Below are 72,089 nucleotides of genomic sequence, written 5' to 3'. Positions count from 1 at the left end.
TTCATTCCGATGGAGCTCCCATTGTCTTTGGGAGGTTTGCTTTATAACTACAGTTTTTAAAAAGCTTTTGTTGGTATTATTATTGAATGTGACTGCCGGCTATTGCAATCCCCCTTCCAAGAGCCAAGGAAGCTGGGGGACACGATGGTCCTCTGCCTTTCCCTCTTTTTAATAATAATGATAGCATTTATTAAGCGCTTACTATGTGCAAAGCACTGTTCTAAGCACTGGAGAGATTACAAGGTGATCAGGTTGTCCCACAGGGGGCTCACAGTCTTAATCCCCACTTTCCAGATGAGGTAACTGAGGTACAGAGAAGTTAAGTGACTTGCCCAAAGTCACACAGCTGACAATTGGCAGAGCCGGGATTTGAACCCATCACCTCTGACTCCAAAGCCCAGGCTCTTTCCACTGAGCTACACTGCTTCTCTTTTTCTATATGAATCAATAAGTCAATGGTACTTACCGAGCACTTACTTTGTGCAGGGCACTGTATTGAGCACTTGGGAGAATACAGTACAATAAAATTGGTAATCAGGATCCCGACCTCAAGGTGCTTGCAGTCTAGGTGTTTATTTACTACACACAGAGAATCCCTGGAGACAGCAGCAATATACAGGACCATCTCCCTATTCCTTCTGAACATGGAAGAGAGCAACAATGACCAATCAGTGGTATTTTATTGAGTGCTTACTGTGTGCAGAGCACTGTACTAAGCACTTGGGAGAGTACACTACAACAGAGTTGGTAGACACTTTCCCTGCCAACAAGCTTACAGTCTAGAGGGGAAGACAGACAACATAAATATATCATTTATAGCTATGTACACGAGGGTGGGGTGCTTAAATAGGCATGTGCAGAAATCATGAGAATGGGAATAAAATACATAAACGGGCTGATTCATAAGAACTCTCTTCCCCTGCCTCCCCTCCAAATCCCAACAATGTTTGAGTCCTGTTCTCCCATCCACGACAATGGAGGGCCCAATTTCTAACTCATGGGGAGAACAATGTCTCTCCCTTATTCAGACAGAGAGCCAGCCCACGGTGGATCCTTAGGACGTGGTGACCCATTGACCTCCTCCAGAGGCAGAGAAGCACAAGTGGCCAAATACGGCTGAAAAACGTGTTGCAAATAGGCTCGAAGATGAAAAGTAGTGCCTTTTTCTCATCAGAAGTGACAGTTAAGGCAGATGCTATAAATAAGTGTAATAGAATATGTTATTTTAAGAGGATTTAGACCGTGAGCCCACTGTTGGGTAGGGACTGTCTCTATATGTTGCCAATTTGTACTTCCCAAGCACTTAGTACAGTGCTCTGCACATAGTAAGCGCTCAATAAATACGATTGATGATGATGATGATGATGATGACTGTCTCTATATGTCGCCAACTTGTACTTCCCAAGCGCTTAGTACAGTGCTCTGCACACAGTACACGCTCAATAAATACGATTGATGATGATGATGATGATTTCATTCTTCAGACTATATGACGAAGTGAAACGAAGAACCCATTTAAACATACATAAAATGAATCTCAGACTTCAGGGCCGTTTCAGAATTTAGAAGAGTGCTTAGGTATTTGCATCAAATAAATAACTCCCTAATATGGATATTTTAAAGGACAAAAGTATTCATTTTGCGGTATTAAATAAAAAGTGATTATAGTCCAGAGAGACTGTAAGTTCCTTGTGGGCTGGGAGCATTTTTACCAACTCTGTTTTATTGCACTCTCCCAAGCACTTAGTATAGTGCTCTGCAAACAGTAAGGGCTCACTAAGTACCATTGATTGATTACTCATTGCCTGAAATAGAAATATCTCTAAATATATATTAAATTCAGTTGAAATGCCATTAAAACCATAGCTGAACTTCTGACAGATGAATATTTTAGAAAGATTCAATGGCAGTGAGCTCAGTTTTTTACCTCAAGACAAGAAGATAATTTTTAATATGCATCGTTGTCATATATTCCTACAATTTTCAACAAAGTAAAATTTCAGTCTTAAAAATGTTTAAAAATCACTAATGAGACTTGGACTCTGAAGTTATTTTCTTAAGCTTCGTTCATTACACTATCAATTTTCACTCTTCACCTATCCCTGTGAGAAACTAATTGTTTGGAATGAATGCCTAGTAAATTGTTTCAAATGATTCATTTATTAACATCCTCTAATAGGATAACTTGTCTTTCTCTGGGGAACACAAGTGATTTTATAATGTGTTATTGGTGCTCCATTACACCCGTGTTCTTAAATATGGAGAAAGGTGTGATACACCTTAATTCCTATTTTCTTCTAAGAATGACTAAAGGTGTTGATGACTAGGGAACACGCCTACCAACTCTGTTATACTGTTTTCTCCCAAACGTTTAGTACAGTAAGCCCTCAATAAATACAATTGAGTGGTACACATGCATGTTTGTGACAATTACATGTGCACACATATATATTTAGGATAGGGTCGCTATCTCTCTGTGTTCACACTGGTTGGAATGTGCATGTGTCAATGTGTTGCAATGGTCTTGAAGAGAACATTTCCTTTCATGTTTAAGCGAAGCAACCCACCTAAAGAGGCTTTACTTTCTCTCTCCTGAGATACTATTTCGTGTCATGGGAGAGCTAGAAGCCAGACAAACACCCCCAACTTGGTGCTGCCAAACTGAGAGCCCCCTTGGTACGTGTCACACAAAACTGTTTGCCTTTTGACTGTCTCTATATGTTGCCAACTTGTACTTCCCAAGCGCTTACAGTGCTCTGCACACAGTAAGCGCTCAATAAATACGATTGATTGATTCTGAGTGTGGAGAAGGGAAAAGAGAGACAATTCAGAGAGGACAGAGAAGTGAGAGAGCAAGCAGGGGATGGATGGAAGAGTGTGGGGGGAAGACAGAGAGATTCTGCCTTTAAATTCAGGGATCGCTGCATTGCATATCCAGTGAGGGCTCAATATGACATTACTACAAATAATACCTTTTTTTTCCTATTTAACTTATGAAGACCCAAGTCTTCGTAGGACTAACAATCTTTCCAAGTGTCCACAAGTCATCATCATCATCAATCGTATTTACTGAGAGCTTACTGTGTGCAGAGCACTGTACTAAGCGCTTGGGAAGTACAAGTTGGCAACATATAGAGACAGTACCTACCCAACAGTGGGCTCACAGTCTAAAAGTCGATTTCTATTCTGTTCTTTCTGTGCTTTCCAACTTTCCCTTCCCAAACAGCTAATATTGCAGTGATGCCACCTTCATGAGTTTTACTCAAAGCATTGTTCAAGTCTACTATAATATATATAATAATATGATGTCCTACATATATAAATACATATATAATGTACACAGGCATTTTAAGGTTTTGAAGACCTCAAAGGCTCTATGTTCAGTCAAAATATTTAAACTGAAAAATCCCAGGAAACAACTTCCTAACCTATGTCTCTCTATCTCCAACCGTACTAACAGCACTTAGATATTGGTTGGCCTTTTGGTGTCTTCCTTCAAACAAACATTTGAAACTCCCCAAAGGAGAATGTAATTACTTATCCCAAATCTTCAATTTGTTGTACAAGCATATCATGGCAAATATTGTCAATGGCCTTTAAACACACACACATGCACACAAAAGCTTGAAGGCCAAGCTAGTCTCCTCTCCCTTTGTCAATTTTAAAACATTTCATTGTGGGGTTTCTGCTCTTGAAGACTCTGAAAAGGAAATGCTTGTGGTGGGTTAAATCTACTGTTCTTTCACAGAAATTGGTTTTGATGACATTTCCAATCCTTGAAAATAATGCATTCGTTTATCCTTTATATTGCTGCTCAAGTCTTCATAAATTGTATTATTCCTGTGCCATCTGTCTTTTTTTTTCCACCCCGAGCTGAACGCAGTGAACTTTTTCTGAAAGGTCTAAACTACTGGTATAATTCTATTTTTCGAACTATTTCCTCAGCTTTCTCCACAGCTTTTCTGTCACTCCAGTGCTACATTGGTCAGGCCCAAGAGAGATGGAGATAATATAATATATACGGGACTGAAACAGAAAGATGGGAAGATAGAAAATGAGAGAGGAAGAGAGAGACAGTGACAGAGAGAGAGGGATGGGAAGCAAGTACTCTGGTTGCCCTCTCTAAGGAATCAGCGTGGCCGAGTGGATAGACCATAGGCCCAGGAGTCAGAAGGGCCTGGCTCTTGTCTGCTGTGTGAGCTTGAGCAGGTCACTTAACGTCTCTGTGCTTCTGTTCCCTCTTCGGTAAAATGGGAATTAAGAACTGCGAGCCCCATGAGAGGAATGGACTGTATCCAACCTGATTACCTTATATCTACCCCAGCGCTTAGAACAGTTCCCTGAATGTAATAATCGCTTAATGACTACCATAAAACAGTGCTATATAACCCTTTCTGAGCACCAACTTACTAGCCATACTCCTTCGAACCTACAGATTTTCACCGAAGGGAGGGATGTTATTGCATTTCTAGGGTGACTGTTGCATTTCTAAGCAAATGCATTGCATTTCTAAGTAAAGGGTGAAACTGGAGACAAGGTAATGGAGGAGAGCACATCTGCAGTGCAAGGCAGGAGGACAGGAATACCATGAGAGGAACTGGAGTGGGTGGACTGAGTTTGCAAAGAGGCAGAAGGGAGCGAGATGGCATGCATAGTGTGGTACTAACGGTATATCTTTGCTGGTGGACAAGAAGTCTGAGCTCTGCTAAAACTGCTACCCCTAATCTAATCCAGGCAGGGGCTACCAGACATGACATTTATGGCTGGGATGGCAACAAGGGAAAAGGAGCACTCTGACCCAATATGCAGGGAGAGGATTGGATAATTTCATCCATTCTTTCCTGCCCAAAGTGTTCCCTATTTATTCTATTTATTTGCTTATTTATTTTACTTGTACATATCTATTCTATTTATTTTATTTTGTTAGTATGTTTGGTTTTGTTCTCTGTCTCCCCCTTTTAGACTGTGAACCCACTGTTGGGTAGGGACTGTCTCTTTATGTTGCCAACTTGTACTTCCCAAGAGCTTAGTACAGTGCTCTGCACACAGTAAGTGCTCAATAAATACGATTGATTGATTTATTGATTGATTCTCAGCCTAGTCTTTGCCTTTTCTCCTAATTTGCTCATCTTCTCTTTCTCCCTAGCTCTTTTCTAAGCAACTTCTCTTTAAGAACTGCCCCTGCTAGGTATTTTTGCTCAAAGTTTGCCTTAGTCAAGCTTCCCAAGTTAAATCTTGATCTGTACTCATTCCTACCTGTCTGGCAGAGGAACAGGCACTTAATCATCACCTTTCAACGATGAAAAGTGCAGGAAAATCCCAAGCTAAACATAGTTTATCTCTGATCCCTTCTGAATGGGAGGTTCCTGTATGACTTGCCTAGTTGCCCATGAATTTATTGGCAGTGATGTCTAGCCTAAAGACATTCTTTCTTTTTGAATTCAGTTTTTATTTTTCACAATCACTTGAAAATAGAATGTTGTATTTACAAACTGTCGCACATTTTGCCACTAGTTGTTCAGGCAGACACTCCTATCGCAGACTAAGCCCCCCTTTTCCTCTGCTCCCCTTCCCCCTCCCATCACCCCAACTCACTCCCTTTGCTCTACCCCCTCCCCACCCCGCAGCACTTGCGTATATATGTATGTATTTATCATTATAATGATATTTATTTTCGTTAATGATGTGTATATATCTATAATTCTATTTATAATGATACTACTGATGCCTGTTTACTTGTTTTGATGTCTGTCTCCCCCCTTCTAGACTACGAGCCCATTGTGGGCAGGGATTGTCTCTATTTGTTGCTGAGTTGGATTTCCCAAGCACTTCGTACAATGTTCTGCACACAGTAAGTGCTCAATAAATGCGATCGAATGAATGAGTGAATGAAGAGGAGAATCAGACTTGGTAGCACCAGTTTCTGATTCATAATCACTGGATAATGTCAGAAGGGTCTTTCTTCTGCCTGACTCTCTGAAGTGCCAGCAAAACCTTGAAAGAATGGTATGAAGCAAGCATAAATAGGGGTTTGAGTAAGTCACCAAATTGGAGGGAAGATATGGGGAAAGTATTGGTTTCATCGAGGCAACTCTCACCACTGTCATCGGAAGCATTTCGTGGTTTCTGTGCTGGTGTCACTGGATTGGGAAAGGGAAGGAAAGGAAATGGATAACTCACACCTGAACTAATTTACCCCTGGATATAGAGTGCGCTGTTTTATAGAAATACGGTCTATGATCACTTCAATAATTGCTTACTGCTTTTATGGGCAGGAAATGTGTCTGCTAATTCTGTTGCACCGCACTCTCTCAAACGCTTAGTACAGTGTTCTGCACACAGTAAGCGATCCAATCGATTCAGCAAATGCATCCACCACACTCACCACACTAAAAGCTTTCTAGCCGAAGTGGACAAAATAGATTTTATTTGGTAACTAAACATTGAAAATTTAGACTCTCCTGGTGGGATTCCTTGATAGTCGTGATGAACTGGACACTGAATAATCACTAACCTCAAATTTTGCCGGAGGAGTCTCCATTTGAAAAAGGTCACATTTAATCCAATGTGGCTTTGAGCATTACCCATTTGAATTACTTTATATGTAGTGCAGCAAGAGACTCTGGGCATTTTTCTCATTGAAAAAGAAGAGACCTCAAGATGACCTAAAAGAGATTTTTTAAATTATGAAAAAAAATCAATAATATGGAAAGCTATTTTTCCCTGCAGATAAGCCGTTCCATAGCAAGAGATATAATAGAAATAAAATCAGTCAACTCTGGCTGATAACTTTATACCAAATATTTTCAGTACTTGAAAAAGAAACTAATGGAAGTCAAGAGAGATCTCTTTTTTGCTTCTGAAAATTAAAAGACTGAATAAGGTATAGGGAAAAGACAGAAAAGTGGAAAGAACACAAATACAAAAAGTATCGAGTAGTAAGGGAATTTCAATTCCTAAAATTTTAGATGCATACTCTTTTCTTTTCATCAAGCTTCCATCATTCACACTGACATTGCTTGGAATTAGGTATTGACATTAAGCAGCGTGGCTCAGTGGAACGAGCCCGGGCTTTGGAGTAAGAGGTCATGGGTTCAAATTCCGGCTCTGCCAATTGTCAGCTGTGTGACTTTGGGCAAGTCACTTAACTTCTCTGTGCTTCAGTTCCCTCATCTGTAAAAAATGGGGATTAAGACTGTGAGCCCCCTGTGGGATAACCTGATCACCTTGTAACCTCCCCAGTGCTTAGAACAGTGCTTTGCACATAGTAAGCACTTAATAAATGCCATTATTATTATTATCATCATTATTATTAATAGCACTAAATACAACAAACTTGGAATTTTTACACCAAAAAAACCGGAAATATCCCACTTCGTTTTGTTTTAGCGTTATGAGACTTTGGCTCATCTAAGGGGGGAAAATATGTATTACCTGCCTCCTGACATTTGCAGTAAAATGTTTGGTAATTTGATTACGACAGAGAACCAGGTGATGGTGAAAGGTTGGGTGTCTCCTGGCTTGTTTGCCAATCAAGAAATGCTCATGCCCTTGAATGGAAAGATGGTGACTTGTCTTCCACGACACTGAAATCAGGTGGAGATTGCATCCTGGCCTGGCCCCATGCCCCACTCCTCAACATTACATCAGCTTCATCTATGAAGAGAGATAACTGTTGGTCATGAAATGTCATGAGCCCTCTTACCTGGAATTCCTGTCTGGCAACAGCTGTGAGCCTATTGTTAAGATTCCCACAAGCCCATCACAGAAGCCTCAGGTAAAATGTTCTCTGCCTCAGGGTTGTTCCTTGGGTTGGGGAAATATAAATGTTGCATGTTGTTTGGTGCCCTGAAGTTTGCAGAGGAATGCCTTTCTTTGGTCGGAGAAACTGAACATCAATAACAAATTTCAGCAGTATCCATCTCTATTATGATAAACTTCTTTTTATGAACCTCCAGGGATTCTATATTCATGTTTTGTTTATCCAAAATTTTGTCACTCTGAAATTTGGCTCAATTTGGAACAAATACACTTTTTAAAATGTCTTACCAACAAAACTCTTTGGGGGTGGTGGTGGTATGAGAAAGAGATTTGACAATATACAACACTTTTCTTTATTTCTGGTATCTTGTGGCACGATCACATTCTCCTGAGCTGTAGGGGCAATTGCTCATTCATAAAGAGCCCGTTGTTGGGTAGGGACTGTCTCTATATGTTGCCAACTTGTACTTCCCAAGTGCTTAGTACAGTGCTCTGCACATAGTAAGCGCTCAATAAATATGATTGAATGAATGAATGAATAAAGAGGGCTTGGCTTGAGGTCTAAAATCTACAGGCCTGGATGCTAATCAGTTCAGCTCCAATTCTCATCCTGTAAATCAGAGATCCCAAATACTGCTGTAATACCTTCCTAGTTTTTTGCAGACTCTGCCTCACTTAGTTAAGGGAATGTCATGATGTAATGGAAAGAACATTGGAACCTGAGTTTGAATCCTGCATCTGAGAATGACAAATAATATTCACTTCAGTTTGAGGGGTGTAGATTTACCATTTTTGATGAAATATACAAATAGCTTTATCCAACCTAGTATTTATATTTTACATAATTAGTTTTTGGTATGGAAAGAGCGTGGGATTGGGGGTCAGGAAACCTGAGTTCCAATCCTGATTCCACCACTTGTCTGCTGTGTGATCTTGGGCAAATTACATAGCTTTTCTCTGTCTCAATATCTTCATTTGTAAAATGGGGATTAAATTCAAGTTTTCTTTCTCCCCCATAGACTGAGTTCCCCACGAGGGACAAAGTCTGTGTCAGATATTATATCTACCCCAGTGCTTTACAGAGAGGCTGGCCCATAGTAACTGCTTAATGTACAACACAATTATTATTATTTGATGTGATTTTAAGAAATGGATTTATAGCTGAACGACCTCAGATATTTTAAGACAAGGAGAGCCTTTTTCCTAAGACGTAGGTAAGATGGGTAAATACAGCATGTGAAGGATACAATTCCATGTATATATCATATCTGTAACTTATTTGTATTAATGTCCACCTTCCCTCCAGACTGTAAACCTATTGTGCGAAGAGAACCTTTCTACCAACTCTGTTGACTGTACTTTCCTAAGTGCTTAGTACATAGCTCCTCACACAATAAATTTTCAATAACTACTATTGATTGTTTTTCAGTAAATGGTAGTTGTTGAGCACTTACCATGTACAGAGCACTGCACTAAGCACTTGGGAGAATACAATAGAACAGAATTAGCAACATGTTCACTGCCCATCATGTCAAACTAGGATATCTTAAAATCACAGAGTCAGTCAGTCAAATTTATTGAGCACTTAATGTGTGCAGAACACAGTACTAAGCACTTGGGAGAGTACAATACAACAATAAGCAGACACAGTCCCTGCCCACAATGAACTTACAGTCTAGAGAAGAGAAACTGAAATAGGAAAGTCCTTAATTAGAACACCTCATCATCAGTATCGTTTTACTAATACCAAATGCAAATAAACTATTGGGTAGATTCATATTTGTGACGAATCTTCACTTAGCGCATTGTTGGCACCTGGCAAGGGCAAAACAGGAATATTTGCGGTACCATTTTGATGTTATATCCTATAACAAAGGACAACTTGCTCTAGGGCTTGGCAGGGAGGTATGAAGCCTTTCATAAGAGGTGAATCCTTCAAACTGCACTCATGTAGCTAGATATCCTGAAACAATATCAGCCGATTGCAACGCAGTTGCATATGGGAAGCAAGGCAATCAACAATTAGCGACTAGCTACGCTCATTTTAAGGCCAACTGAAAAAAGACCTGCGTACTCCATTGGATAGAATACGGGCCCAGGAGTCAGAAGGACCTGGGTTCCAATCCCGGCTCTGCCACTTTGATGTGTCACCTTGGGCTGGTCACATAATTTCTCTGTGCCTCAGTTATCTGGAAAATGGAGATTATGACTGTAAGACCAATGTGGAACATGGACTGTATCCTACCTGATTACCTTGTATCTACCCCAGTGCTTAAAGCAATGCCTGGAAATAGAGTAAACCCTTGAAAAATACCAAAAAAACAAAACAAAACAAAACCCCAACAAAAACCCTCTGCATCTGATCTTCTAACAGGAAATCAGGAGCATTGGAGCCATACCTGATGCTGCTAACTGAACCACAAGAGAAAAGGAGTCCAAACTATTTGTGGTTTCATTGGGCACCACTACTATTTCCCCTTGGGGGAAATACTTGGGAGGGAGTACTATTATAATAATAATAATGATGATGATGGCATTTGTTAAGCGCTTACTATATTCATTCAATTGTATTTATTGAGCGCTTACTGTGTGCAGAGCACTGTACTAAGCACTTGGGAAGTACAAGTTGGCAACCTATAGAGACGGTCCCTACCCAATAACAGGCTCACAGTCTAGAAGGGGGAGACAGACAACAAAACAAAACATGTGGACTGGTGTCAAGTCATCAGAACAAATAGAAATAAAGCTCTATGCACATCATTAACAAAATAAATAGAAAAGTAAATATGTACAAGTAAAATAAATGAGTAATAAATCTGTACAAACATATATACAGGTGCTGTGGGGAGTGGAAGGAGGTAGGGCAGGGTGGATGGGGAGGAGGAGAGGAAAAAGGGTCCAGCACTGTTCTAAGCGCTGGGGGGATACAAGGTAATCAGGTTGTCCCACAGGGGGCTCACAGTCTTCATCCCCATTTTCCAGATGGGGGAACTGAGGCACAGAGAAGTTAAGTGACTTGTCTAAGGTCACACAGCTGACAAGTGGCGGGGCTGGGATTAGAACCCATGGCATCAGTGATACTATGGCATCAGTGTCAATGTTGTTTCCACCATGACTCTGCCTCACCCTATCCTAGAAGAAATCCCAGTAGGGGAGGAAGTGAGTGGAGCATATGACACTCACATAGCTAATAATGAGCAGGGTACATATTTGTTTATTGTTCTATCGTATTCTCCCAAGCACTTAGTACAGTGCTCTGTACACAACAAGTGTGCTCAATAAATACGATTCAATGGATATACATGGGACTGAGCTTTTCTCACTCTTTCTCCTCTGTGTAATACCTCGCTGGCCACCTGGTGAGATATTCTGAAGTCCTGTCCCCACTCCAAGGCAGGGAGGATCGGCCCCTATCAGAGCTGAAAGAATACTGCAGAAATGAGATTTAGTCACCCAGATGAATGTGTATCTCACCTATCCTTTCAAAATCAAACAAAAAAAAATGATATTCCATAGCCTCCCTCTTGAACCCCTATCAGTTTACCAGCCCCTTTAGTCCGGATCAACATAACCCATATCTCCCCCAAGAGTCAGACAGTAAATGCTCCTTTGGTCCGGTTACTCTTATGGAAGCCCTACTGAGAGCTCACCTCCTCCAGGAGGCCTTCCCAGACTGAGCCCCCTTCTTCCTCTCCTCTTCCCCCCCACCCTACAACCTTCCCCTCCCTACAACACTTGTATATATTTGTACAGATTTATTATTCTATTTATTTTACTTGTAAATATTTTCTACTCTATTTTGTTAGTGATGTGTATAGAGCTATAATTCTATTTATTCTGGAGGTTTTGACAATGTCTACATGTTTTGTTTTGTTGTCTGCCTCCCCCTTCTAGACTGTGAGCCCATTGGTGGATAGGGACCATCTCTAAATGTTGCCGAATTGTACTTCCCAAGAGCTTAGTACAGTGCTCTGCACACAGTAAGCATTCAATAAATACAATTGAATGAATGATTGTAAAAAAAGAGAGAGAGAGAGAGATTACGGACCCAGAATTAGGCAGATTGCTGCCTATGCTGCCCAGATTCACTGGGGGATTGGTAACTCACCACATCAGTTTCTACTAGGTAGCCCTGGAAGTGTTTCCCAGTGTCTAACCTAAAGCTCTTTGGCTGCAGTTGGATTAATATCCACCCGGTCCCAGGAAGGACAAGATGTCAGGTGGGCTCTTTGGCTAATGTGTATGGGTTGTCAGTCTCCAATATTGTTCATGCCACCTTAGTTGAACACTGAAACTTCCCAAAATTACTTTTAAAAAATTAAACAGAAAAGATGTGAGACATCATAAAGGTGGTTCAGATCTTTGTAAATGGTGAAACTGAGTCTGCATCATTTGTAATTCTGAAGACATAATCAGTATTTGATGGATACTTCCTTTTTCAGATCCAAAGTACAATAGTATTCAACTTTGAAGTAGCAAACTCCTTTTGCGTTATCGCCCCATCTGAGAGGTCCAAATGTTTCAATGACTTGAAACGTTGCCTTGGTGATAAATAGACGTGCCAGTTCAAGCAAACTAGGGAATCCAATTTTGATCAATTTTGTAGTTGTAATCTGGCAAGTAGTGTGGCCTAGTAGAAAGAGCAAGGGCCTGCGAGTAGGAGGATCTGGATTCTAATCCCAACTCTGCCCCTTGATGGCTGTGTGACCTTGGACAAGTCACTTAACTTTTCTGTGCCTCCGTTTCCTCCACTGTAAAGTGGGGATTCAATACCTGCTCTCCTTCCTTTTTAGACTGTGAGTGCCATGTGGGTCAGGGACTGTGTCCTACTTACTTAAACTTGTATCTACTCCAGCACTTAGAACATGAAATGTTCCATAAAAAAATCAGAGTATGTTGCATCGAAACTACCATCAACTTGGAAAGTGAGGATAATGCATTAAAATAACATTTGTCTTTGAAACAGCACTCGTAATTTTCTAAAATAAGGTCAGAATCAAAATTGAGTGGCATTTCCCAGATACTGTGCTTGCAGTTATTCCTGTAATTTCACCCTAGCTAACAGCTTCTATTTCAGTTGTTTTTTATCTGCTGCAAGTAATGTGAATGAAAAAGTCACATGAGATAAAGTGTAGTTGACAAAACAAAGAATTAGTTTCAAGCGATTACTAAAACCTCTAGAACTTTTAGTGTGCATAATATGCATTAAAGCATGTCAGAAATTAAGCCCATAAGTCACGGAACCCATTTTGGATTCAGATTCCAGTTTAGGAATAAAATGATGAAAGTATAATTATGTGGCAGAATTATGTTGAACACAACTGAGAGTTACTGAGGATTGAATTGCTTGTCTTTCCCCACCTTGTCTTCAGCCAAGTGGCAGGAAACAGCTGGCCAGAATTTTCGAGTGCCTTTAATGAAGTGAATTCTTCATCGTTAGGATTTGGTGATTAAATGAAATAAGACTAATATTCCTGTGTGGATTTGCTGAAGGATGATTGCCCTGAAAAGCAATTGACTCTCAAAGTCAGTTACAAGCCCTGTGTGAGGAGAAAATACATTTGGAAATTCAGTTTCTGATCCAAAATTCTCCCGTGTCTGATGTCTTTTAGTGGATTTTCTTCTGAAATGGCTTTTCTGGCTTTTTAAAGTTACCAAGCTAGGTGATAGAGGCCATGTTTATTTGGTTGGGATTTCTGTCCTCGAGAGAGAATACCAATAATTTGTAAGGTAAACAAACTCATTCTGCTGTCAGAACCTCTCTAGTCTCCTAATATAATGAACTTTAAAGCCCAAAGAGCGCACTAGGGCAGCAACGGGAAAGCCGAAGGCTTCCAAAGGCAGGGACTCAAATCTCGGACCCATTGGAAGCGCCGTGGAGATGTTTCCGGTTCACTGTGCACGTGTTTTGGCAGCTGCCTGCTTTCCCTAATGGCATAGCTTGGAATAATAGTGGTGGTCACCATTAGCAGCATCATCTGTTATTTACACCCAAAAACCCCTCCCGGTTCATTTTCCACATTCTTTTTTTCTAGATCATTCAAGTCCCAGAGGTCTTGATGAAACAACCAGCTCTCCCCGTTCATTAGGGTGGTGACGAGGGAAGACGAGGGTGATGAGGGAAGAAGAAGAATGTATAGACATGGGCAGGTTATCGTCTCATGGGTTTAAACAGGGAAGAGGAGAGAAAAGAAAAAGTCTCTAACCGCTTCCTGATCCATCCTCGGGGGTCTCTGCAGGAATTGTATATAAATGCCCGATCACGTGGCACACCCCTTCTGACGGTGAAAGTGAATGTAGGGATGATATTAGTACTTGAGGAGCACTGGTCTTGATACAGCTTACATCCTCTAATCTGTAAACTCGCCGCGGGCAGGGAACATGTCTGCCAACTTGGATAGTGCACGGGCCTGGAGTCAGAAGGTCATGACTTCTAATCCCAACTCCACTACTTGTCTGCTGTTGTGTGACCTTAGGCAAGTCACTTTTCTTCTCTGTGCCTCCGTTCCCTCCTTTGTAAAATGGGGATTAAGACTGTGACCCCTTTGTGAGGCAGGGATTGGGTCCAACCCAATTACCTTGTACTTACTGCAGCATGGCTCAGTGGAAAGAGCACGGGCTTTGGAGTCAGAGGTCATGGGTTCAAATCTCAGCTCTGCCAATTGTCAGCTGTGTGACTTTGGGCAAGTCACTTAACTTCTCTGTTCCTCAGTTACCTCATCTGTAAAATGGGGATTAAGATTGTGAGCCCCCTGTGGGACAACCTGATCACCTTGTAACTTCCCCAGTGCTTAGAACAGTGCTTTGCACATAGTAAGTGCTTAATAAATGTGATTATTATTATTATTATTATTATTATTATTAGTTCCTGGCATGTAGTAAATGCTTAACAAACACCATAATAATAATAATAATAGTTATTATTACTCTCCCAGGCACTTAGTACAGTGCTCTGCACAAGGTAAGCATTCAGTAAATGCGATTGATTAAATATCATCGATCTGGAGTACATACCAGATAGGAGAGAGCAGATAGGACACTATCCCTGTTCCACATGGGTCTTACACTCTAAGGGGGAGGGAGAACAAGGATTTTATCCCCATTTTCACAGATGGAGGAACTGAGGCACCGTTAAATTAAGGCACTTGCCCAAAGCCATGCCACCAGCAAGTAGTGGGAGTCAGGATTAGAGCACAAGTCCCCTGACTTCCAGTCCTGTGATCTTCCATTAGGTCATGTTGTTTCTTGAAAAATTTCCAAAAGGCAGGGAAAGATTGGGGTTTTCTGACTCAGTAGTTCTGTGAAACCTACGTGCCACTCCCAAGATCCATCCTACTTTACTTCCTCACTGCCTTCCTACTCAACCAAAACTTTTCTTGGTACTCAGAAGGGCAAGTGGATACCTGTCTAGATGTGTTTTGTTGTGTCTCCCCCTTCTAGACTGTGAGCCCGTTGTTGGGTAGGGACCGTCTCTATCTGTTGCCGACTTGTACTTCCCAAGTGCTTAGTCCAGTGCTCTGCACACAGTAAGCACTCAATAAATACGATTGAATTTATGAATACTTACAAAGTGGCATTTTAATTCCATAAAGTCCCAGTCCTCCAAGGCTGCCTCCTGTCTTGGGAAACTGTACTCTTTAGGGATTACAGATTAGGGGTTGCGCTCATGAAGAATGGCAGCTGCCTAGATAACCGGACCTCATAGACGTACCTTATGTGCTGATTTTACAAATAAACCCCCGAAATTGTACCAACCCTTAATTGCTTCTCACCTGGAATAAATCGTTATTTACCCTTGGCGCTTGGAAATGAGGTTATTTGCAAGGCTGGGCCACGCTATTTTCATTAGTTTTTAGAATAATATATACAGTCAGCACATATAACACATAACAAACAGCCTGTTTGTTAATGAGCCATTATGATCTATCACTTTAATAGTAAAATTCCATAAATGGCATAATTAGGTTTCTCCTACTCAATAATAAGAAAAAATAATAAATACACCTTATTGGTTACCAAAACATAATCCAAGGTATTGTGTTGTCAGTACTATGTATGTTTTTCTTTAACTACTCTTACTATGTTTTTAAAAGGGCATTGTCTTATTAATGTATGGTGTTGAATGGGCAAATTACAGGTGTAATTTTTCCATACATATTTTCCTGGTCCACAAAATCAATTATCTGCCCTTTATTTAATATATTTTTCAGAACTGTATCAAAGTCCTTTACTAAATCGTCATAGTGCTCTTAAGATGCAAAGAAATGTAGTTACATTTCAAAATTTATGAGTCTCATAACATTGAGCAAATATGTACTTTTAAAAATTATGAAAACTATATTTTGACAGTCTCCTTTAATGCAACTGAATAGACTCCAGTAACTCATCTGATAAGATTCAAGCATCGTATTTCCAGTTAGTATCTAATTTTATGGAAAGCTTAGTCATAGTTGGAAAATTTTTCCTCCCAATTGTGCTCTTTTGGGTTCTTTATTCTTATGAATCTTTTTCAAAGAGGCAGTTTAATAAAGAAGAAAATTTAAATTTCACTTTGGGGTCAAAACTGTACGATGCTCCGGATGATAGACTGTGTATGCCAAATTACTGATTAGTGATGACTGACAGTCCCAAAATGTTCTGAAATGCATGGACCACTTGATACGTTTTGCTGGAGGGTTGGTACTTTTAGTGAAATAAAGTATGCATATATCTAACTCCAAAATTAGATGTTGCAGACAATGTGTCAATCGGAACTGATCAGCCCTAGAAGTTTCCATAAATGGTTCATTAGAAAAAGATTTTGTCCCACTTTAAAACATTTGACATTGTAGTTCAACTGTATAACTGGACATATGGGGATAAAGGTGGGAGGGTAGGGTAGGGTAGTGGGAAAGAAGGGAAACAGATGGCTAGCTTTTTCACAGCTTTAAACCATTTGGATTAGAAAGACAAAAAAATGGCTGATGGGCAAGAAAAAGAGAAAAAAGGGTAGATAAGGAACTGGGAGAGTTTGGGGAAGTTTATGTGTGTTTCTCCCTCAAGTAATTATAAATATCAGATGGCCTTGGCAGGTTTCATGTTCATGAATGAGAGCTTTGGCCCAACAGTTTGTTCATTAGAAGAGAAAAATTAATAGGAACTTTATTTTCCTACTGAAGATGAACCCCTCAAATCTTCTCCACTTTTGCTTTCCTCGCATATATCAATGCCGCATCTTCTCTGTCTCTCAAACCTGCAACCTTGGCATTATCCTTAACTCTTCTCTGTCTTTTAAACCCCACATTCAGTCTGTCACCCAAACCTGTCAGTTCTTCTACAACATTTCTAGAATCCATCCCTTCCCAGCCACCCAAATGGCTGCAGTTTTGGTCCAGGCATTTGTCTTATCTCATCCTGACCACTGCATCAGTCTCATCCCTGATCTACCTTCCACCTGTGTCTCCCTTTCTAAGCCAAACTTTGCTACCTTGATGATTATTTTCAAAATATCTTACCACACAAGGCTTCCCACTCCTCAATTTTCCAATGGCCACCCACTCCTACCTGCATCAAATGGCAACTCTTCACTGTTGGCCTTAACCATTCAAAAAGCTGTCTCTCCTTTTGATCCACTCTCTTCATGCACTACATCCCAGCTCACAATGTCTACTCTCAAGCCCTGTGCCTTATCTCTCCTGCTACTGACTTCTTGTTCATATCAGCCTTGCCCCTTGCTTAGAAGTCCCTTTCCTTTCACACTTGACCCTACCTCTCCCCATCTTCAAAGCCCTTCTTAAGTCACATCTGCTCCAGGAGGCCTTGCTTGAGCAATCTTTCCACCTTACATCCCTCAACTGTCACTCCAGTACTCCTCATCACCTAAACACTTCGGTTATCACACCTTCTCTAGTGTTGATGTACAAAACTTATATGCTCATTACTCCCCTGTCTATAATTCATTAAGGTCTGTCTTCCCCGCTAGACTACCAGTGCCTTGAAGTCGGGAATCAAGTATTCTAAGTCATCTGTACCTGCCTAAGAGTTTAGTACATGGCTCTGTCTGCATTAGGTGCTCAATAAATGCAACTGATTGATTGATTAATTGGGTGAGTCCACCAGAATCTATGTATTGTATACATTGCAAACTTCTCTCTTTCACATCCTTTAGCTGTGGTGAATAAGGCTATTTTTCATTTATTGTACTTTCCCAACACTTTAATAGAGTGCTCTGCACACAGTGAGCACTCGATAAATATGATTGAATGAATGAAATTATGGAATTTATGTTTTCTTTTATTATATTTGGCAAAAAGAGAAAAGAACTTCAGGGATTATTTTTTTGTTTCTTCCAGCTCACAACCAGCCAGGTGTGGGACTGGATACGTTTCCTCCAGGCATACCCATCTATGTTCATTCCCTGTGATAGAGCCCATCATGATATCACAGGTTCAATTCTGAGGTGTGGTAACCTATAGAAGGAGTTAGTCATTCTTACTGCTCTTTCCGATTTACCATCTTGGATTACATTAACTCCTTTGGGTAGTTTCTGAGAGAATTCCAGTTCTTGTAATTATTCCTGAAAGGAGAATGAAAATGAATAGTTGAACCACCTGAACTGGTTTAGTTTTCTTGCTTAAATTCACAATAAATCTCCACCCTCCCTGAATCATGGCAATATGTAAACCCCATTAAATTTGGGTACTGAGAGAAACCCATTGTATTGGGCTCATTTGACATGCACCATACTTTCCTATCAGACAGATTATTTGGACAGCTTCTTTTGGAGATAATGAATAAATCTTTCACACATGGATGAAGGCTAAATTTTTTAAGAATCTGATTTTTCAGTATGTTTAAAGAAGTCCAGCCTAATTCCCCATTAAACCGGAGCTCGTTGTGTATATAGAGTCTGCCACCTTGTGAAGAACAATGGTCTGCTGGAAGAAACATGTCTGGGAACCAGGAGACTTGGGTTCTGGTTTCATCGTTATCCTGTTGTGTGACCTCAGGCAAGTCATTTAACTTCTTTGTGCCTCGCTTTCCGTGTCAGTAGCACAGGTATAATAATACATGTCTCTCCCTGCCCCAGAGCGATGTTGGGAGGATAAAATGAGATAACTGAGGTAAAAGTGCTTTGGAAAAATAAAAACAAGTGGTAAATTTAAGGCGGTGTTATTTTTAAATGCTTGTATAATATAGACTGGTGATACAGATAATAGATAATATAGATAACTGACATTAACCCAGACGCTATACAAACATGTAGCCTCTGAAGAGATTCTGTATATGCTCCTGATCTCCATATATATAGCTGTCCTTCTTATAGCAGACTGTGAGTGCATAGCTCATCCTCTAGACTGTAAACTCATTGTGGGCAGGTAATGTACTTTCCCAAACCCTTAGTCCAGTGCTCTGCACGCAGTAAGTGCTCAATAAATACAATTGAAAGAACAAATGAGGTTCAGACAGCTCAGCACCTTTTTTCAATATCACAGTTTAACATTAATGAGTGACCACTGATTGCAATCCACTGAAGTCAGTGGAGGAATCTAAATGAATCAGGGTACCACGGGGAACTAACTAACTCATTGCTAAAACATCCACATGCATTAGCAGAGATTAAATTGTAACACAGTGAGATCCAACAGGACACCCAATATGACTTTGTGATAAAATCAAGTTTTTTTCTATGGTCACTGCTGACAAATCCTAATTCACTGCTGCAGTCAACTAGTTCAATACAAATGCAGTCAAATAGATTGCAGATTGTTTTAGTTAGCTGCTTGTTTCCAACAATCAAAAGCAAAATAAAATTTGCTCCTAAAGTACAAAAACAGTTACATGACACAAGTCTCTTTCTCTGTGTTGACTCGATGCTTTTTTTCTGTTTTGTTTTAAATGTGACTGTATCAACCTACCTGACTAAATTTAGTGATCTAATGTAGATTTTACTTTGATTAACCTTAAAGTCCCCTCTTGCAAAGGAATGCAATCTTGTATATACACTGTGACGTTTTGGAGTCCATTAGTACAGTGCTTTGCACACAGTAAGTGCTCAATTATCATGATTAAATGAATGAATTCAATGTACTTTCATGCCTAGGATGGCCAGGTGTTTCCACTTTAATGAATTAGAACCCCCATTCCCTTCACTTCCCACGGACCACTCTCTCCCCAACTTCAAAGCCCTTGTAAAATTGCATCTCCTCCAGGAGGTCCTCCACGATTAATCTCTCATCTTCCCACTATTTACCCTCTCCCACCCGACACCCCAGCTTCATCCCTCCTCCATCACTGGTACTCATCATAGCACTTACGTACATATTGTTAAGACTTTTGGGTCAGGATCCTTACTTATCACAAGTTGATTTTAAAGACCAGAACTTTGTCCTGTCTTTATTTAGTTAAAAAGCGATCCGACCATGACCAGGAGTAGGTTTGTCATAGGATCAGCCCAGAACCTGAGGAGACTGTAGGCGTTCTGTGGTCAGAGAATGTGTCTATTTATCGGTCTATTGTACTCTCCCAAGCGCTTAATACGGTTCTCTACTCACAGTAAGCACTCAATAAATACGATAGTTGGCCGGGAAATGCTAAAGGATCACTCTTGTTCCCTGCAGAGTCACTTTACGTTGTGTCTCCGAGGGAGAAGAGGCATCAAAAAAGCTGAATCTCGAGTTCATGCCAACCGACTGCCTATTCATTTCAATTATTGGCTCAGCTAATGATGCTCTTTACCTTGGACAACACAGAAGACATTTTTCTCCTTCTATATTGGGCTTCTTGACAAGACAACTATAAAACACCTAGCATTTCTTAAGCTAAATGAGTAGCAGGACAACTGGATTTTTTTTTTTATGTTGAGTGTTCCGAGGTGACTAAATTTGCCTTGTTGAGCCTTGTAAAATCCTGACTTAATCATGTAAACTTCTGTGTAAGCAAAATAGAAGAAACTTCAAAGGGTCAAAGAGCCTTTAGGGATTTGTGCTGAGACGCCAGCAACAGATCCTAATCTGCCTTCTGAATTCTGGCTATATTTGTCCAAGGAACTGGTTACCAGCAAACTGTCTAAGGTAGAGATAGTGGGTTGATTCAGCCTTTATCCCCTTAGAGAGTATTGGCTTTGTGAGACTCTAGCCAGCACTTCAATGCCAGGGGGTCTCCGCTTGCCCCCAAAGCTTTAAAAATGAAGTACAGGAGTAATTTGAGATAATGACTTTGTAACAGGCTTGGGCAGACCTTGGACAGAAGAAGTGAGAGATGTTATCACCTCAGCATTCCTCTTAAAATGCAGTTTTTTCCCCTTGCTTATTCCCAGTTAGTCAAACCTACATTAACATTCCATCCAGGGCTGCTAAACAGAATCTTAATTAGTCCTGATACTCTTGTGCAAGGGGTTTATTCATTGCACTCTTAACTAATGGTTGCTGTCAGGGCTTTTTTTTTCTCTTTGGGTTCTTTGGGGATATCGTGTTCTGCTGCAAAGCATGACTGAAATGTAATGTGCATGCAAAAAAAAAAAGCAAAAAAACCCCCAAAACTTGCAGATCAGAAATCTGGAGGCTCACACTGACTCCAAGCCCTGTCTAATGGTGAGAGGTTGTTAGGACTAATGAGTGTAACTTTCATAACAGCTTTTTTTTCCTCACTTGTTTATAAAATTTAATGGTGCACTTTTTCTTTTCTCCGACAGAAAAAGCATCAGAAACGTTTTCATATTATTCATTCATTCACTCAATTGTATTTATTGAGCTTACTGTGTGCATTTCCAGCCAAAGGTGGGGGGAAATATCATCTATAGCTGAAGAAAAGAACTCGTCTTGGACGCTGTGGGGTTGAGACTTCTTGCCAAGTTGCTCAGGGGTGGATAGGTTTAAACAGAACCTTCCTTTTTGGCTTTATGACGTTTCCAGTTACCCACGAGTGTGGGAGGATGGGTGGGTGGAAGGTTAATGTGTGTTATGTGGGGAGTCGGGGGGTGGAGTGTGTACATAATGTGAAAATCCAGCAGCATGGTGATCTTAGCAACTGGATCTGAATATCCATACAGTCCGCATACCAATCACTTGACATGAACATCCCTCAAGGTTATTTGCAGTGCTGAGTCACAATGATGATAATCCCCCATAAACACTCATAATGGAAAGAGGGAGAGATTACAACAGTAATAATAATAAATTTTGGTATTTGTTAAGCGCTATGTGCAAAACACTGTTTTAAGCACTGGGGAGGATACAAGATGATCAGGTTGTGCCACCTGGGGCTCACAGTCTTCATCCCCATTTTACAGATGAGGTGAATGAGGCCCAGAGAAGTGAAGTGACTTGCCCAAAGTCACAGAGCTGACAAGCGGCGGAGTCAGGATTTGAACCCATGACCCCCGACTCCCAAGCCCGTGCTTTTTCCACTGAGCCACGCTGCTTCTCTATATAATTATATAATAGGACCTCTATGACTTTGACGTTAAACCCAAGTGACTCCTTTTTTTTTTCCTTTACTAGCTAGGGCGATTAGACTCATTTGCCTAGAAAACGACGTTGTGTTACAACCGATTTCGGAAACGGGTTTCCTCGACTATAAATTAGTGCTGATCTCCTTCTGCAGATACTGTACTCCGTCCAAGGAAGGCAGATTTAGCTGCTTTTTCTCTCCCTTTCCCTCTCTTGCGTAACATTGATTACTCACAAAGAGTTCACAATAACTATCATGTAGCTAAACTAATTGAGACAATCATGCTAAGTTATAGTCAGTCTAAAGGTACTATTGATGTGGTAATGCCTATAGAAAATCAGACATGCGACTCACTACCATTTAATTACTCTCTTTAACCTGTTATTACTATGTTAACTGGCTTAAGTATATATTGCTGCCTTTTATTGCCTTGATGTGACAAATTAAAACATACAGTCTGGAAGCGGCTCTTAGTTGCTGGACAGAGTTACGGAGAGTGGGAATTACGAGTAGCAGAGTTTGCAGATTACTTACAGGATTTATCCTGGGCGTTCATAGATAATTCGTAAATGGGGTGCAGTCGATTCGTGCATGGGACTGAGGATTTTCAAACAGGGAAGACGGTGAAATGACACAGGCCTGTGACACCTGACTGTCTTGGAGGGAGATATTTCAAAGACCTTGTGAAGAATTCCCAGTTTGGAACCAACCCCATTTGCTCGTATCTGCCCCAGCGCTTAGTACAGTGCCTGGCACAGAGTAAGCGCTTTACAAATACCATGATTATAATAATAACCGCGTTGGATCGTGAAATGGTTAATGTGGCTCTTCTGGCATCTGTCTTCAGCCTGAAGTATTAAACGGTCCCCTAAAATCCTGGGGAATAATGCGAGTCGGTGATTATTCCTGTCTTCACACAGTTAGGGCTTTCCAGCTAATTAACCTTCGTTTTAAAAAAGGGTCTTCCACGTTATTAAGATGTATGAGGGTAGTGGCTTACCGCGGGAAGTCTTAATTATTGAAAGTATTCGAAGGCGTGGTCTGTCCCGGGAAAGGTAACATTTCTGCCCTCCTAGAGGTCATGGGTTCAAATCCCTGCTCTGCCAATTGTCAGCAAGTCACTTTACTTCTCTGTGCCTCGGTTACCTCATCTGTAAAACGGGGATTAAGACTGTGAGCCCCCCGTGGGACAACCTAATCACCTTGGAACCTCCCCAGCGCTTAGAACAGTGCTTTGCACAAAGTAAGCGCTTAATAAATGCCACTATTATTATTACCCCGAGATGCTCCCAGTTCAAATCCTGCTGCCTGGCTGTTTCAGGTGTCCCCTCTGGCTCTTTAGCTGGGGTAGCTGTTTCTCCATCATATTTTTAACTTTGCTAAAACTTTTCGACGTGGGAGAAGCATGCAAAACACACTCTCTTCTCTCTCTCTCTCTCTCTTTCTATCCCTCCCTCTCTCTTTTTCTCTCTTTCTCTGTTTCTCTCTTCCCTCCACCCCCAAACCATCTCTAATGGACAGTTTCTCTCCAGGCGTCCTGCGCTCACCTCTCCATCTTCTGCTCAGGCTAAATGATCTTGAAGGTATTAGGGATGGCCTGAAATCAAACCCCCCTTTCCTCCTGCAAGAAGATGTCAGAGGTTAAAATGTTCGCCTTGCCCTTTCTCTTGATCTTGGGGGAGGGGGAAAAAAAAGTCCAGCGGCTGCCGGCACCTTTATGGGGCTTCAGTCCCGCTGCTGCTTTGAGCAGTTCCAGCCTCACGAACTTTGATCAGCCTTATTCATTCCAGCTGCGGTCTATTTGTTTGTCATTTTCCCCTTTTCCTCTGGAATCGTTATTTATGGAGAAAACAGGACAAAACAAAACTGTGAACGCCGCGAGAATTGTCTGCGAACTGCAAGGGAGTTAAAGGAAGGGGAAAAAAAGCCAGGGTAAAAATAAAAAAGAGGGAGAATTTAAATCATAATCAAATCAGCTTTACACAAGGGCATTACCTAATTACTAGATCAGAGAGGAAAAAAATAAATATTCCCTAAAATAACTGAAGGTAATTGTAACCCTGTTGTTGACACTAACGATTAATAATTGATCAGAAGTTATACACAATAACTTGACAATTTATCTTCCCATGAAAACACACGTGGCTAATGCTTTTTGGCTTTCATATAGAGGCAACATGCTTGCATTTGCCTGTTTTTACTTTTTACTTGTTGGGTTTTTTTTTTCAATCAGACTTGATTCATTTTTCCAAGTTCCTTATTTAATCATTCGGGGCACCAATTTTTTTCTAAACCGTTCCTGAGAATCCGAGAGCCAGGTTTAAAAATAACCACGCTCTTCCTCTTCCCTTCTTTATTATTACACCCAGATTGCCAAAGGACAGAGACTGTACATTTCGCAACAAATTTCTGCTCATTAAATCACGACGATCGTCCTGTTGAATCTTCTCTCGTATCTTTTTTTTTTTCTTCGAAAAGCAGAAGGCACTCTGCCCTTGTTGGATACCAAACAGTCAAGTCTATTATCCTGTGATTTGGAAGTTGGGGTAGTAGAGAGGGAGGGAGGGGGAATCTGGTCCTGATTGCAGAAACCTTGCTGTCAGCTCTGTCTCAAACTGTTTACAGGTAAAAAGCTTCATCAGAATCAGTTATGCCATAGTAAGGTCTACCTAGTGGCATTTATTTACGACTTAAAACAGCGAATAAAGGTTTTCTCTATCTCTCCCTACGTCAGATTATTCGGCGTGTATTCGTATCTCGTATATGTACCAGCAAAAAATCAGAGAAAGGAGCGAAATATCCCCATTTAGGCCACTAGAAAGAGATTTTTCCAAACCATCAACTCATATTAGTCATAAATTATTCGTCCTTATAATACTCCCTTAAAAAATCCTCTGGGTTTTGTCATAGATATAAAGATTTAAAAAAAGAAACTTCAAAGGGGAAAATAGCTCTGACAATTTCTAGTAATGCAACTGATTTTTTTTCTGTCCCAGCCACATCCAGCATTTACAGATTTGCAGTGTATAAAATTGCATTTGAAAGCGCCTCCGTAGGCTCTCCATTTACCTCGATTATACTGAGCTTGCCTTTTGCCATAAATACAGCAAATTTCCCACCCTAAATAATTGTTATGGATACAGTCAGGGAGCAGGTTCTTCTTTTTTAATGACATTGTTTTTGTTTTATTGTCGAAGAGTGAGACGTTTTCGTTAAATGATTAGAAGTCACTAAAAAATGTATATAGGCGAAAATTCATACAGAGCATTTTCAATATATGCAACAAATCTTTTTTCTCAGTATCAGGAAGTACATGATTTTTCAGCATCTATTTTCTGCAGTGATTTTTAAAACAAAAAAATCTGACTTTCTGAGTCACGTCTTGTATTTCGGATATGTGAAACAGCACTTATGTACATATCTGTAATTCATTTACATTAATGTCTGTCTCTCCCTCTAGATTGTAAGCTCATTATGAGCAGGAAATGTGTCTGTTTATTGTTATATTGAACACTCCCAAGCGCTTAGTACAGTGCACAGATTGACCGAATGACTTAAATCCTACTCTGGAAAGGACAAAGATTTAAAAAAAAAAAAAAACAACTGGGGATATAGTTTTCTTCCTGGTGGTTTTAATACAATCCAATGTGTTGAATTGTTTCGTTTGACTTTAGTCCAGCAATCTGATTGCTACCCATCGCCCAACTTTCGTTTCTCATCTAAATGGAATAAATTCCTTTTCCATAATCACAATTTCCTCCATATGATTGCGTGATAAAGAAACGCTAATTATTTACAATCTGCTTTTATTACTTTGCTATTTCTCCTTCCCCTTCTCCAGTTCTCAAGTCTCCAATGATGGTACTTTCCCCAGCGTTTAGTTCAGTGTTTTGCACAGAGTAAGCACTCAATAAACACGATGGACCGATCCAAATGCAATGCAAAGAGAAATGTGGGTTGGGGGACGGTCGTTTGAACTCTTCGGCTCAATTCCCCCTGCTCCCCATCTACCTTCAACTTGGCTCTAAAAGTTGAGGCAGCAAGTGAGTTTCCCCCCTCCTCATCTTCCCCTTCCCCTCCTCTTTTCCTCATCTCTGCTCTCCCCCCTTTCCTGGAACAAATAGAAGGTGAACGAAGTTCTTTCCGAGTCTCAAAGGCAGTTAGTTGGTGAGCAGCTTTCCCGAAACAATAACTCTTTTATTGAGAACAAATGTTGACATTTTCAGGCAGCAGGGAATAGGCCCAGGCCCAAGGGTCCGAAGTGGAAAACGCCTCTGGTCCTCTTGGCAGTCCGTTCTAGAGGGAGCCCACCTAAGATTAAAACTCGTGTTTCGATAAATCAGCTGTAATGAACACCCCCCTACCCACCCCCGGCCCCGGGACAGAAAACATGAGCTCTGAGGTCTTCATCCCCAGCGGAATGTTGGGGACAGGGGGTGGTGACAACACTGATGCATCACAAAACACCCAGAAAGTACTTGGTTTTCATTATCCAAGTGTCTTCTTTTCCCAGGGAATGCCTCATTCCCTGCCAATCACCTACAACCCGGAGAATTCCAGTGATTAAGGCTCAAAAAGACTAAAGCTGATCTGTTACTGGCCTCCACTGAGGGCCCTTCCATCCTTTCACCCTTTCTCCCTTCTCCATTCTTTCTTCCTTCTTCCCTTCTATCGGTTGCATCCTGTTCGCTTAATAAATCACTGGTGACCTACCTGGTTGGGGAGGGGACGTGGTGGCAGGAACCCTTGTGGGTTTGACATTCATAGTGTATATTGAAAAGCGGGTTCTCCAGGTCTTTCTGCTTTCCTTTCCAGAAAGAAATGCAAGTCTAAATGCTACCAAAGAGTGAGTAAATTCTGGAAATCTTTTATAATTCGTTGGACGTCTAAACATCAAAGGATTGTTGTGAGCCTTTTTCTAATCTTAACCACTGAAATTTCTCATTGTCCCATAGACAACCTGGGACAGTTGGAGTGTGTGTGTGTGTGTGTGTGTGTGTGTGTGTGTGTGTGTGTGTGTGTGAGAGAGAGAGAGAGAGAGAGAGAGACATAGAGAGTTTTTAGAAAAAAAGACAAGAGGGTTGGACAGAAGAAGGGAGAGAGAGATCCTTCTGTGAGTTGCATTTAGAAATCGAAAGGGTTTGTTCGTTTCATCCTTATACACTTGTTTCAAAGAGAGGTAATCCCTACAGGTTTTCTTCGTATCATTACGGATGGAACCTCTTTTTTAAATTTGGTAAATAATGTTGGGATTTCTAGAATGGAAGTCAAAATCAGGAAACATATACATATATGTATGTATGTGATTGACCTGTGGCGTAGTTAGTATGGGTGGTTAAAGTGGTAGTTTTTACTGTTGAATTTTGATCCATCATATTTAAGCTCTCAAAGTGGCCACTTCAAAGTGTTTGGGGAAAAAAACAACAAGGTAATGTTCTTATTTTCACAAACCTTTTAAAAAAATAGAGTGAAAGGCTTAGATTTTATTTCTTCTCTCCCAAAACCTTTCATTCATCTTTGCACAAATGCATAATAGGGGAAAAGGCAATTGTGTTTTCCTAGTTGTAAATCATGGCAATATACAGTCTAACACTATCCACTGGGGGTGGGGGGTGAGAGAGAGAGAGAGAGAGAGAGAGAGAGAGAGAGAGAGAGAGTGTGTGTGTGTGTGTGTGTGTGTGTGTGTGTGTGTGTGTTTATAAATGAAGGCTCTGCCATGAAGACTTTATTCCATCATACCATTAGGCCAGTTAGAATCTTTGTTTCTGACAATGGGGAGATGACCTGCCTTTTTTTTTTCTTATTACACAGTGTTCTTTACCTTGATCCAAAACACTAGTAGCACAGTAACAAAAAAAAAATACAAAAGGAAAGAAAATGAGCGAATTCAAAATCCAGCCATTTTTCCTCGTCTCCGCACAATCCGAACAGATATTCTAACTCGAGACTCCAACGGCTCCTTATCCAGTTAACATTCCCCAGGCTGATGCGTGAAGTATCTAAGATCACTTTCAAATGCCCTTCCTAACAAGACCTGAGCAAGAGGCCACTAATTTTCACTGAACAAAAAGCCACTGGAGAGAAATCCGTTTGTCAATATCAACTGGTCCAGCAATTTCCCATCTTCAGACACATCGGCCTATCTGAGCTGGCAGATGTTTAGACAAGATTTTATAAATTGTTCAATATCAGCCGATAATGAACCCCAACTGACCATTCCAAAGCAGCTAAAAGCATCCAGGATCTCCCCCATTGGGATCCAGTAATGCTCTCACGCTGGAACGTTATTAATCATGGAATAAAATAGATGAGCCTCTTGAAAAATAAGTGTATGATTGATTAAAGGGCAATCTAAGAAGCTATTATTCTTGTTTTATAACCGTAAGTTATATTCACTCAATTTATCTTTGGGGAGGAAATAAATGATTGTTCGTTTATGTAGGGAGTCAACTAATTTTGCCGAAAATTAAAAAGATAGTTTTGCTGCTCTCATGGCACTAATCAAGTGGGGAATGTTCCTTGAATACTGAATTTTAGAGATGGTTGATATGATTTAGAAAGCTAATTGCATGAAAGAAAGATGGCTATATTTTAACTTAATTTTATTTGTGGAGTATTGGAAGAGGAAATGAACGCTAAGGTCATTTAGCCCATCTACATGGTACTCGGGTTAGTCTACACAACCAAGTGAAATGGGGAGTTGAGCAATTACCTGGTGAAATTGATTAATGAAGTCAATCTGGGACTTCAGAGCCCCAAATGGTGTCTTTTCCTTTATAGCAGGTTTTTATACTGCACCTTGTCTGTGTAGACATAGGCTTAGCCAGAGTCAGAAATAAACACATTTTCTTTCTCCTGAAAATTACAGGGAAGATGACTCAAAGAAAAAATCATTATTGTTACAAGTTCCATTTATTAATGATAGTAATAATAATAATGGCATTTATTAAGCACTTAATAGGTGCCAGGCACTGTTCTAAGCCCTGACTTATATTTGTATTCCTAAACCTTCAGAAAAGTCTATACTTGCATACATACACATATGTTATATGTGAGATACACACACACACACACACACACACATCTATCTATATATAAATATGTAGACAACCGTATATATGAAACAGTCTTCCTGGGGTTTCACTTTCTCTAAAAACCATTTCTGTTCCTCCAAATTCAAGGACGGTATCTCTTTGTTGAACTTGTCTATTGTTTTCTAAATCAAGTACCCTTTCAGGAAAAATGAACCCAAAACACCATATTGTTGCAGACTAGTCTGTTTTATTTACAATTAAAGATATAAATTAGTAAAGAATTCTCGTTAAACAACCAACAAAGATTGTATAACCATCAATGTTTCAAATAAAAACCAGGCAGAATTTATTTACAAAAAGTTCAGATTCCATTGCAATACAACTTGCATAAATTACTAGAAGCTTTATATCATTACAAAAATAAATATCAAATTTGTTTCCACTTTTTAAGTACTCAAGTTCTTCAATCACATTTTATTATCTCTACTGTGTACATCTTTTACAAATAAATTTTACAGTAAATCCTATCACACCTATAGAATATATTCCGTGGCAATGAAGTGATCAATGCAAGATATCCTGAGAAAAACAGTTGGTTTTCAAAAGTCACACATACATTGGGAAACTATACTATACCAACAAACTCACATATGTCTGACTAAATTTTGTATTAATAGAGACTGCAGATTTAGTAGTGCTCTGTGGGTTCTTCTTTGATACAGTGGCACAAGATGTGATCTGGATTTAGAGATTCATTTTATATATACATATATATGTGTGTATATATATGCATATAAGTATACATATATATATACAAATATATATTATATATATGTATATATATTAGCTTGGGGAGAGATGATGACTTGCTGACTTTTTTCAAAGCAATTGTGACACCTACCTGTGAACCAAGGAAAAAACCCAATCATCCAAAATCTTTCAGTTTCACCCTAACATCGTTAAAAATTGCAAAAATGAGGCATTCTGAAAAACAATCCTTTTTCCTTTTTGGAAAGACGAATTTTTAAAACTTTTAATGTTTAGAGAACCCTAAATTGTCAAGATGCTCCTGAACATAGGGCAAGGAGCACTGTACTTAATACCTGCACTGTGCCAATGCACTCTCGATATTCTCTTTGGATTCTTACGTGTCAGAGTCCATTGAGACTGAGATTCTCTAGTTTTAACATAGTCATCCTCTTTAAAACTGAATCGAGAGGAGATGACTTCACTGACGCTCTATGAATAAAATATATTTCATCTCAAGTTCTCTGCAAATAGGATTCTTTGAAAAGAAAACCTCGGTCATAAAATTTAAATTGCTCTCTTTAAATTAAAGCAAGCTCAATCGTCCAGGAAAAGCTATCTGTTTTGATATTATCAGATGAATTGGAGAAATGAAGTAAATATATTAAAATATCCTTTTCAAAAAAGCAAAAGGAACGCACGGACCAGAGAGGACTCGATGTAACGAAGCAAGAAATAAACGTGAAGCAAGTTTACAGCTGCACAATATGTCTTGGACCGGATCCCAAATGATCAGTGTAACAGAAAATGTTCCCACTTACTTGCATGGCTGTGTGATTGCACTTCTATAGGTACGGTTGTACTCCTACTGTGCAGACTTCAGTGGAATCTGTCAAAATAGAACCGTCAGTTAGTCACAGGACACAGCCGGCTAACTAGATTATACAGTCTGCCCCGACTGTCCCACTTGCTCCAACTTCACAGTTAAGCCATTTGCGACACTTCTTTATGTGCCACTATTTTATTTGGGAAGTGGATCTTTTTAATTCCTGCCCTCTTTTCCCCCTCGTTCAGAAAACCAATTCAAAAGTCTTACCAGGGGCTGAAGGGGGAGGGAAGGAAAAGAAAAAGAACACTCGAGTTGAAAGATTTTTATACCAGGCAGGTTCCTGTTAGTAACTGGTAGAGTTGGTTTCGCTCAGTCAAGCTAGAGGAAATGATCTTTAACTCAGACCAGTCAAGGCCAGCGATATTTGATTTCACAAAAGTCTAGGTACAAAAAGAAGTGGGAGCTGTGTTTTTACTTAGGTTCCCCCATATCCCCCTCCCCAACTTGTTACTTTTTCAACTTGCAGAAAGAGCCGCCCCTAGTATTAGAGAGATAACGGGGGCTCCTTCTCCTTTTTGTCTACTCAAGACACAGAAGGGGACGGTTGTGCATTTTTCCAGTATTCCCTCTATTTGGGGAGGGAGTTCTCCAAGAATATCTAATCGCCCCTCCCCCCAGGGAGCTCTTAAGAGATAACGGGGACTCCTTCTCCTTTTTGTCGACTTAAGACAACCACGTAAGGGGACGGTTGTGAATTTTTCCCCTTTTCCCACTCTTTGGGGAGAGAGTTCTCCAAGAATATCTAATTCCCAACCCCCTGGGAGGAAGAGTACCGGAGTGTTTAATTCCCACCTTTGCCACAATCTGCTAGTCCTTTGCCGCTCTTGCTGAGCATTCTGCATCCTGGGGGGGCTTGGGTTTTGCTGTTCCCTTTTTATCCCTTTTGCTTTTCCAGAGTCCCCCAGGCCCTCTCCCTCCCCGGGAGTTATTTTTATTTTCTTTTTTCCCCTGGAGAGCAGGCATCCCCGCACTCACCTTTCTTGGGCTCGTAACCGGAGGGCCTGTAATGCGTGTCCAGCTGGTGAGGGCTGGTTTTCAAAGAGTCCCCGTTCTGCTTGTGGCCGGGCCCGGCGTGGAGGCCCGTCTGACCCAATCCCTCGTTGGCAGCCACGGCTGCCGAGTTGTACCGCAGGATCCCCTGGCTCTGGAGCGCATTAAAGTTCCCATAGTTCGTGTAGTTGCCGTAGAAGGGCGACGTGTAATAAATATGCCTTCCCAGGAGGGAGGACGCGGGGTAGGCCGAAGGCGGTGCCCCGGACAGCGGGGTGGTCGGGGGGCAGGCCTGCTGGCCCAGGCCCTGGTGCTTGAGGTCTGAGGTGGCGATCTCGGCCAGGGACCACAGCTTGGGCTTGGCGTTGGGCTGGACGCTGGGGGAGAGTCGGTGGTCCAGCGCCTTGCCGGGGGTCGTCGGACGGTCCAGGACCGGCGCCTCCACGCCCGTCAGTGGAGACGAGGTCACGACCTTTCCCGGAGGGCCTAGCCGCTCTCCCTCCTCCTCCTCCTCCTCTTCCTCCTCCTCCTCCTCCTCCTCCTCGTCCTCCTCGTCCTCCTCCAGATCCTCGTACTTGTCCTTGGGCTCGGGCCCGAGACCGGTCAGCTTCTCCCCATCCGATTCGGCCGAGCAGGAGTGGTCGGTCAGAGAGTCCACGTGCAGGCTGATCCCTGCGGACCCGCCAGGCCGAGGGTCAGGGCCTGGGGGTGGGGGGGGGGCACACAACCGGACCCTCCCCTCCTCCCCCCCACGTCGGCCACAAGGTCCACCCCATCCCGCCTCCCCCAGCCCCAGGGGGCCGGACTGACCAGTCCAGTGGAAAATCCAGGGCCGGGGGCTCATCTGGGCCTCACTCTCCAAGCCAGGGGGGTCCCCAAGTGGAAGGGAAATAGAAGACCCCCCACACACACACACCCCTTCCCACCCTAAACCGTTGACACTCCCACCAACTGAACCCCAGGGAGAGCGGGTACATGCACACACACTCTCCCTCACATTCATGGGTATCCTCACATGTGCACACTTCCTAACACACATGCACACACATACATGCCTCCTCCTCCCACTGCAACCTCCCCAAGCACATGCATTCACACTCACACTCTCCATTCCCCTTTCCAGCACACACATACACACCCATATACCCCACTCCCCTTTCCAGCACACACATACATACTCACACACTCCATTCCCCTTCCCAGCACACGCATGCACACTCATACTCTCCATTCCCCTTCCCAGTACACACATACACACTGACACGCTCCATTCCCCTTCCCAACACACACATGCACACTCACAAGCTCCATTCCCCCTTCCCAACAAACGCATGCACACTCACACTCTCCATTCCCCCTTCTCAACACGCACATGCACACTCACATGCTCCATTTCCCATCCCAACACACGCATACACACTCACAAGTTCCACTGCCCTTTCCAGGACACGCATACACACTCATACAGTCCATTCCCCTTCCAAACACACACATGCACACTCACAAGCTCCACTGCCCTTCCCAGCACACGCATACACACTCACACAGTCCATTCCCCTTCCCAACACACACATACACACTCACACGCTCCATTTCCACCGTCCCGCGCTCACCTTCATCCTCCGCCGACGTCTCGTTGCTCTCCTGCGCCTTGTCGGGACTGTCCTCTTTACTCCTCGCCCCCTCCCCTTCATCCTCATCCTCATCCTCGCTTTTGTTCCTCGGGGCCCACGTCATCTTGTTCTCCTTCTTCAGCCGGCGCCGGGCGTTGGCGAACCAGGTGGACACCTGGGTGAGGGTCATCTTGGTGATGATGGCCAGCATGATCTTCTCGCCCTTGGTGGGGTAGGGGTTCTTGCGGTGCTCCTGCAGCCAGGCCTTCAGCGTGGCCGTGGCATCGCGGGTGGCGTTCTTCCTGTAAGCGGGGTCGTTCAGCTGGTAAGGGTAGGCTGGGCTACCGTAAGGGTGGTAGCCGATGGCCCCAGTCATCCCCGTCGTGTGGGCATCGTAAGGCGAACCCTGGCAAGGACAAAAATGGGGATGAGCCATTTGTTACCGCGGCCAGGCCGTTGGCCAGTCGAGAGAGCCACTGATGATATTTATATAATAAGAATAATAATAATAATGGCATTTGTTAAGCACCTACAATGTGAGCAGCACCCCCGCCCACCCCCGAGCATAGATATCTCCCCGTTCATGATCCAATACCGAAAGCAAAATGCCCCGAACTCTCCAGCCCTTCAAAATTTTTTTAAAAAAAGCCCCCCAAACCCATTTGGAACCGATTTTTACCTCCCCTCCTCCCCCACCTCCAAATCTTCGATGCTTTAATCCTCAACCATTTCATCTTTTCGTAACGAAATAGTCTCCCAAATCGTTTTGTTCCATTAAGGCATTAAGAACAACAACAAAAAAATAGGCCTACAGGTAGTTTCTTGATATCTAAATTTCTTTCAGCGGTTCAACTAATGCCCCCCCTCCCCTTTTTTTGGCTATAGAAAACACAACAAAGCCACCACTTAGCAATTCACTGCACTAATGCATTGCAAATCCAATTTGCAAATCAGAAGATATGCACCGTTTCGAATTGTTCAAATGCGATGTAATTAGCATTTTAATTCGCCCTTTAACGTTTAAATCGCGCTTATTTAAGCCTTCATAATGCAAGAAAGTTGCAGATATCGCTAAGGAACTGGCTAACTTTTTAGGCCGTCTAGGAATTCTGCCGAGGATGAATAACAATCGCAAGTCCGCTTAATGATCTTAATGGGCAGAAACACACTCTGCAACTTCCAGGCACCGATCCACAGCTGTTGAACGGGAAAGTCCAACGGGAAAGATTGCATACGGCCTCGAACAAGATCGTAAGACAACTTATCTCGGGCATTTAATACAGATCCATTCGTTTAATAGACGGCTACAATTAAACAGGAAGATAAAACTTGAAACGTCTGTGGAAAACGATGCTTAAAATTCGCAATAAAAAGGCCGGTGGGGAGGAGAGCTGGGGGGGGGGCGTGAGAGTAATGACAACAAAGTGAAATCTGAAGCTGCCGCCAACACAACCATCTTGTGTATAAGCGGAGCTCCCAGATAGCAAACAGATGCTCCTTTTCATCCCCTAAAATCCAGTTAAACCATTAGCACAAAAGCATTGAAAGTAAATAAAAACCGCACGGGGAGAAATAGCCAAAGGTCCACTCGGGGCTGACTAAAACACACACACAACACCCCAAACACTGTGTGAATTAGCCCATACTCTTTTTTTAATGAAAAGGCCTGGAAGATATTTGGGGAGGAAGATCTCGGGGTTTTGCTCTCCCAAAGTCGGCCTGACAAATAACACCTAAAGTCCTTTCCTGCACGTTTTTTTTTTTTTGTCTTTCCTCCACTATGGGAGGGCCCCCATAACGTTAGTAGCATTGGGAGAGCTCCTCTTTTTTTATTCTCTTTCAATTAATCGTATTGATTGAGCGCTTACTGTGTCTGGAGCACTGTACTAAGCGCTTGGGAAGTACAATTCGGCAATATTTGCGAGCGCTTACTGTATGCAGAGCAAGCACTGCACCAAGCGCTTGGAAAATACAATTCGGCAGTATTTATTGAGCGCTTACTGTGTGCGGAGCACTGTACTAAGCGCTTGGAAAGTACAATTCGGCAATATTTAGTGAGCGCTTACTGTGTGCGGAGCACTGTACTAAGCGCTTGGAAAGTACAATTCGGCAATATTTATTGAGCGCTTACTGTGTGCGGAGCACTGTATTAAGCGCTTGGAAAGTACAATTCGGCAATATTTAGTGAGCGCTTACTGTGTGCGGAGCACTGTATTAAGCGCTTGGAAAGTACAATTCGGCAATATGTATTGAGCGCTTACTGAGTGTGGGGCACTGTACTAAGCGCTTGGAAAGTACAATTCGGCAATATGTATTTGAGCGCTTACTGTGTGCGGAGCACTGCACCAAGCGCTTGGAAAGTACAATTCGGCAGTATGTATTTGAGCGCTTACTGTGTGCGGAGCACTGTACTAAGCGCTTGGAAAGTACACTTCGGCAACAGATACTTGCAGATACAGAGAGATACAGAGTGACTTTCTTCTTTCTGTCTGTCTGTCTGTCTGTCTGTCCCTCCATCTCTTTGATTTACAAGCCAAGGGCCTCGTTGCCTCGAGGACCTCGCGGTGGGGCGAGGGCGAGTTTCCACAGGGCCCAGCACAGTGTTGGAGCTGGGGAGGATGGGGGAGGAGGAGGAGAAGAGGGGGAAGAAGGGGGAGAGGGGACTGCCTGGGGTAATTACAGAGAGATACGGAGAGACTTTCTTCTGTCTGTCTCTCTGTCTGTCTGTCTGTCTGTCTGTCTGTCCATCTCTTCCATGGAAAGACAACCCAAGCCAAGGGCCACGTTGCCTCGAGAACCTCGCAGCAGGGAGAGGGGCCAGTTCCCACAGGGCCCAGCACAGTGTTGGAGCTGGGGAGGATGGGGGTACAGTGCTCTGCACACAGTAAGCGCTCAATAAATACGATTGAATGACTGAACGGGGGAGAACGTGCAGTGATGGAGGAGGCGGGGAAGGGGAAGATGGGGGAGAAGGGGCTGGGTGACTTTCTTCTGTCTGTCTCTCTGTCTTTCTTTCTGTCTGTCTTTCCGCCTGTCTGTCTCTCTGTCTTTCTGTCTCTCCGTCTATCAGTCTGTGTCTCTGTCAGTCTGTCTCTCCACCTCTTTGATTTACAAACCAAGGGCCACGTTGCCTCCAGGACCCCACGGCGGGGAGAGGGCGAGTTCCCACAGGGCCCAGCGCAGTGTTGGAGCTGGGGAGGATGGGGCTACAGTGCTCTGCACACAGTAAGCGCTCAATAAATACGATTGAATGAGTGAAAGGGGGAGAACATGGAGTGATGGAGGAGGAGGGGAAGGGGAAGAGGGGGGAGAAGGGGCTGGGTGACTCTCTTCTGTTTGTCTGTCTTTCTGTCCATCTGTCTCTCTGTCTCCCTATCAGTCTGTAGGTCTGTCTCTCTGTAAGTCTGTCTTCCTGTCTGTCCGTCCGTCCCTCCACCTCTTTGATTTACAAGCCAAGGCCCACGTTGCCTCGAGGACCCCGCGGCGGGGAGAGGGCGAGTTCCCACAGGGCCCAGCGCAGTGTTGGAGCTGGGGAGGATGGGGAGGGAGGAGGAGGAGGAAGAGGAGGAGGAGGGGAAGGAGAGGAGAGGAGAGGAGAGGAGAGGAGGAGAGGGGTCTGTGGGCGGTAGTTACCATGTAGGAGGGGAATCCCGTGGCCGGGTCAGAGGAGTAGTGCAGAGGGCTGGTGAAGCCGGTGGCCGCCTGGGCGGAGAAGGCCGCGGATCCCGGGTAGGGGCTGAAGGCGGAGCCGGCCGAGGCCCGGGCCAGCTCCTCGCTCCTGGGAGTCGCCAGCGCCGAGGCCCCGTACGCTGGGCACGAGTACAGAGCAAGGGAGCCCGGCCCTTGGTACAGGTAGCCCTGGGGGTAGGACATGACCGCGGCCGGCCGGGGGCGGGGGGCGCTCGCCAAAGCGGCCGGTCCGGAGCCGGCCGGCCGGCCGGGGGGCGGGGGGGGGGGGGGCGGCGGCGGGAGGGCTTCAGAGGGGACCCCCCATCCAAGGGCCGGGTGGGGGGGGGGCGGCGGCGGGGGACGGCCACCGGGGGGGACGCGCTGGGATGGGGAGGGGGCGGGCCAGAAACTAAGAGGGCCGAGGAGCGGGCATGGGGAAGGGGGGAAAGGGGCAGGGGCGGCCGGGGGGCGGCGGAGGGGAAGGGGCGGAGGGCTCCCCGGAGGAGGGGGCCGGCGGGGGTCCCGGGGGTCTCGGTGGCCTCGGTGGTCCCGGCGGCGCTGGGCTGAGCGCTCAGCCCCGGCCGGCTGCCCCCGGCGCCCGCGAGCCTCGACTGGGGCCGAACGACGGACGGCCGGGCTCCAGTGAACAGGCGAGGGAAGGAGCGCTCCAGTTTCCCAGGGACATTGGAAAACGGAGCTGTCCGTCACGGAGGCTTATCTGCATATTCAGGCGGGCCCGCCCCCCTCCTCTTCCTCCTCCTCCTCCTCCTCCTCCTCCTCCTCTCCTCCTCCTCCTCCTCCTCTCCTCCTCCTCCTCCTCTCCCAGCCTGGGGCCGGGAGGGGAGGGGCGGGCCGGGAGGGGAGGAGGGAAGCCAGGCTTTTGTAATGCCAACCACCCTGTCCATCGGCCAGAAAACGCGCTGATGGAGCCAAAGGATGAGCCTGCGGACCCGGCTTGCCCGAGGCCCGAGCGCACACAGCTCAGCACACATATCCGCCCACACTCACCCCCTCATCTGGGTACACGCGCACTCCTCCCCCCTTGCACTCTCAGGCACAGACACACTTTCACAGACATCCACTTCGGAGACATCTGCTTTGCGCGCACATGCCCATTTCCACAGACATCAACTCTTGCGCACACATTCCCACTTCCACAGACATCTGCTTTGGGGGCGCATTCCCATTTCCACAGTCATCTGCTTTGCGTGCACGTTCCCGCTTCCACAGACATCTACTCTTACGCGCATATTCCCACGTCCACAGACATCTGCTTTGCGTGCCCATTCCCACTTCCACAGACATCTGCTTTGCGTGCACATTGCCACTTCCACAGACATCTACTCTTAGGTACACATTCCCACATCCACAGACATCTGCTTTGCGCCCACATTCCCATTTCCACAGACATCTGTTTTGGGTGCACATTCCCACTTTCACAGACATCTGTTTTGGGTGCACATTCCCACTTCCACAGATCTTCCACGGACATCTACTCTTACTCACACATTCCCATTTCCACAGACATCTCTTTTGCGCCCACATTTCCACAGACATCTGCTCTGAGTACACATTCCCACTTCCACAGACATCTCTTGAGCATACAGCCACACAGTAGTCCCTTGCACATTCAGGTACGCACCCCGACGCGCGTTCCCACGCTGCCCGATTTGGTTTTTTGGGGGGGCCTTCCTCTGGTCCGGGGGGAATCCCCCTTCTCCCCCAAATCACCCTACTCCACCTCTCTGAATCCCTGACTCTTGAAGCGATAAAATCAGATATCGTTACCGGCTCCGAGCACGGATGGAGTTGGGATTTGAGGGGTTGAGAAGCAATCACCGGGATCTTTTGGGGGCGCAGATGTATTGATCCCACCCCCCGCTAGCCGATGATGATGATGATTTGGGGATAGCTCTGGAAAAGGAGGCGGCCAGGTGATTCTGGGACCTAACTCGGTTTCAGTAGCCATCAGAGCCAATATTCTTAGCTCGTTTTCAGTAGCCATCAGAGCCAATATCCTTGCCGCGATGATTCTCCCATTTTAGCGGCGGTGGGGAGCCGGGGCGGGAGGACTTTTCCTGCCGAAGACAGGGACAATCTTGGGGCTACACTCTTTCCGTGTCCGGAATGACAGAGAAAGGAACCTGCCCCGGAGGAGACTAGAGAAAGGGCAAGAATTCACTGGGCTCTGGGACTTTGGCTTTTGTTTGAGATCTGGAGTTGAAGTGGTGACTTGCTGAGTGCAAGGACCCGTTTTTTTGTTCTGGTCCTGGCCTGATCTTCTGCCCTTTGGGATTTCCTCTTCCTCCATCACTACCTTCGCTGAGCATTTCCAGTCCCCGACCTAGATAGCCCTGCTGGACGCCCACCTTCTGCCACTCCTAGCCACTGTGGGTTTCAGGCAGGGCGTTAGAGCTTCTCTCTCGCTCATTTTCTCCATCTCTTCCTCCCTCCGCTCTCCCCCTCCCCCCTTTTCCCCTTCCTTTCGTCTAGCGCATTCATTACTTACGTGGAGGCTCCCAAATTTATCACTATGGGCTCTAAACCCCCAGTACCGGTCCTAAGTATTTATTGAAACTCCAGGTTCTAATGAACTGCTCAGAGCAACCAGCTTTTATTTAAAAAAAAAATGGATTTAGACGCTGCGTTTAAGCAGAAAATTAAACCCTGGAATGGAACGCCCGTGTTATTTTAACTTAACATTCACCGTTGTCGAAAATCGGCTCAATTAGCCTCTTCTTCACTGCCCTTGCGAGCGCATTTCCTCCGTATTTCAGCAGGTAAAATACTTTAGCCGAGTGGATGGAATCCGGCCGTGTTTTGGGAGTTGTTGTTTTGTGGGGGGTTTTGGGAAAATACTCCAGATAATTACATCGGGTCGGACAAAAAAAAATAAGAAATCAAATCAAGGAGCTCTAGGGAATTTATTAGAAACCAACCGGAAGATAAGATGGCAACAGCTGACAAATTTGCTGGTGAGCAAAGGTAACTTATTTTTAATCAACTCAACACAACGTGAATAACACGGTGCTGTGTGAAAATGTCAGTTTAATGATCTTCCTAATAGAAGGGGGAGACTTTTTAGAAACCGCTGAAGGTCTTAGGCTAACCAGCTAAGTTCCCCCACTTTAGAGTCTGGAAGGTTTCGGGCATGATCTCAGTTTCGATTGATTTTCTTTTTTTGGCCGGAGACACTACCACCCCCAAATCCCCTCACCCCGCAATCCCCAAACACTTTTCTCTGCATTGGTGCACGCAGAAGAAATCAGGCCGCCAGACACGAGGGGTTCATTAATATACAGATCTATCAGATGGCCTATAGGAAATGCAGCCTTCAAAATAAAACTCGAAGGGTGGGGGGTGAGAGAGGGTGAGTACCAACAGGTATCTGTTAGATTTCCTGAGATTTTACACCTTCTCCATTTGTTATGCGTTGCAAGCAAGGAAGAAAATAGTGAAATGGTGAACCTCGCCAAGATGTTCACGGAAAGACAAATCGTTGCTACTTCGTGTCAGCCTCTCCCTCCCCTTCCCCATCTCCAGCTCCCCCTCCCCTTCCCCATTTAGCTATTCATATATATGCGTATTCCTAGGAAGCCCCGGGAAAACAGAAGTCGAAGACGCCGGAGCGTTCTGCGGTGCATCGTCCTATTTTAAATTAGTCGTGTGAAATAATCGATATCCGCGATCGCAACCGAATAAAACATCTGCTGGGTGTCTCACACCGACTCTTCTGCTTTCGGTGGGGCGCTTTCCAGCTGCAGAAGCCGGAGGTTGGGGAAGGCAAAATTAATTATCCCATCATAAAGACAGCCTCGAATTTCTCTCTAAGTCAGACTGAACAAGTTGCAAACTGCAGTTTGCTCTCGCGTTCTTTATTTAGGAAGGGAAACCCATTCTTTCCAGCAGGGGTGATGGATGTAAGTATTTGTCTCCGCGAATGGACTGGCTTCAGTGCCTCCTCTTTAATAATTAGTCGTGCAATTCAGGTTGGGAATACAACGGTCGTTTTGTTTACATTATAACAGGGGATTAATACTATTAAGTGAATGCTACAGTTCTGCCCCGGGAAGAGTGTTTAAACAAATACCGTGATCCCATGTTGAAGGTTGTAATTCAGTCAGAGGAGATACTTAGAGTAAATTATCACTGATGGAAGGAAAGCATTCTGGGTTTGCCATATATAGCGCGTAGTTGATGGGATTTGTGCCTTTTTATCTATCTTGGAGGAAATTCCACCGGGAAGAAGCTATGAAGAAAAAGAACAATGACTAACAAATACGAACAGTAACAGATTATACTGGTCACATTTTTTTTTTACGTCGCGCATTTCCAAAAAAGATTAGTTGCGCGCAAAAATCAGGGCTAATTTTGCCATAGGAGATTAATGGAGTATAGTATTTCCATTTCAAAGGACAAGTTCGTGCTTTGGTTTGATTTGCATTTTTTTGTATAGCTGCGGAAAGGCATATGATCTCTGCCACTGCGAGAAGAAAAAACACTGCATTATAATAAAAAAAACCCCCTTCCAACTGGAGTCAGCAGTATATGCTTCAAAAAGTTAAGCCTATTCTGAGGTTATTTTAATACAACAGGGAAACTCCACGTGATTTCGGGGGGTCAATATTGTTTCCCAGTTTGGGTCAGAATTTATCATTACACTTTCTTTTTATTTCTCTCTAGTTCAGTGCGTCTGGATTTGAAGACGTTTGCTGCGATGCTTTTTTAAAATAATTCCCCAGCAATCGTGCTCATTCACGGATCTAAATTTTCCATGGCTCTGTCTGTTACTAATAAAAATCGTCTACCTTGCGCTATTAAACAGTAGAATAGTACTACATGTGCTTTTTATTGGTAATAAGCGTAGCAAATTAAAATGCCTACACATAGGCATTAAAAACTTACACATTGCATTGCTATTTGAATATATAATCGCCACGATTTCGGCGCGTTCACCCCGAGATTAAAAGCGCCATTCCCTTCTGCTTTGTTTTCTTCTTAACTTGAAGTTTGCTTGAGCTGCAATTAATAATAAATCGGATAAAAAAAAAGAAGATCAAGGCGTTCCACCTCTTGGCCATTAAAGGTTTGGGAAAGTTTTTATTCGGGTGGCGGTTGGAGGGGGTGGAGAGGGGAGGCTGGAATGTGTTAGATGCTAATTAGGGGTTCACAACCACTGCAAGGTGAAGTTTGAAAAAGCAAGCGAGTGGAGAGCAGGTGTCTTTCTGAGTGTTACAAGAACAGTGTCTGTTTGTTCAGTGTAATGGGTGGCCCAGTTCCTGCGTCCTTCCCAGGACTTTCACATATATAAGGGAGCATCTCCCTGCTAAGTGTGTGCTCTATATGTACTGGACTGACGTTGGTTTTTTCAATTTATAGTCGGTTCTGGGGTTGAGTCACACATTCTGCACAGAGAGACAAGGCTTAATAGAAACCTACTGTTTGCAACTATTCAATCCGATTTGCGTTTCCTGGGTCGCACCTACCTAGTGAGTTGTTGTTTTTTTGTGGCGTGGGCTTAGTTGGGTTTTTGTTTGTTTGTTTCTCCCGTCCTTCGATTGGGTTGTGCGTATTGCTGAAAACTCTTCATCACCTGGAAGACGTTCGGAACCCGTAAGCCCTTTGATTTTAACATCGCAATGCACCCTTTCAAATGAAAACAGCCCTCTGGTCGTCTGTGCCAAAAAAAAAAAACCACAAAAAAACAAGCCAGTCCGGGACGCTATTTATCCAATTCATTTTGCTCCAAGAGGGTCTTCTCTAAATGAACTTGGGGGAAGAAGAGATGGAAGGCGTGAGCTATTTAGATCAATGCACCCATCTCGCAGGGGCTCTCTGGATCATTGGAAATAGAAAGGAGAAATCAAGTGGGCTGGAGGGGTTGTTTGGGGGGTTTGGTGGAGAACTTTTTTCCCCATTTTTTAGGCTAAAAATCATGAATTCAGACTGAGTGTGTAAGGGGGCGCTGTCGCCGTGGCATTCACAGCTGCGCTCCCCAGCCTTGGCAGGATAATTGTTTGTGGATGACATTTCTCTTGGGTTTCTTTTCATATTTTAGTCATTTATTTCCAATAACAATCTCACCTATCTGCCCTAGCGTCCCCGGCAATAAAAGAAGAGCCACCGGCAGGATTTTCGAGCCACTCGACTTCTTGTTCGAGATGATCTTTTTTTTGCAGCTCTCATTTCAATCCGGTCAAGAATGGAAATCATAATTAAGCATTTCAACAGAGCGAAAGAATCCACCAGTTCTCCCTTCCGCAGCCCGGGACGCGCCTTGCATCTGACCGAGTTTTGCACGGGGTTGACTTCTGGGGGAGCTTGTATTTGTATTTTAATTACCTATGCAAAGTAAACGATGGTTTTGCATTATAGAATTCAGCCCTTCACAAGACGAATAATGGGTTTCCATCGAATGAGCTTTCCCTTTTTTTAAGGCACTCCAGAGACAGATTACTCTTCCTTCGGGACGTTACTTTCCGTACATGTTCATTCGGGTCTTAGAACTCTGGTTTATTTAAAAAAAAAAAAAAAAAACAAACTAAAGTGGCATAATAGTTGAATAGTTGAATAGTTGAAAGTTGAACTCCGAGGGTATTGTCACCATCTTTTGCGTATATTTTGCAATTATATAAACACATTTGTACCAATGGCATGAAGCGCTATACCCCTCTCCACTAATCTCCAGTATCTGAAATAAGCATCAATCTTCCGAAAAATACGCCTCATTATTTCGAGTAAAAACACGTGTAAAAGCTACAGGTAGGTTTTTTTGGTGTTGTTTGTTTCTCTCTGACTATTAAATGATTGACCAATTCGTGGTTTTGATAATAGGATGTAGGAATCCCGGGGAAATTTAAAAAAAAAATGCCTGGACGGTAGAGGAGACCACAAACTCCTCTTACTTTATGAAACTGCTCTCACGAGAGACATCTTACGGAATTTCAAAGCCAGAGAACGCGAGTCCGGCTGGCTTAGAGATAAAATGGGCAAACACGCCCGATTTGAACTTTTCTGTGCAAGGGGAAAGCAAGATGGATGGATTCCAGGGCAAAAGGCATTTTATTCTTCCTGGTCCTGAAAGGAAATGTCTCTCAAGAGCTGTCTTCTTGTGCTTTTTTACACATTTTTAATCTTTAACTCTGGGCTTTATCTTGAGTTCTTTCCTCTTTGCTCACTTGCAGACAGCAACATTTGTAGAATAACTGCAGTGTGAAACAGCACCTATAGAAACGTCTTTTCTCTCTTATATTTTCAGAAAGTTTGTCGAAGTCTCCCCCCCCCCCCCCCCAAGGCTTGCTCTATCTCTTTAGCTCTGTCTGTTCCTATCTCCCAATGTGTTTCTCTCTTTATATGTTATATATTTTTCTCTCTCCCTGTTTCTCACTCTCTCTTTCCCTTCCCCTCTCTCCCTTTCCCCAGTTCTCCCGCACCCTAAACCTCCCCATGAGTTGCTTGTGTAAGCAGCCGAGAGACAGATTTCTCTTCTCTTTCACCTTCTTCCCCTAACCCACCTCCTCCTTCTCCTCTCCATCACCTCTTCATTTCGCTCTCCTCCCGACGGGAAAGCGCCCATGGAACAAACTCCAGTCCATGCCATTTCCTCGCTTCTGGACTGTGTTCTCAGCCAGCATGCACTGGGAAGAACGCTTCATCCTTGCCATCAGATCTAATCCCTTCAACGCATAGTAAACTTGGAGAGTGGATGATGGACAGAGAAAAGGAAAAGTGGACAATTTAATTGAAGTCGTCAGAGCTCTTTTATTTTAAGGGATAAGAGAAGTTTCTCCGGGGCAAGAAAAAATTGAAGTCCTCGGTTTCCACCAAATTCCTTTTTTTTGGCAGCAAAAATCTCTAAAACACTTTAGTAAATATCAACTTTACACACACAACACATATTCACCCACACCTTTTCCAGGGTTGATAATCACTTCTCCCCTGTAGCTATACTGGGCAAGTGGAAACAGATGATTGGGTGTCAGATTTTTAAAAGCGTTTCTGTAAGACAATTTGAAAGAACTCTGCCTCTGCCCCTCCCCTCCCCCCTAAAGCAGCTGCTACCATCACATTTTATTCATAGTTTTAAACACCAGAGAGCACCTGTTTTGTAGCATGCGTGAAAGCGTGTGCATACACATCATGTATACCCTCCCCTTACTCCCCACCCAAATACACGCGTACACATACACACATTTTATTCGTCTTCTGAAGGCTGAAACATCTCTGGGGACAGGAGGGACAGGCCAACGGTAAGGTACTCCTAGCTCAGTCAATAAGGTACAACCGTAGAGAAACTCTTTGGAATCAAATATCTTCAGGGTCATAGAGACTTGCAATTTCTGCATTAGAAAAAAAATCAAGTGGGAAATTGAGGCATTTAAGTAATTCAGGCCCTTCCTTTCCCCTTGCCAACAAAAGCATCTGCCCAAAATATACAAATATTTGAAACACAAGCAATTTTGGGCTCTATTTTCTGGCTAATTGCCTCTGAGTTTTGCTTCATTTTGCTATTGTAGCCCTGGTCTGTATATTATAAGCTATTCCTCCCCTGGGATTAGGTACAATTTCTTATATAATTATCATGAACTTAATTCTATATATACAGGCTGAAGTTATCGTTCAGTTCACTGGCAAATACAAATAGCAGATGATTATTTACTCAGACAGTCACTTTTCTTCGTTCTCTTCAACCCATTTTCATATGCTGTACACGGAAGTGACACACAGCCGAACACCTACATAGACTCTCATGGTCTCATGTAACTCTGCACATTTGCACCCAATCTATTTTATACCCGCCCCTTTCTTCCATTAGGACATTATCATCTCTATCCAACGCACTTTTAATTTTGCTCCTCTTGTTGGCACAGTGGAAAGACACTTGGTCTGGAAATCTGGAGCCCTGAATTTTAATCTAATCTGAGTTGTAATAGAGAAGCAGTATGGCCTAGTGCATAGAACAGGGCCTGGGGAATCAGAAGGACCTGGGTTCTAATCCTAGCTCTGCCACTTGTCAGCTGTGTGATCTTGGGCAAGTCACTTCTCTTCTCTGTGCCTCAGTTACCTCACCAGTAAAATGGGGAGTAAGACCACGAGCCCCATGTAGGACCTGGGCTGTGTCCAACCTGATTAGCTTGGGTCTACCTCAGCACTTAGTACAGTGCTTGAAATTTAACAAATACCTTAAAAAAATCCCATCTTCACTTGTAAGGGAATGGCTGCCACAACTATGTCTTAATGGCCACTTATGGAAGAACTACTTAGGGAATTCTCTGATGTGGACAAGGCCAAAAGGAATCCTGAAATAAGCTGGCTAATGTGGGTGACAAAGATTGCAGCAGCGACTGCATGTCTCGCCTCGAACCCTGCCCAGATTTTTCCCACAGACAAACATAGGGATGCAAGCAGGCTGCAAGATATGGCCACCCCATAGTCACTGTATTAGGGCCTTCCACACACTGAGAAGGTCCAAATTTGGTATGGGAGAGGCACAGGATGGCGGGGAGGAGGGAGAATTTGACTAGGAAGATGGGCTATCCCCTGCCCAGCCCGTCTCTCTCCGGTCTTAGTTCCAGATTCCTGCAGTCCTTCCTCAAGCCCCCTGAGCAAGCAACATAATAATAATAATAATAATAATAATGATGATGATGGCATTTATTAAGCACTTACTATGTGCAATGCACTGTTCTAAGCGCTGGGGAGGTTACAAGGTGATCAGGGTGTCCCACAGGGGGCTCTCAGTCTTAATCCCCATTTTTCAGATGAGGTAACTGAAGCCCAGAGAAGTGAAGTGACTTGCCCAAAGTCACACAGCTGACAATTGGCAGCATGGGGATTTGAACCCATGACCTCTGACTCCAAAGCCCGGGCTCTTTTCCACTGAGCCACACTGCTTCTCACATGGCTTCGTGAGGATGGTGGCTCATCAACTTATGGCAGAAATCACTCGGCCTGAGAGCTTTGCAGAAGCTGAGTGTTTAATAATAATAATTTTGATATTTGTTAAGTGCTTCCTTTGGGCTAAGCAGTGAGTTGGATATAAGCAAATTGGGTTGGACACATGTCCCTGTCTCATACGAGGCTCAGTCTTAATCTTCATTTTACAGAGGAGGTAACTGAGGCACAGAGAAGTACAGAGTATCTCCAGAAGGATAGCCTGGTTCCAAACTGAATACTGAGGATTCTGAATCTGATCAAACAATGGGGGCTTGGGGGGGGTGTGGGCCAAACCAGCCATCCCAGAACTATCCATGTGAGCAGCCCAGAACTGCCCCGAGAGGCTCTAGAACTGACCACTATCTTGGACAGACCTCCAGTATGGATACTGAGTCACGTCCAATCAAAGGGTCCTGGAATCTCCAGAACAGGCATGGGTTCAAGAAGCATGGGCTGACCTGTTTCTGTGTAGCCGACCTCCAGGGACTCTTAAATGGCTTGGCACCTTTCAATCCAGTCGTGCCTCAAAGACTGCTATAATCGACTCCTGGCTCTGTCACTTACCTGCTCTGTGACCTTGAGCAAGTCACTTTACTTCTCTGTTCTTCAGTTTCCTCGTCTGCAAAATGGAGATTCAATTCCTGTTCTCCTCCTACTTAGACTGTGAAACCCATGTGGTACTTGATTATTTTGTATCTATCCCAGCACTTAGCATGGTAAGAGAGTTCTTGGAGGATACTAAATTGTGCTTTTGTGCTCCTTAGAAGGTGCCAACTTATCACATTGTGTACATCAACTTATCACACTGTGTATTTCAGAGTTGCCAAGGTGCCACGGTCAAAGCCTTAACGAACTCACATCTCCTCCAATAGGCCTTCCTGACTAAGCCCTCCTTTCCTCTTCTCTCACTCCTTTGTATGTCATCCTGACTTGCTCCCCTTATTCATCCCCTTCTAGACCGTAAGCCCGTTGTTGGGTAGGGACCATCTTTATATGTTGCCGACTTGTACTTCCCAAGCGCTTAGTACAGTGCTCTGCACACAGTAAGCGCTCAATAAATACGATTGAATGAATGAATGAATCCCCCCTACCAGATGCACAGCACTTAGGTTCACATCTGTAATGTATGTACATTATTGTCTCCCCCAGACTGTAAGTTTAGTGAGGACAGGGAATGTGTTTGTTTATTGTTATATCATACTCTCCCAAGCACTTAGTGCAGTGGTCTGCACACAGAAACACTCAATAAATACAACTGACTTGTATTTATTTCATGTGCACTTCCATGTGCACCTTGGGAACACAAAAGCACTTAGGAGTCCTGTCCCATGAAATGGTGTTTTCAAAGAGAGGATGCTCAGAACACAAGAAAGTTTTGTCCGGTAGTCATTTAGACCTCAGAAATGTGTTATGTACATAGCTGTAATTTTATTTATTTACACTAATGTTTGCCTGCCCCTCTAGACTGTAAGTTCATTGTGGGGAGGGAATATGTTTCTTATATTGTTATATTGTACTCTTCCAAGTGCTTAGTACAACGCTCTGCCCACGGTGAATGCTCAATAAATATGATTGACTGACTGACTGAATCATTCTTTGTGTTGCGAACATCACTTGTACTTTTGGCTGCCTGAGAATAGGCTTGGCAGGGATTTTGGTCCAGGCTGATGAAAATAAAGTGGCTTTCTCCAACCAACGAGGCTTAAAGACTGGGATCTGGATCTCCTAGAACCATGAGCCAGAATTATGTTCCTGAAGATGTACAAAAAGGCCACATGAGAAGCTGATCTGCTGGAAGCAGCACTTAGCAGCATGCTCTGCACACAGTAAGTGATCAAAAAATGCCAAGAATTGAGTGCTTCTCTTGTGTGGAAGTTCAGAGCAAATGGGGTGTACCGTGCAGCACTGGAGTGAAGTGGATTTCACAACGAGTCTTGCAGATAGAACTGAGGAACATTTCATAACATCTTGGCGGTCTTCAAAACAAGGCTGCAAGGGACCACATTTCACCAGCTCTGGGCAACAATCCCACTCTTGCCTTCCTAGGTCCCTGCCTGTAAGCTCCTTGAGGGCAGGAATCATGTCTAATCATGAAAAGCAGTGTGGCCTAGTGGATACAGCATGGGTCTGGGAGACAAAGGGACCTGGGTTCTAATCTAGGCTCTGCCACTTGCCTGCTCTGTGATCTTGGGCAAGTCACTACTTGTTCTGTTTTGCTGTCTGTCTCTCCCTTCTAAACTATGAGCCGTTGTTGGATAGGGACCGTCTCTGTATGTTGCTGAATTGTACTTTCCAAGTGCTTAGTACAGTGCTCCGCACAAAGTAAGAGCTCAATAAATACAATTGAATGAATGAATGAACTTCCCCCCGCCTTACCTCCTTTCCCTCCCCACAACACCTGTATATATGCACATATGTTTGTACGTATTTATTACTCTATTTTATTTGTACTTATTTATTCTATTTATTTTATTTTGTTAATATGTTTTGTCTCGTTCTCTGTCTCCCCCTTCTAGACTGTGAGCCCACTGCTGGGTAGGGACCGTCTCTATATGTTGCCAACTTGTACTTCCCAAGCGCTTAGTACAGTGCTCTGCACACAGTAAGCACTCAATGAATACGATTGAATGAATGAATGAATGGGCCTCAGTTACCTGATGGGGATTAAGATTTTGAGCCCTAATGCCAAATAGGGATTGTGTTCAATCTGATTCGCTTACATCTACTCTAGGGCTTAGTACAGCGCCTGGCACACAATAAGTGCTTAACAAATACCACAATTTTTTATTTATTATTATTACTTGTTCTATTGTACTCTCTGTGATGGAAGACAAAGAAAGCGGTGCCCATAAGGACCAATATTTCCCAGTTGAGGGTTCAGTCCGCATTAGCAAACCTTCACCTGATGATCCGAAAGAAGAGGATGCTGAGAAGAAGAGAAAATCCCTTCAGCTCCAGAGGAGACACCTTATGAAATCACTAGGGATGACCATGTAGATGAACAGAGAGAAATCATTGTAACAAAGGCCAGAACTGAATGAAACTGTATTTGTTGGCTTGAAGATGATGCCAGTTGTCCTGAGTTGAGTAACTCTTTATGTAATTAGAGGACTCTCATTTGAAAACCTGGCTTGTTTTTTGTTGTAAATCAAAACTGCTTTGCTCTATGGGGCTTGTCTCATCAAGTCCTTAATTCACCTCTGCCATGCCACAGTCCGCTCTACCTGCAAACTTTCTGGAGAGTTCCCTGAGAAAAAAGCCTGAGGACATTACCTTTTCTCAGGTACACTGTTTTTGGCATTTGTCAAAAGTTTCCACTTGAAATTAGTGTGAGATTCTATCTTTCCCCAAACTCTGGCTCAGCCTCTATCGTCAGCCGTGGGAGGCTGAAGAATAAGATTTGAGATGAATTCCAGGATTCCACTACTAACAGGGACATCATTATCTCTAGTTGACAATGCCAACATCTTTTGAATTCCAGAAAGTCTTTACAAATCTCAGAGACTAAAAGTGGTGGTATCATCAGTGGCTAGAGTACTGATTGAGAGTCAAGAAATTGGGGCTTTTGTATAGCTTGGGTCTGTCCACATTCTTGCTTGTGAAAGAAAGAGAAGGAGAGAGAGAAGAGAAAGAAACATCCTTTATGATGTGAACATGAATTAGTTCAAGTTTCTTGGAGAAAACGATTCTTCCTTGAGTTTGGAGATGTGTGCAAATACTTTCAGAGCTGTGAAAATGTTAATGGAAGTGAAAATGGAAGATGATTCAGAAAGGATTGACTAATAAATTTAATAAATTGGGAGTCCTCTCCGTCATTTCTCTTGGTAAAATTTGGTCCTGATTACAATAAGACTTTGGATCATTTAAATCACCCACATCCATATCAATCAGTCAGTGGTATTTATTGAGTACTTTACTACATACAGAGCACTGTACTAAGCCCTTGGAAGAATACAAAGTAACTGAATTAGAAGATACACGTTTGTGCCTAGTATAATCATTAGGGACACAACATCTTTTATATTATTTCTGTTGTGTTATTTCTCTTGTATGAGAAGCAAACAACACACTGCAATTTTTATGAAGCACCAAATAGCGTAATTATATATGAGGATCCATTGTTATAAGCACCGGGATAGATACAAGTTAATTAGGTTGGACACAGTCCCTGTACCTCGTGGTGCTCACAGTCCAAGTAGGAGGGAGAAGAGGAGAACTGAGGCCCAGAGAAGTTAAGCTACTTGCCCATGGTCTCACAGCAAGCATTGGGCAGAGCCGGGATTAGAATCCAGGTCCTCTGACTCGGCCCGTGCTCTTTACATTAGGCCTCACTGCTTCCCCAGTTTTCAACTAGTCTGTTCCCTGTCTGGAATGGAAAAGGTATTGGATGCCTTTAGGTCTGTCTGGTATTTTCATTTTAAGCAGCAAGGCCGCAGCAGTTGACACCGAGTTCTACAGCTCAGAAGCAATGTCTGTGTTTATAAGGACCTGGCAGGAAGTGCAATGTTTTGAAGTGAGGGAGAGTTTTGGGATGGCACTGAAGTATTTGCCACAAGCCTACATCCCTCAGATTAATGGCTTAGTGAATGTTAGAACCATTCTTCCACAGGGGTAAAAAAAAAAAACAAAAAAAAAACCCCAGAACTATGGAATCACTCAAAAACTGTGATCCTCAGTGCCCCTGATCAGCAAAAATGTAAGCAGTTTTTGTGAAAGTTGAGGTTGGAACTGAACTGCACAGTTGTTAGAAATCCTGAAACGACGAAGAAGGTAAGTAAGTAGAAGGTCTCAAATCCCGTCATTTAAAAATTTCCAACTTCTTTCATTGAAATGTGCCCTTAGCCACTCTGACCAATTCACATTTCAGTGTTTATTCTAAGTAGATCCTCGTCCCTTGGAAGTTTGGAAAAACAACCTGTTGAGCACAGAGTACTGAGCTGAGGTTTAAAAAACAACACTAATGTATTCCTTCACCTGCTGCCTCTGTTACTCACCTGTTTGGCAGTTCCTGAATTGAGAGTGTGCTTAACAGTAGAGGCTGGGCCAGAGGTGCTGAAAGACAGTCGGGGAGAGGGGCAGGGCACGGACCATCTCACACCACTTTTGCAAGCCCACAAGGCCCAAAATTGCTATGAGGTTGTCATCTTAATCCCAAATTATACTTCTCGGTCCCGAGGTGACTTTTCAAGCCCGGCACACAGGTGAGGTAAATCCTATAAAATCTCATTCCATAGTTTGTGTAATGCTCATTTCACCTCTTCACATTGGCAAACCTTTATCCTTGGGCATGAAGGAAGAGAGCCTCCTTTACATTATCCCACTTCTGAAAATTCACTCTCACTCAACTTCATGCCTAGAGAAGCAGCGTGGCTTAGTGGAAAGAGCACGAGCTTTGGAGTCAGAGGTCATGGGTTCAAATCCCGGCTCCACCACATGTCTGCTGTGTGACCTTAGGCAAGTCACTTCACTTCTCTAAGCATCAGTTCCCTTATCTGTAAAATGGGGATTAAGACTGTGAGTCCCCCATGGGACAACCTGATCACCTTGTAACCTCCCCAGTGCTTAGAACAGTGCTTTGCACATAGTAAGCACTTAAATACCATTATTATTATTATTAAAATAGGGATTAAGACTGAGAGCCCCATGCAGGATAGGGACAGAGTCTGACCTGATTACCTGGTATCTATTCCAGTACTTGGAACAGTGTTTGGCACATAGTAAGTGCTTAACAAATTCCACAGTTATCATTATTATTATTGTTCTCTGTCCATAATGAGCTTTCAGTCTAGAGGGGAAGACAGACATTAATATAAATAAATAAATTACAGGTATGTACATAAGTGCTCTGAGCCTGGGAGAGTACATTGCTTTGCACACAGTAAATGCTCAATAAATACAATTATATGAATGAGAGGGGATGAATGAAGGGAGCAAGTCAGGGCAATGCAGAAGGGAGAGGGAGAAGAGGAAAGAAGGAATACAACACTTAGGATGGGCAGAGGGAGACCTGCCTCTAAGCCCAGTGCTTAGAACAGTGCTTTGCACATAGTAAGCACTTAATAAACGCGATCATTATTATTCTACCTACTTTCTGGTTGGGGATGGAATGGACAGGTGTGGAGTTGGGTTGTAACTGGATGGAAAAAGGATTGAAAACCTAAAGCTCCTAGAGCAGAATAATGTGCTCCTTTGATAGGGTAACTTGTTTTTGAGGGAGAAATATTCATATACTCAGCTTAAAAAAAAGCTACGGTCAAAGAGAGATGGCTAACTGGAGCTGATTCAAAGAAATATTGGTTCCACCATTTATGGGGGAAGAGATTAACAGGGATTAACTACTGAGGAAAGATGGACAATATTTTGCTCTTTCTGATTTTCCCTCAGGGTTGATTCATGAAGACCAAAATGTGATTTAAAAGGTATTTAAATGTATACCTTGCCTGGTTTTTAGACAATTAATAAAATAATGAAAGTAATAAAATATTTTCAATTTCTCCTTTAGGCTACTGTGGCTCTGGCTTCCTTTTTGCTGATACAGTATTGAAAATGATGTTTCGAAGAGTTATTCCACCAAAGGCGTGAGTTTGACAATTCGAATGTGCTGTGTGCTGATGCCGGGCAATTTGTGTTATACAGAAACAATGGCTCTGCAACTTCTGATTCCTTAAACAGGCCACTTCTGTGGAGAAAAAAATGATAACTTGTGGCATCTGTGAGGGGGAAATGATGGCAATCTCAGATGTCTAAAATTGAGTCCATTCTTTAGTATGCGTGACAATTCCTCTCAAATCAATGAGGCTTTTTCATGCATGGGAAGAACGGATGAAAAATGAGTCTCCAAATAGACTTTTCCCTCTTTTCTGCTGGCTTCTAAATCTGTTCTGAGCTGATTAGTGAAGTTTTTCCATGTTTCCATCTTCTAATTGGAGTATATATTGATTTTTGTTTAATTGGAGCAGATATTTGATTTTTGTTTAATTTGCCCTGGAGATAGCTAATCTGTTGACACAGGGAATTAACCTGGGGATGCTACTTGATAGTATCTTCATTTTTTTTCTTTCTTATCCTACATAGTGGCCTGTTTTGAATCGGCTGTGAGCCCTATTTCCACCATCAGTTATTCCCAGTTTATCTCTTATGTGGGAGGCAGGTTTTTTTCTTTTTTATTCATCAATTTCCTTGCATTTGCTTTCTTATGTAGCAACTAGACTGCAGCCTTCTGAATCGGCACACCATTCCCCATTGTCCTTCGTATTCAAAGAAGACGCATCACTCACCACAGATTTGACACATTTTTCAAAAGCAAGAGCTAAGAGTGTGATGTCAAAACCTTTCACTCGATATCAAGAAGGCCCTAAAGCCGAAGAGAACCAGAGATGTCTAGTAGTTGTTCAGACCACTTTGACTGGACAGTAGAACCTGAATATGATTAATATTCTGAAATCACACTTTTCAGAGGTGAATAATGTTGAGAATTTTAACCCCTTGAATTTTGGGTACTTTCTTAATTACCCACTCTTATGATTCAGACTTAGTGTTTTTTATCTCCCTCAAACAAAATGGAAACATGGCTGATGGCTGAATACTGGTTTAGAAAAGTGTAAGTTTCTCACCCCTGTCTGGGCTGGTTCAGGAATAATTTATCTTAAAGGGTCTCCACGAATTCCTCCCAAGAACTTTATAAAGATAATGCCAACTTATCGGTCTGATCAGCCTGTTCTCTGCCCAAGTGCTACAGTAGCTGAGCTAATAATTACATTTAGTGGAAAGTAGTATTAGTATTTATTAAGCGCTTACTGGTTGCAGACCGCTATGCTGAACACTGGGGGAAAATTCACAAGTGAGAATAAAACAAAGTGTCTTTACCTCTTGGGGCTCACAGAATATACATAAAGAAATGAAGAAAATGTGAGTGACCAGATGAACATGATTCAGTCAGGAGCAAAAATCCACACTGGCATCAATTCTCTCTTGTGATCCATGCCAGCCACACTGACCATTTCCCCACCCCAAAATTAGGACCCCAACAATCTTTTCTCTCTTTCTCAGCCCCCTGAAGATGAGGCAGAAAGACATAGTGGAAAGAGTTTAGCAAATGAAGTGCTCACCAGGCATTCATTATTATTATTATTATTACATTTGTTAAGCACTTATTATGTGTCAAAGATGTTCTAAGAACTGGAGTAGATACAAGTTAATCAGTTTGGACACAGTCTCTGTCCCACATGGGGCTCACAGTCTAAGTGGGAGGGAGAACAGGTATTTAGTCCCCATTTTACAGGTAAGGGAAACTGAGGCACAGAAGCTAAGTGACTTGCCCAAGTAATTGGCAGAGCTCGAATTAGAACCTAGGTCTTCTGACCCCCAGGCCAGTGCTCCTTCTGCTAAGTCATAGCTGCTTCTTCCAGCATGTGAGTTTTGGCCAGGATGCTTATAGAAAATTAAGGAAATGTTCTTTTGTCAATTCGTGTCTGGATTAAATGCAATATACAGTCAGAAGAAAGAGTTGTGCCCATGCACAAAGCAATGGTCAGAGAGTAGATATTATCATATGAGTTTTCCTTTATTCATCAAGAATGCAACCCTGAATAATAATAATATTATTTATGGTGTTTGTTAAACGCTTAGTGTATGTCAAGTGCTTAAGGTAGATCAGGTACAACAAATAATAATAATAATGATGGCATTTATTAAGCGCTTACTATGTGCAAAGCACTGTTCTAAGCACTGGGGGGATACAAGGTGATTAGGTTGTCCCACGTGGGGCTCACAGACTTAATCCCCATTTTACAGATGAGGTAACTGAGGCCCAGAGAAGTTAAGTGACTTGCCCAAGTCACACAGCTGACAATTGGTGGAGCTGGGATTTGAACCCATGACCTCTGACTCCAAAGCCTGTGCTCTTTCCACTGAGCCACGCCGCCCTGTCCCATAGGAAACTGAGAGTCAAAAGGTGAGGGAGAACAGATATTTAATCCCCATTTTATGGATGAGGAAACAGAGGCACAGAGAAGTTGAGTCATTTGTCCAGGGTCACACAGCACACAAGCAACAGTGCCAGGATTAAAACCCAGGCCTTCTGGTTTTCAGTCCTGTGCTCCAACCACTTGACAACACTTCATTATAGCAGGGCACACTGTAGTTCTGGACACCACATCTCAGAAAAGAGATATAGAGAAAAGAGAAAAGAGATATAGAGAAGCAGCGTGGCTCAGTGGAAAGAGCATGGGCTTTGGAGTCAGAAGGCATGGGTTCAAATTCCAGCTCCGCCACATGTCTGCTGTGTGACCTTGGGCAAGTCGCTTAACTTCTCGGAGCCTCAGTGACCTCATCTGTAAAATAGGGATGAAGACTCTGAGTCCCCCGTGGGACAACCTGATCACCTTGTATCCCCCCCAGTGCTTAGAACAGTGCTTTGCACATAGTAAGTGCTTAGCAAATGCCATTATTATTATATAGGACCTGGAAAAGATTCCAAGAGTGACAACTAAAGTGATTAGGTGGGTAGAGAAGTCACTGAATGAACAGGAGTGCAAGTGGTTGTTATCTCAGGCCTGTTGGCTGTCCCACATTTACCCGCCTGCCCCTTATTTCCTGACCATCTCCCGTTTTCCCAGAAAGTCTGTGAGGAAAGTACACATAATTGTGCTTTTGAGTGACACAGATATCACCTCTCTGCGGGAGTGGAAAGCAGGCAAAGCCAGATTGCAGCCAATATCCTCTGTTCTCAAAATGGAAACCTGACAATTCTAAGTTATCCACAAGGCTAATTAAGTTATACTTCAGTGATTTAATGGCAATTCCTACGGCAGTTTCAGTTTCTCTTCATTCAGAGACAGGCAAAGCATGCATATATGTTTATATATAATCCAGAGTTTAAAAAAACTACTTTTTTCCATCTCCTCTTGTGTTAAAATTTTTTTTTCTTTGTATTACTTTGTTTTTTAAATTAGGGTTGCTTAGGAATGGGCCTTTTTTCCTGAAGATGGGACAGGGAGATCTAGACCGTGAGCCCGTTATTGGTAGGGACCGCCTCTGTATGTTGCCAACTTGTACTTCCCAAGCACTTAGTACAATGCTCTGCACACAGTAAGCGCTCAATAAATACAACTGAATGAATGAATCTAGAGAGAAGAGAATGAAAAGGGGATGCACAACATTCTTAAAGCGAGCCTTACTTTTGATTTTTTCATTTCACATTGTCATCTGCTCATATAAAAGAAATATAATTGTCCTTTGTATTCCAAGAAGTCACCACTAAGGGTGAAATTTACCGGTTAGTGTGTGAGTGGCTGAGGAGTCCAATGTGAGGTCCACAACCCTAGCCATATTGTCACCACCAAATGGCTGCCCCTTATGTTATCGCACATAATGTTTGTTTGCTTTTGTGTCCTTGTCGCTCATACTTCTGAAATTTGTATTTGAAGAGGGCCCGTTCACCTTAATAGTAGCACTCCATGTTGGTCTTTCCTCGGTAATTGGCGGTGTGTTTGCAGTTGCTATGCAGCATTGTCTTAGGTTTGTTTTACAAGCCCTTAAAATCTTTCTTCTATCCTTCCTTTCAGTTTCCTAATTTCAGGTCCCCATGCAGCAGCTGTTTGATTATCTTGCTTTTTAAAAATTTCTTTAAGCACTTATTCTATGTCATGCACCGTAGCAGCGTGGCTCAGTGGCAAAGGACCCGGGCTTTGGAGTCAGAGGTCATGGGTTCAAATCCCAGATCTGCCAATTGTCAGCTGTGTGACTTTGGGCAAGTCACTTCACTTCTCTGGGCCTCAGTTCCCTCAACTGGAAAATGGGGATTAAGACTGTGAGCCCTCCGTGGGACAACCTGAACACCTTGTAACCTCTCCAGTGCTTAGAACAGTGCTTTGCACATAGTGGGTGCTTAATAAATGCCATTATTATTATTAACTTCTCTGTGCCTCAGTTCTCTCATCTGTAAAATGGGGATTAAGATTGTGAGCCCCATGTGGGACAGGGACTGTGTCCAACCCGATTACCATGTATCTGCCCCAGCATTTAGAATAGTGCCTGGAACATAGTAAGCGTTTAGCAGTGTGGCTCAGTGGAAAGAGTACGGGCTTTGGAGTCAGAGCTCATGGGTTCAAATCCCGGCTCCGCCAACTGTCATCTGTGTGACTTTGGGCAAGTCATTTAATTTATCTGTGCCTCAGTTCCCTCATCTGGAAAATGGGGATTAATACTGGGAGCCCCCCGTGGGACAACCTGATCACCTTGTAACCACCCCAGCACTTAGAACAGTGATTTGCACATAGTAAACACTTAACAAATGCTATTATTATTAGTATTATTATTATTATTAACAAATACCCTAATAATTATCATCATTATTATTTGATTTTGAGGACGGCCTGTAGGTGACGCTGGTGGAACTGCTCAAGGAGCCCGATGAGGTGCCTATTTCTGGTTCGTGTCTCAGAGCTGTAGCAAAGTGTGGACATCACTACTCTTTTGTAGAATCTTAGTTTCATCTTGAGTCCGTGCCGTGCTGCCACCATAATCTACCAAAGGATCTGCTGGCCTTCTGGATTTGGTTTTCTATTTCCTTGTCTATCATTTTGTCATTGTGGGCAGGGACTGTGTCCATTTATTGTTATATTGTACTCTCCCAAGCGCTTAGTACAGCGCTTTGCACACTGTAAGCTCTCAATAAACACAACTGAATGAATGAATGGGTCAGTGTTTAGGTAAAGGAGAACACATCTATCTCTCTTCCTTCCTCTCTACCCATCCTCTCATTTCACCCCCGTGGCTCAGTGGAAAGAGCACGGGCTTCGGAGTCAGAGGTCACGGGTTCAAATCCCGGCTCCGCCAATTGTCAGCTGTGTGACTTTGAGCAAGTCACTTCACTTTTCTGGGCCTCAGTTCCCTCATCTGTAAAATGAGGATTAAGACTGTGAGCCCCCCGTGGGACAACCTGATCACCTTGTAACCTCCCCAGCACTTAGAACAGTGCTTTGCGCATAGGAAGCACTTAATAAATTCCATTATTATTATTATTATTATTAATATGGCTTGTGTTTCCAATATTAACATAAATACTTTTTAGTGTTGTCCTTTTGTTAAGAAAACAAATGGAATGATCATTTCAGACTCTAAGAATAGCACTGGTTCATGGGCAGATAAGGAAAGAATAAGATGCTTTGAAACCCCTCTCCCTTCTTCATGGAGAGGAAAAGGTGCCCATGATGAGGAGTATCAATTTGGTATGCACTACAGTGAGAGTGATGTTACTGTTTAAGCTTGTCGTGGCCCGGGAACGCGTCTGAAATATTGTTGTGTTATTCTCTCCCAAGCGCTTAGTACAATGCTCTGCACACGTAAGCATTTAATACATGTGATTGATTGGAAGAATAAATCAAGGAGGCAAAAGAAAAAAGTAACTGAGAACAATCCACCAGCAAAAAACAAAGCTCACATAGTTTGTCTTAAGCCATACCACAAGAATGTTCAATTTAAAGGTAAGGAAATGAGAAACCATGCCAGTTTATGTTGAAAATAGAAGGAAAGGTTTCAAACGTTGGATTGTAGATTTCAAGAGGGAAATGGGAGTTATGAAGTCATATTTCAGGTACTAATTGCTTTGGGTTGAAAGTTCTTATTAAATGTGTTTCATGAAAAATCTCATTGAAGTGGGAGGAGCTGGGAGTACTTTCAAGTGTAGGAAATAGATTGAAGCACTAAGAAAGCAAACTCCAAATGCTCCATCTCCTCTGACCCATATACCTATTATTTCTTGCCATTATGTGGTGTTGGTTAGAACTTCAGCTCACCTCTAAAAGTGATTTAGAAACAGTGCAATTCAGACTCATCTTTTGGGCAGCCTTTTGTGATGTATCCCCTGGCAGCTCATTACAGACTGAAAATGTGAGGGAAAATAGATGTCATGTAGTCTGTTTACTGCACTTAGGAGTGTATCCTTCACACCAACATCCAAGAAGGAAAGTTTTGTCTGTTCATTTTGAATGCTCTCAGGCTTAAGTGAAGGTTAACTATTCAACTAAGTGGGGTAATCTCCTTGCTTGCTAAATGATTGAACTTACACTCAAGAAGTCGTTGGTTAAAATGACTTCAGGTGTGCAGTTTCAAACAAATGCTCACATGTGTGTGTGTGTGTGTGTGTGTGTGTGTGAATGATAGGCCAGATATTGTGATTCCAGGAGAAAAGGTGCTTTCTTAACTGGGGGTATTTATCCAATTTATCCAACACGCCTCTGACTCCATTCCTACCACTCCAAAAATCCATCAGTCTCTGATTCCCCCTCCCTGGGGTGAGGACTAGGACTGTCATCAGAGGCATATTTACCCCATGCTGCTTGCCTCATCTACTGGGTTCTTCTCTGGCTCCCACCTTCCTCTCAGAATAAGTCCCAGCTGGGAGGAGTGGATTTCCCCTTTACATAGGACCAGGTTATTCTTCACCGTACAGCTCCCCAGGTATTAACTTTTTATCTTTGCAGCAGACCCAGTAATCAGATGGTGTCTACTCTGGATTTTTCCAGAATAGATACAAGAAAACGGCATCTAAATTTGGTAGCTGCAATTCAAGCTTTGCCTTCTTGGGGTGGGTATTTGCAAACTGGGCAGAACAGATATTCCCCCACCCTTTTCCTCCATTTCCCCCTTCCCTAAAGGCTATTAAGAGAAGGTGTTTAAGCTTAGGGAGGGTGGGAACTGACCTATTCCTGGGCAGCTTTTATTTTAACTCTGGGAAAGTCCCTCTTTCAGCAAGAGAGAATTCAGTGCCATAGGACAACAGCTGCAGAGGAAGCACAGCTGGTTCTGGTGTGGGTGAGCAAACACACTGAGTGGTAACATTTTTCAAGTACTGGTTGGGGAGAAGAAAGAAAAATATGCAAAACGTGTCTCTGGCATGGCTATTATTTACTTATTTTGGAGCCAGCCCTGTTATTTGTTGTCATTACCACAGTCGATGTCCCATGTCTTTGGTTACTTTGTATCACAGCTGCTATTTCCGTTGTGACAGGTATGAATTTTTTGAATCATCTTTTTATCCCTCAGCCCTAATGGGAATGTTTTTAAAAACTGTTATCGGCTTAAGCGATCACATCACATTTTGCCTGGAAGCGGTATTGACTGATTGAAAAGAAGGGGCAAAGGAATTTCTAAATCCAGGAGTGGGGTGAGGGGGGAAAAAATCCCTTTTTTTCCAAATAGGGTAAGGTTGGTTTGCATTTTATTTTTAAAACAAAGTCTCAGGCCTGTGCTTGTACTAGAGAAGTTTTATAACCTTCTTCCTTATGCAAATTTGTGTTTTCAAAAAGCGGGCCACAACGCACTAGGAATATCAATGGTTACGTAGGGTTGGCAAAAATGTAAATAAGGCAAGAGCATCTTTGTTTAAATCATTCATTTATATACATTATGAAAAGCCACTTCAGGCTTTGCAGAGAAGTAGAGTGTTTTATTTCCAAATAGAGTATTTCAATTAGCCAGGATCCATGGAAGTCGAGGTTTTGTCATCGGTGCCAAGTGGAAAAAAAAAATCCATGTTCTTGGCCTTGGGGAGTTTTGTCCTGTTATTGTTCCTAGCTACAAAGTCTGTCTGACTTCAGGCTTTTGCTGATGCTCCCTTCCTCCCTTTCCCCAAGCTGAATGCTGTCCCTTGATGGGAATTCCTGTCTTTTTTGGAGCCATTCCTGCTTTGGGGCTGAAAAGGCTCTGGGTCTCCAGGGATGACTTTGCCAGTAAGGGGCCCTGTTTAGTGGGAGGCCTGTACTGTGTTTCCCCACCCTTTTCCCCTGGATCTCAGGGGCTTGGAATGCCTGACCTCAGCTCATAAGTGACTGGGGATGAATAAAGACTCATTGTAGTGATACTCTGATACAGACCACCTCAAACCCCTTCTAAAACCCCTCCAATCTATCAATGGTAATTACTGAGTGCTTCCTATGTGTAGAGCACTTTATTGAACACTTGGGAGAGTACACTGGAGTAGAATTGATATTTATTTATTCATTAATTCATTCAATCATATTTATTGAGCGCTTACTGTGTGCAGAGCACTGTACTAAGCACTTGGGAAGTACAAGTTGGCAACATATAGAGACGGTCCCTACCCAACAGTGGGCTCACAGTCTAGAAGGGGGAGACAGACAACAAAACAAAGCATATTAACAAAATAAAATAAGTAGAAAAAATGTGTACAAATAAAATAGAGTAATAAATACGCACAAACATATATACAGGTGCTGTGGGGCGGGGAAGGAGGTTAGGCGGGGGGGAAGGGGAGGAGGGGGAGAAGAAGGAGGGGGCTCAGTCTGGGAAGGCCTCTTGGAGGAGGTGAGCTCTCAGAAGGGCTTTGAAGGGAAGTAGGGCTTTGAAGGGAGTAGGGCTTTGATAGACACAATCCCTGTTCAAATGGAGCTTATAGACTAGAAGAGGCGCTAGACATGAAAATAAATTACAGCTGCATGTGTGCTTAAGTGCAGTAGGAGTGGGGGAGAAATGAATATCAAAGAACTTAAGGGTTACGGACCCAAGGGGATGCAGAAGGGAGGGAAGATATGTGATTTTTTTCCCTAGGATTTTGAAGATTGGGAGAGTGGATCTGAAGGAGGAGGTAATAGAAGATTGTTGTAGGTTGTAGTAGGAGATCAGCAGTAACGTAGGAGGGAGAGGGTTGATTGGTTTTAAGGCACTCAATGGTAAGGAGTTTCTGTTTGATGCTGTGGTGAATGGGCAACCATCGGAGGTTTTTGAGGACTGGGGAAAAGAAGACCAAATGATTTTTTTTAATGAAAATTATCCAGACAGCAAATGAAATGTGGACTAAATAGGAGAGAGAAAACGTGGAGGTCAGTGAGGAGGCTGATGCAGTAATAATTATAATGATGACATTTATTAAGTGCTTACTATGTGCAAAGCACTGTTCTAAGCGCTGGGGAGGTTACAAGGTGATCAGGTTGTTCCACGGGGGGCTCACAGTCTTAATCCCCATTTTACAGATGAGTTAACTGAGGCCCAGAGAAGTGAAGTGACTTGCCCAAAGTCACACAGCTGACAACTGACGGAGCCAGGATTCGAACCCATGAACTCTTGACTCCAAAGCCCGTGCTCTTTCCACTGAGCCATGCTGCTTCCCCCCAGTAGTCAAGACAGGATATAAATTCTTGGAACAGTGGAAGTGATTTGGATGGAGAAGAAAAGGTGGATTCTAGAGATTGTAAAGGTAGAAATGACAGGGTAGGTTTTAGGGAGATCACGTTTAATAATAAAAATGACATTTATTAAGCATTTACTATGTGCAAAGCACTGTTCTAAGCCCTGGGGAGGCTACAAGGTGATCAGGTTGTCCCTCGTGGGCTCACAGTCTTAATCCCCATTTTCCAGATGAGGTCACTGAGGCACAGAGAAGTTAAGTGACTTGCCCAAAGTCATTCAGCTGACAATTGGCGGAGCCGGAATTTGAACCCATGACCTTTGACTCCAAAGCCCGGGCTCTGAGTGTCAAGGTCATTAGGGGCATGGGATGGGGAGGTGGAGGGACAGAGGGCTTGAAGAGGGAGTTAAAAGGAGAGGGCAGAGTTTAACAACTGAGAATGAGTTTGAAATAGAAGAGGTTGTGCTAAAGTCCCAGTTTTTGTCAGCAGCATTCTGTACCTCGAGCACAAAAATGGAGGAAGAAAACTGTGGAGGTGATTCTCCTCCAGGAGGCCTTCTCTGATTAATCTCGTATCTTTCCCTCCTTCCTGCATGATAATATAATAATAATAATTATGGTACTCATTGAGTGCTTACTATGTGCCAAGTACAGTTCTGCCAAGCTGGGGTAGATATAAATTAATCAGGTTGAAAACAGTCTCGGTCCCACATGGGGCTCACATTCTTCATCCCCATTTTACAGGAATCTGAGGCACACAAAGAAGTGAAGTGACTTGCCCAAGGTTACACAGCAGACGTGGTGGAACTGGGATTAGAACCTATGACCTTCTGACTCTCAGGCCCATTCTTTACCCACTGTGCTATGCTGATTCCCCAGTTGCAAATTCAACATAAATTAATAAATATGTTTCCTAGAAAGTCAGCTGTATAAATGCTCAGTGCATAAAGAGAAGCAGCGTGGCTCAGTGGAATACAGCACGGGCTCTGGAGTCAGAGGTCATGGGTTCAAATACTGGCTCCCCACTTGTCAGCTGTGTGACTTTGGGCAAGTCACTTCACTTCCCTGGGCCTCAGTTACCTCATCTGTAAAATGGGGACAAAGACTGTGAGCCCCCCGCCATGGGACAACCTAATCACCTTGTAACCTCCCCAGCACTTACTGTGTGCAAAGCACTGTTCTAAGTGCTTAATAAATGTCATCATTTTTATTATTATAAAGCAAATGGATTAATAATCAAAAGCCAGTATATTCATAAGTAAATTTACTGAACCTATAACGTGATCCAAAGTATACTAATTAAGGAATCTGTGCATGCCTTCCATTTCTGGAAGGGGAGAGGAGATTGCTTGCAAACTATATGATCTTTATTTTTAAAAGTCATTCTTTCTACTATAGGTACATTTTGACTTCGAATGTGCTAGAAAAACACAAATGTGATGTAGATGAAGATTTTCCAAACTTGGAGATTCAGTCTCTTAGCAACCGTAAAGGTTTGAAGAATTCACTTTTTCATACCCATTGAAAAGTGGGTCAATGATTAAATGTTTCCTAAAATAAATACATTTAGTTCTATAGTCATTGGAAAGTTCAAGAAGAAAGCTAATATGATTTATGACCTCAGTCCTGTATAAGGATAGCATCATAATGTTCAGTCTACCTTTATAGCAGCTTTTATATGAAAAAGCCAGTTTGGGAATTTGGTACGGCATTCAGTGGATTGTTAAAAAAAATAACTTTTGTTGAGTGCAAATCTCTTTATCCATAAAGAGATTTTCAAGAGATACATCTGTATCCATAAACAGATGTAATGTTTTTCTAAAAATGGTTAATCTAATGCTTCACAACTGCAACTATGCCAGTTTCCTAACCCAGAACAATGCATGTGAATCTGGAATAGGTGCTTCTATTAGGATGAAAAATATTCAGGGATAGTATTTGACTAGAAACCAGTAACTAGTACAAGTAAATATATATTATAGAAGAGGTCCCAAAAGAGGGAATTTGGGATGTTAATATTTTATTTTATAGACATTATTAAATTAACTAAAAGATCATCTTCATTAGAAAGAGCTTTCTAAAACAAAAATATATTAGTTCATCCAATGGGTATTTGTGTGATTAATCATTTTCATTTTAGATGAGGATTGGTATAAATATAGTCAGTGATGAATAAATGCATTGAATTTAAAATTTTTAGTGCTAGCCAAAATAGTCGAAGCAGCATTAAGCTCATACGTATTGGCATTCAGTCAGTGTACTTGGTCTGTTCTTTATCTTGTTCCCTACTTTTTTTCTGGAGGAGGTTTAAGCAAGAGCAGCCTGACTTAAGCTCTGGGAGGCTACAGTTTCCTCTACCTTCCCTTTGTCATTGGAAGATCTGTGAATCATAGCATTTCCCATCAATTCTGAGTGGTGTTATAGGTTGAAGACCTAGATACTTTCTTCTGTTCTTACAAATCCTTAGGTGTAGCCTCTCAAAATCTCACAAAGTTGAAGGTTTTGAAATTATTTAAGTTTTCACCAGGGGTGAGCAGGACAAAAAAGTTTATAGGAACAATTTTGGGTGAGAAACTGCCTCCCATCCCTTTCCCTAGTTTATTAGGTACTTTCCAAATCTCACACTTGGATTTTCCTGTGGCACCCTCAACTGAATTCCCCAGAGAACTGTGGCTTTCTTTGCTACTCTTGGGGTGATGAAATCACCCATCAGGAGTGACAGGATGAGCCTCGGATCTGAGACTTTAATAATAGTAATTATGGTACTTGTTAAATGCTCACTATGTACCAAAGACTGTTCTAAACACTGGTGTAGATACAGGTTAATCATGTTGGATACAGTCCCTGTCCCACATGGGACTCACACTCCTATCTCCATTTTACAGCTGAGGTAACTGAGGCACAGAGAAGTGAAGTGACTTGCCCTAGGTCACACAGCAGATATGTGGCAGGGCCAGGATTAGAACCCAGGTCCTTCTGACCCCCAGGCCCGGGCTCTACCCACTAAGCCATGTTGCTCTCTCTCTAGGAAAGAGGAATTGATTGTAATACCAGTGGCTTGTGTTATTTACTCTGTCACCTTCCTGCCAGACATGTTGTCTTCACTCCTACCTGATAAAGTAGGTGTGCAGTTACCCATTATTCACTAGCTGCTCCTTAACTTCATGTTTTCTTCTGATCTTTGATACCTCGGGTCATTGTACTAAATGCTTAGTACGGGGCTTTGTGCACAGGAAGTGCGCAATAAATACGATTGAATAGAATTTCCATATAGTTCAGGGACACACTAACCCAAATCATTTCATAACTCACTCATTTCTCTTTCCCCACAAATGTAGCTATTCAATCAATCAGTGTGTATTTATTGAAGGTTCACTGTGCATGGTGCATCGTACTAAACCTGCATGCCTAAGCTATTCCTCTTTTGGGTGTTCTCTTTCTCTTTTCCCCATATCTGCAGCAGAGGTGAGAAGATAGCCAAGGTATCTGATGAATGGGAAAGGAGTTCATTAATCAATTAATCAATCGTATTTATTGAGCACTTACAGTGTGCAGAGCACTGTACTAAGCGCTTGGGAAGTACAAGTTGGCAACATATAGAGACAGTCCCTACCCAACAGTGGGCTCACAGTCTAGGGGCTCACAATACCCCAAGGGGTTTACTTGCAAAATTATGGAGCGCTTTCCACGCAGAAAGGGGATTCTTTTCCAAGTAAGGGAGAGGTGGCAGTTTCAGAAGGGTGGGAAAGTGAGGATGAAATGGCTAATATCCCTCCATCTTTCTCCCCTCTACTTCTCCCCCTTTTTCCTATTCTAAAGGCATAGCAGATCTTGGAGTTCTTTAGAGTACTGCTATGTCTGGTATGTGGTGATGTCCAGTGTATAGACACTCAGCAAGAGTGTTTAGTGTTCAAAGATGTCTTTTATTTTCCAAAGATGTGGTAGAAATAGTAGAAATAGTCTGTAGCAGGAGTAAGCAAAACACTGACTGTGATCTCGCTTAATCTGACCACAAACTGGATTTGGCTGGACTTGTGGCCAGCCATGGATACATAGTAACCCTGGCCACGAAGACCTCTTGATCAACTTGTACTTCCCAAGCGCTTAGTACAGTGCTCTGCACACAGTAAGCGCTCAATAAATATGATTGATTGATCAGTGGCGTTTGGGATTATTGGTTGACTCTGTAACTGCCTTAGGGCCCGGTGGCTTTGAGCACTAGCTTGCCCTTCTGCGGTCTATACATCCTCTTTTCTCTCCCCACCCCGGCAGCCAGCGGTCACCTCCGTATGCCCAAAAAGTCCTTAAGTGACCATCTCACTAAAACAATTGCCCCGCTTTGAGGTCAGTAGATGAATGGTGACTGGGAAAGTGTTTGTGTGACAATGCGTTACTAGTTGTCAGACAGGTGCATTGGAGTATGCCTTGAGCCCATCATTTCTAAAAACTCTGTCAAGGTGAACAGTTATTTATTTTCTCCCTCACCTGAACACAAAGAAAAGTCCTGGGTGAGGAGGTTGAGCAGTGTTTGCAAAACTGAAAGAAGTGACACTTGTTTGTAGCCGGTTGCCTATTAATTGCATGTCATAAAGGAGTGATCAGAAGGATTGGCACCAGAATTTCATTTCAGAAACCGCAACCTAAAATTTCATGGAAGTAATCATCAGGTCTTAGTTGTGGGTAAGAGGTTTTGTGCTTTTTAAGAGCTTAATTCCTGCTCAGAGGTTTAAAATACCCTTGCATCTTGGCTGTAATTTGAAGTTAAGAATTCCCGAAAGGCTGGGGAACTAAAATGTTCTGCTACCTTGAAATAATAGAAAGAGAAGTTAGTTTTTTTAAAATGTCTCATTGTACAACATCCGATGGGGTCTATTTTCTGGAAGGGTTTGGCCAATGTTTTGCTTTCTAACACTTACAGATTTCAAGGCTATTCTTTTGCAGTCAGTGATGGTGCCCTAAAATGAATTTAGCTCCTGATCTGTTCACCTGTCAAGTTGGTCATTCTATAGAATGACTTATCATGGAAGTAGCACTGTTAGGCTAAAGTGGGCATGCAGATTTCTTTTTTTCCCAGTGTTATGGACTCTTGCTAATTGAAGCAACCGTTCCCCAATTTAGAATTGTTGCTTTCTTACCTGGGCAGTTATGATTGGATTGCGCCCTGTCAAAAATTCAATAGGTGTCTTGGGGGAAAATGTAAGAAATACTGTGATAAAATTTCCAGGTTGAGGGGGTGATGAAAGGGTTTTGGGGATGGGAATCACCTCACTGCTGAAGAGAAAGTGGGATCTGGAGTTACTAGTGTCAACCATGCAAAGTTAAAGTGGAGAACCGTGATCCAGTGTCACCACGTTGTTAATTGTTTCCTTTTACCACAAGAACATTGTGATAGACCGTTTTTGCATGCCTGTTCAATTTCAGCAATTTTTTGCAATTGCCTCAATACTGTACGTTTAAGGAAATTCAGCTGTCAATCACCATTAAACAACACCGAGTTTATATTGTTAATTCAGTTGTCTTTCACACTCTGGCTGCTAAACCCAAAGAACTCTTTACAAAGGCAGATTTATGATGGATGCCATCTGGCCTGATAGAAGGAAACAGATATTGATTTTTAATATTTTCTCCAAACTTGTTTACTCTAGGATAATACAGCAGCTGTGTGGCTGCTTGTCTCAGAGTGGAAAGGATTATTACCAGTGCCTTTTGATGAGATAAATTACCTAGAATGACTTGAATGGCTAAAGGGTATACTTTGATGTTATGTCGCTTCATTTACCCTTATGACTAAATGATTATTGATTTTATATTTTTAAGCTCTTGAAACGTGAAAATAAGTTGGTCGAGAAGCCTAGCTGTGTTAGTTTTATTAATTTATTTCTGCAGGGCATAATTCACTTTGGACCAGGTTGTGAAGGTTTTGGGTTCATGACCGGCTCCAGATACAGTTGCAAAGAAATGGCTTATTTATATAGTCATTGCAAGTAGTTCCAAAATCAATACAGTCTGGGATTGGATGATTAAACTTAGTCCCTTTGTGGGATTCATTCCTGTAGCTACCTCTGAAATGATCTTGACTGAAGCAGATTCATGTGATCAAGTCTACAAATAGCAAGTTTGTTCAAGTTGAAATATTAGTTTTTTGCTCATCATTTTTTTTATCTGCTATGTTCACTCAATGACATTTTAACAGCCAGGAAAAAAAAAAGCAGTTGATTGACTACTTCAATGAAATCACTAATCTACATTCAAAGAGTTGCCTCCAAAGACTACTTAGATTTTCCATGGATAGATTTAACTACTGCTTTGATCAGCTCTTCCCAGTATGCAGTGGATTTAGGTCTCTGTACTTATGTAGGCAGGAGGAATCCAAGGTGTACACTAAACCTTTAAATAGTCTTTACAGTTCAAAACAGCTATTTGCCTTTTATAGGTGGCAGACAGCTACATATTTCTGTGAAGTGTTGCCTTTTCTATCATCATTTAACATGTTGGTACTATTTAATGTTTGTCTGAAACATGCTTCTTGTCATTTTGCTGCTGAACACTTTTTTTTAACATCCTGGGACAAGTGCATAATTATTGCACCACCAAAAGGGTGATTCTCTTCTGTCTTGCCCTCGTTACTTCTTAATATATTTTCAGGCTTTTTCTTCCTTTGTTCTTTGAGAAGTTAATCCCCATGGCCAATCCTTGCTGGTCAAATCACTTCCTTCAAAAATCCCATGACATTCTGTGGTTTCAAAATTGTTAAATACGTGTCAGTGATTAGTTTCATTTTCGTACTTTCCTTGCTTTAACTGTGGTACTGAGTAAATTGTAAATGACAACAGCCATCTTCCCCATGGAAGGGAATCATTCCTGGGGAAGAGGATACCTGGATTTCTAAGCAAACTTTACATTTATTTACTCACTAACTCAACTGACTGGAAAGTACCAGAAGCAGTCCAGCAGAACTGACAGCCATGACTCATATGTTATTTTTGATTCAGAAAAGTTCTCAGTTCGTTACTCAAAGGTTTCAATAGGATTCCCTGGGCTCAAGAATTTCACTGGATACTTTAATGTCACTTACTAATTTGTCTTGTCCTACCTGGAAAAAAAAAAATTCAGCTCTCAGATTGGGAGTATGATTGGACATACTGAAAATTCTTTCATCTAAAGCTTCTCATTCCCCAAACCTGAAAATTTTCTGAAAATTGGGTTTTATGTAGATAAAAGGTTTTATTTTCAGGCAGCTCTCTCTTTAAGTAGTGAGACATTTAGTTTTATGGAGAGAACTTTTTATTATTATAAGCAATGGTGACATATTTTACAGAGTTAAAAAAGGTGTAAAACACTTTTCCTTACTTTAGTCATTCTATATGTATAATTAATGTATGGTGAATTATATGGCCCAGTTTAAAGCTTGTTTAAATGCATGGAATTTGAAGTCTAATGCAGAAATAAAATAACTTTTGGATCAGTGTAATGTAATATGTTGATCAATTTTACAGGGGAGTGGTGATTATTTAATTAATCACCTTTTGACAATTATTCACACTGGCCCAAATCAAGGTCTCCATTAAAGCCAAAGAATAGCTTCATTACAAATGACCCATAAAAGTGTCAAGTACTAGCAGTGAAGACAAGTAATTTCCTTTCCCTTTAAAACCATTAGATCGAATGATGGGGGTGGGGAAGGTGATGAATTACGTAATAGTGTGATTACAAAGAAAGGCTTAAACAGTAAATTTGACAGGCCATGTTAGAGTGGAGAGGGGATAAGGGTTATAGAGTGTTGGCTCTATACCTTCAAAAAGCTTTTAATTTCACAAGAGGACAGGAATGAGAGGATTATATTTTTGCCAAACTTTTTTTCTCCTCTGATAATTACTTATGAATTGAGTTTTGAATAGCTTCTACTATTTGAGATATGTGAATAGAAGAGTAACGCAGAATTTCTTTCAGCACTCCGCTTGGGATTGCTCTGAGTAAAATCTTTTTTTTTCTTCTTTTACCATCCAGACATTTTCAAAAATCACTTGCTCTAAATTTCCTTTCTCACTTGATAGGAATAGGGAAATCAAAGCAGGATTTAGGCATCCGTTGTATTATTCTGAACTATTTCGGAGCTTTGCTTTCAGAGCGAATGAATCACCGGGTTTCCATTTGCACCTGAAAAAAATCTCTGTTTGAATGCCACGCAAATGGCTTATGTTCCCCGGAATCCTGTTCTTAATTTGTCAGAATTGACAGAGAAACTCTGAGGCCCCAAATGTCAAAAGGAAGCTCTCTTTCTGAAGCAGTGGCAGGGTTTTGCAGAATGCTTAGTTGTTCCTTCCTCCTAGAGTGGAAGGTGAAACAGAATGGACAGGCACAGCATCCTAAATGTGGCTCAAGAAAAGGTGATTGGAATTGGCTCTTTGAAATGTTTCCTCTATGTTTCCATCATCTTGGGGCTCTCTCCTTCTGCCCAACCCAACTCCCCAAAAGAGCAGAGGAGGAGAAACAGCTTGGCTTAGTGGAGAGGGCACCATCCTGGGAGTAAGAACTGAGTTTTAGTCTGCCAATTGCCTGCTGTGTGATCTGGGTAAATCACTTAACGTCCCCATGCCTCAGTTTCTTCATCTGTAAAATGGAGACTCAGCAGCGTGGCTCAGTGGAAAGATCTTGGAAGGGCTTGGAAGTCAGAGGTCATGGGTTCAAATCCCAGCTCCGCTGCTTGTCAGCTGTGTGACTCTGGGCAAGTCACCTACCTTCTCTATGCCTGTTACCTCACCTGTAAAATGGGGATTAAGATTGTGAGCCCCACATGGGACAACTTGATCACTTTGTATCCTCCCCAGCGGTTAGAACAGTGCTTTGCACATAGTCAGCGCTTAACAAATACC

At 42.7% G+C, this 72,089-nt stretch overlaps 1 protein-coding gene and 1 long non-coding RNA gene across 3 annotated transcripts; one reads left to right on the top strand and one right to left on the bottom strand.

Annotated features, from left to right (window-relative positions):
• Positions 1-29,452: 29,452 nt before the first annotated feature.
• Positions 29,453-37,337, bottom strand: IRX2 (iroquois homeobox 2). Of its 2 annotated transcripts, XM_038770539.1 has the most exons (5): positions 37,098-37,337; positions 33,465-33,870; positions 31,837-32,523; positions 30,794-30,861; positions 29,453-30,126 (listed from the first exon to the last, which is right to left on the bottom strand). In XM_038770539.1, the coding sequence occupies exons 1-4, from the start codon at positions 37,335-37,337 to the stop codon at positions 30,818-30,820; spliced, it is 1,377 nt and encodes a 458-aa protein (XP_038626467.1). In that variant the 3' UTR covers positions 29,453-30,126; positions 30,794-30,817. The 2 variants fall into 2 exon arrangements, with proteins under 2 accessions (XP_038626467.1, XP_038626466.1); XM_038770538.1 differs by having other exon boundaries at positions 29,453-30,861.
• A 5,209-nt stretch (positions 37,338-42,546) lies between these two features.
• On the top strand, positions 42,547-43,510 carry LOC119948873. Its single transcript, XR_005457053.1, has 2 exons — positions 42,547-42,746; positions 43,231-43,510. It is a non-coding gene; the product is annotated as an uncharacterized LOC119948873 (long non-coding RNA).
• The last annotated feature ends 28,579 nt before the right edge of the window (positions 43,511-72,089 follow it).

The sequence above is a fragment of the Tachyglossus aculeatus genome, chromosome X3 (assembly GCF_015852505.1).
Source record: "Tachyglossus aculeatus isolate mTacAcu1 chromosome X3, mTacAcu1.pri, whole genome shotgun sequence".
In the NCBI taxonomy this organism is placed as follows: Eukaryota; Metazoa; Chordata; class Mammalia; order Monotremata; family Tachyglossidae; genus Tachyglossus; species Tachyglossus aculeatus.
This window is presented reverse-complemented; position numbering and strand designations above follow the sequence as displayed.

Bases quoted from the DNA above. Each gene is read 5' to 3' on its own strand.
- IRX2 (XM_038770538.1), bottom strand. From the start codon at position 37,337: ATGTCCTACCCCCAGGGCTACCTGTACCAAGGGCCGGGCTCCCTTGCT. The intron at 32,524-33,464 runs GTGAGCGCGGGA...GCGGGTCCGCAG, and splicing joins GACGTCGGCGGAGGATGAAG to GGATCAGCCTGCACGTGGAC. The intron at 30,862-31,836 runs GTGAGTGCGGGG...CTATTTTGACAG, and splicing joins CGGTTACGAGCCCAAGAAAG to ATTCCACTGAAGTCTGCACA.